The 71,226-nt window shown below is 45.0% G+C and overlaps 4 protein-coding genes and 3 long non-coding RNA genes across 12 annotated transcripts in view; 3 read left to right on the top strand and 4 right to left on the bottom strand.

Annotated features, from left to right (window-relative positions):
- LOC123162237 (proline-rich receptor-like protein kinase PERK9) overlaps nt 1-982 on the top strand; it is a 4,270-nt gene extending 3,288 nt beyond the window's left edge. The window contains exons 3-4 of one of the 3 annotated variants that reach the window (XR_006481110.1): nt 297-351; nt 540-982. The gene's annotated coding sequence lies outside the window, so the exon portion shown is untranslated. The other 2 variants (XR_006481111.1, XM_044580014.1) reach the window with 2 other exon arrangements.
- Nucleotides 983-4,195: 3,213 nt separating this feature from the next.
- Nucleotides 4,196-6,240, bottom strand: LOC123159124 (uncharacterized). 2 transcript variants are annotated; one of them, XR_006479526.1, is made up of 5 exons: nt 6,187-6,240; nt 6,055-6,098; nt 5,456-5,484; nt 5,194-5,307; nt 4,196-4,240 (listed from the first exon to the last, which is right to left on the bottom strand). It is a non-coding gene; the product is annotated as an uncharacterized lncRNA (long non-coding RNA). The 2 variants fall into 2 exon arrangements; XR_006479527.1 differs by lacking the exon at nt 4,196-4,240 and adding an exon at nt 4,830-4,887.
- Nucleotides 6,241-8,769: 2,529 nt separating this feature from the next.
- Nucleotides 8,770-10,036, bottom strand: LOC123162887 (uncharacterized). Its single transcript, XM_044580645.1, has 2 exons — nt 8,909-10,036; nt 8,770-8,845 (listed from the first exon to the last, which is right to left on the bottom strand). The coding sequence occupies exon 1, from the start codon at nt 10,003-10,005 to the stop codon at nt 9,403-9,405; it is 603 nt and encodes a 200-aa protein (XP_044436580.1). The 5' UTR covers nt 10,006-10,036; the 3' UTR covers nt 8,770-8,845; nt 8,909-9,402.
- Nucleotides 10,037-10,796: 760 nt separating this feature from the next.
- On the bottom strand, nt 10,797-13,126 carry LOC123162888 (uncharacterized). Its single transcript, XR_006481535.1, has 3 exons — nt 12,707-13,126; nt 12,008-12,220; nt 10,797-11,851 (listed from the first exon to the last, which is right to left on the bottom strand). It is a non-coding gene; the product is annotated as an uncharacterized lncRNA (long non-coding RNA).
- Nucleotides 13,127-17,727: 4,601 nt separating this feature from the next.
- LOC123160872 (uncharacterized) lies at nt 17,728-20,694 on the top strand. 3 transcript variants are annotated; one of them, XR_006480436.1, is made up of 4 exons: nt 17,728-18,463; nt 18,730-19,058; nt 19,380-19,574; nt 19,740-20,693. It is a non-coding gene; the product is annotated as an uncharacterized lncRNA (long non-coding RNA). The 3 variants fall into 3 exon arrangements; XR_006480437.1 differs by having other exon boundaries at nt 18,730-19,574; nt 19,874-20,694; XR_006480435.1 differs by having other exon boundaries at nt 18,730-19,574; nt 19,740-20,694.
- A 19,564-nt stretch (nt 20,695-40,258) lies between these two features.
- LOC123159311 (uncharacterized) lies at nt 40,259-42,350 on the top strand. Its single transcript, XM_044577138.1, has one exon. The coding sequence runs from the start codon at nt 40,259-40,261 to the stop codon at nt 41,300-41,302; it is 1,044 nt and encodes a 347-aa protein (XP_044433073.1). The 3' UTR covers nt 41,303-42,350.
- An 11,749-nt stretch (nt 42,351-54,099) lies between these two features.
- On the bottom strand, nt 54,100-57,894 carry LOC123159788 (uncharacterized). The gene is made up of 3 exons (XM_044577616.1): nt 57,093-57,894; nt 56,835-57,011; nt 54,100-54,418 (listed from the first exon to the last, which is right to left on the bottom strand). Exons 1-3 carry the CDS (start codon nt 57,756-57,758, stop codon nt 54,374-54,376), a joined length of 888 nt encoding a protein of 295 aa, XP_044433551.1. The 5' UTR covers nt 57,759-57,894; the 3' UTR covers nt 54,100-54,373.
- Nucleotides 57,895-71,226: the final 13,332 nt, after the last annotated feature.

The following is a 71,226-nucleotide window of genomic DNA, read 5'->3' as shown; positions in this document are numbered from 1 at the left end:
CTGCTTTGTAAATCTTCTTGGCATCCTGAAGATCAAAATTTCGAATTCGGTAGAGAGCGCCTTGCTTTCAGTTTATTCTTGAACTTGTTTGTTTTATGTTGTGGCACCATTTACTCCATGGTAGTTCCCTGTCAGAATAACTTAATTTTTCATTAGACACGGTCCTAAGCTTTTTACATGAAGCAAAACATAATAAAATATAAGGTATGTGTTTGATCTAACCAGACAGTCCACCATGACGAAAACCAGTTCAGGTAGTGTTCCTGCTTTTTGTCTTATGAATTCTCATACCCTAGGAATCCGTCCAAGGACCGTCGGAAGATCAGAATTGCGGCTAATGTCCCTTAAGAGGTGTGTCATGCATATCTATAGTTTTTTGGCATGTACAAAATATTTGGCAAATTGCAAAACAAAAATTACTATTTTTCCTGAATGTACATTTTTTTATAAAGTTCAATTGTTGGCAATTAGAAGCAATATAGGCAGACCTTTTTCAGTATTGTTAATGAATTTCCTTGTAACTTGATTAAATAATTCAGGAGTGTACGCATTGTGCAAGCTGGGAGAAAAGAGACTCCAGTGCAGCTCCTCTTTCTCTCCATCTCTCTCTCTCCCTCTCAAGATTATTAGGGAAGGAGCGATGGATTGGGGTGGGTAGTGCTCTAGATTATTCGGTGGCCCTCAGCGGCAGATCCTTGAAAGAAAGTTAAAAGAAGTCAAATTTTTTTTGCATACAACGTGTCAGCCTAGGAGTGAGCACCCACCAGCGCCTCAAATGCATGGCATGGGCTATAGCTTACCCCTTTAATTCTTTCATATATTAGAAGTAGACAAATGCAAATGTCCATAGTAATAAACTTGTGGTCACAAGATTGCTAGCTTAAAGTTTGCTAGATTATGTAAATGGGTAATTTTGTTGCATGCTTTTTAGGTTTCCATAGTATGACTCATTCTACATAATGGCAGGCAAGAAAAAATAAAATAGCTTGACTATTCCATGCACAACTATTCTTTCATCGAATGAGACCGCGGATCTGAATTAGGTCCTGACAAATGCCATTAGGATATAAGAAGTGTTGTGTAATGCCACACAGAGCATGTTCAAAAAATATCGCCCGTTGCAACGCAGGGGCATTTGTACTAGTACTATTTATGTATGCACACGTCCGGAACACGATGGCGTTGGATACGGTACGGACTGCAGGAGGTACCTCGACTCGAACCCCGACTCGGAGTCAAAACCGATCTCTAGTCCAACTAAAAAAAGAACTGATCATTATTTTTGAGCATTGTGCGCGTGAATTGAATCGCATGGCTCATGAGCTGGCTAGAGGGGCTAGGATTGATCCTCCAGTTGTGTGGATAGACAATTCTCCTACTTTTATCTGTAGCCTTATTTTGAATGCTTTGTCATTATTTGAGAAGAAATAAAGCTAGCCATGATAGCTTTTTCTTAAAGAAACTTATATCAGCTGATAATTACCAATTTTCACCTTTTGAGTGCCAGACAAAAGGGGCCGAGGGATGCCAGTTTTGCTCATGAACATGGGCACCCGCAGGTATCCTATTAAAAACAATAGGTTTGGGTAACACATAAAGGCATTTTGTACCGTGGGTAATGGGTATCCATACCCGTAAAAATATATATGTGTAGTGCATAGGTATGAAATTGCACCCATGGTAACCCAATGGATATTAAGAAAAAGCAAATAAATGAAAATAACCCGGTCAACATCCTACTCATATTGCCCAACCCTAAATCTCATATTCTCTAAATTGACAATAGCTCATAGGCCCGCAATCACCAGCTCGCCTCTCCTCCTACGTCCTATGTGACTTCTGGAACGATAAAATCTTGACTCATCCCCACCGAACTCATGAACAACTCTTGATCTAGCAATCTCCAGTTCCCACCACTGCCTCCCACTACGTTGGGTTTCCACCAACCGTTGCACATAATCCCTTGATGCCTCTGCCTCCAAAGGTCATCCATCGGCGAAGGCCGTGTCGGTGCTATGTTGCTCGTCCATCATTACTTAAATTTTAAAGTAATTTCACTACCTTTAATAATTTAAATGCAATACATTGTACCCACTCGATACCCATTGGGTAGAGGATGCTCGATGGGTATGGGCGTGAGTGTCAATTTATGCCCATGGATAATTAAGTGGGTGGGTATAGAAGGTTTCTATGGGTATGGGCTTGGGCAGAAGAAGGCTATACCTGCCCATACCCTACCCATTGCCAGCAGAGGCTAGCCTCTACCGATCGAGTATACATCAAACAGGTACTACGATTTTTTAACTTTCGAACGGGTACTATACTTTCTCCATATAGTGATCTAAACGCATATTTCTTTACAGGGCAAGTACTCCGTAATTACGAGTGAATATATGTAAATGTAGGTATTCTGCCCCCGCAAGGGTCTCGCCCACATTAATTCTTATAAGGAATCACCTGCGGGCGAGCGAATCAGGCTAGCCCATCAGTGCACTCGCTAGCTGCCTCTCGTGCTTCGCTATAGATTAGCTCGCTCGCTACGGTTTTCCTCCCCGGGAGGGGGGGGGGGGGGGGGGAGGGGTTCTTCTTTTTTTTTTAACTTTTTTTCTTTTTCTTGCGTTATAGTTTCTTTTTCTTTTTCTCAGTGCCTTTTTTTCTTCGTTGTACTTTAGGTGTTTTTTTGTTTCTTTATTGGTTTTTTTGTTTCTTTGTCAGTTTCAATCGGTTTAGGTTCGTAACACATGCCTACTTTTTATGAGTACACAATGTACATTTTCAGCACCCGCGTGAAACATTTTTTACACACTTTGGCCCCTTTTCAATACATGATGTACATTCTTACGTGTTTTCACTCTTTTCTACTACATGGTAACATATTTCCAAATACAGTTGCGCATTTTAAAATGACAATAAACGTTTTTTACATTGTGTAAACATTTTTTAAATTTCATGGTTTTCATTTGGAAGCACGTGATTTTTTTTAAATGTCATGATACATATTGTTAATGGAAATAAAAAAATTTAACCTACCCGAACATTTTTTCTACATTTGTGTCCTCTCCCCTCGCGGTCTCAAGCGTAATAAATTCTCAAAAAAGATAATGGTCTAGGCCAAATTGGCCTCTCCGCTCCTGGTCTCGTGGCCTTAGATGCTATGTTCAAGAGCTCCTATCTGCCGCATTCGTGACGAATAGCAGCCTGACGCACACACATACCCAAAGTGGCAGATCCTATTAATCTCAGTTATCAAATATCTTTATGTTCAATTAATACCATAGAAAGTATAAATATTCATGCTAATCACACCATGAATGCACAAATAATATCCTGCTTAATAAATATGTTTAATTAATCTATTGTCTAATATCATGTACGTACACATTTACTAGTCTATATCTATATACCAATATCAAAAGAGGGCATATCCAACTAATTTCAGCCATCAAATTAGGTCAAACCAAAAATCTAGATTGCTCCAACGATGAGTACTCAACATGTTTAAGATGCAATTAATTCATAAGAAACTAGTAGAATGCCCGTGCGTTGCTACAGGCCTTTTAGTTTGTTTTCTCGATTACACCTATGAATACATTGCATATATGTTTCTTGCACCACCTCTCTCTCCCCCCTCTCCCTTTACCCCCTTCTCTCTCACCCCCCCCCCCCCCCCCCCCCCCCCCATCTCTCACAACCCCCCTCTTCCTCACTCCATGTTGACATTCACCGGCTACAGTATATCCTAAAAGCCCAATGTAATAGAATGAATAGAACAACAGATTAAATAACATAGATAAAGTTAATGGAACTTCTGTAGTAACAACAATGATGTCCGCATATAAGATAAGTACAAAACTCGATGGCTTCCATCACCAAACTTCTTCGGAAAGTAGGTGATGACGAAAGTAAACAGAGACAAGGCCTGCAATCTCCATTTCAAGATGGTCAGCATAAGAAGATCCATGCGCACAATAGTACTTGACTCAAACACAAACTTCATATCATGGACTTACAACATCCACATTTTAACATTTCAACAAATCAGTAAAAAAATGATAGCAAAATGTTGTAGTTTCTCCTTTAAGACCGCTCCATTCATCCCCATCTCCTTGTTGTTCTCAACTTCGAGCGCAGCCACGAGGGCCTCAGCCCAGTTCATCTGCTCTTTAATGCCCCCACCTTCCAAGTGCCCCACCTTTGAAGAGCATTTGTACTGGTGTAAAACAACTGTTAGCTCTTCCATCTCTGTTCCAATGAATCCAAAAATAGTGTTCATGCCCAGAAGAAATAAAAAGCATGTCATAATTAGTAAACAATTACAACGGAAAATGATAAATAACAATACGATCTTAAAACCAGAACCTCCACCCGCACAAGTAAATTCTACAACTGCAGACGTCTCCCACTCCTCACATTTGTTTACAAAATAATTCAGAATATACACTACCAATCCAAAAATTTGACTCCAAAAGAACTGGATCCTCCTACATCATTGGCTAAGTTGCTTGCATGCTGCCGAGATACTGACTTCCTCATTTTCATATTTAAGAAGATATCATGCAAAAGAGATACTTTGGTAGGGCCAAAATTAGTAGCGTCAACTGGACAACAGAACCTTACGTCCATTGATCCTACAGTACTACATATTGTTAACAATTACAGTTCAGTAAGAACAGTAGGTGTCAACGAAGAACTAACAATAAGTATATCTTGTATTCTTTGACGATGGTTCGTAAAGAATATTAAAATAGTTAAGATATTGCTATTATGTACCTGATGGTCTGCACAAACCATCAGATTGTTGAAAAATGATTACCTACAAAAATGGTATACTCGTAATACTCAAGTTCTCACAAAGTTCCACAGGCACACCACCAAATAAATGCAAACCTGGGAATTGTCGACATTTTAAAATGCTGCAATCAACAAGAATTTGTGCATCATGTTGTATAGTTTAGCTCCACCAAAATATAAATACTCTCATATTAGTCGAGGATGTAACTTATTAGCATTCTATGAATATCCAATGTCAGCAACCGTCCATGATTTATTATGATTAACACATTTACTGGATGATGTGGCCTATGTGTCATCTAATATTGAATATTGATGTTCTACATAATTACTAAAAGAAAACAAGGAAACTTTCTGCATATAGATAACTGAATCTGTGTATTATTATCTCTATATATTCACAAAACACAAAGGTGCATTGAAGTCAGGTAGAGGTGCATGGGCGCCAGCCACAACATTTCCGTTGTCGCTGGCCTTGCTCGCTGCTGCTTGAGCCCGATGAGCAGGGCCATCTTTCTGAATCAACAAAAATTGCACCACAAGGACAATAGAAAATCATTGTACGGCAACAACAAATAGATTTAACAATCAAGTGATTCAAGCAAGGATTCAGATGTGGAAAACAGCTTAAATAATAAAGTGAGATGCTGACTTGTTTGCTTACTTGTCAAATCATCTGCATAGTAAATGTACCTATGTTTTTAAGGCGGTAAAGCGTCATAAGGCGGAGGAGGGCCGCTCTGACGCCTAAGCGCCAAGGCGAGGCGGTAAGGCGAGGCAAGGCGACGCCTTAAACATTGCAGGAAAAGAGTCATCAATAGGTCTGCACATATTAATACTAGAAAAAGAGCAATGGCTGAGAGATGGGCCACTACTTATGCACCTCCCAGTGGCCCAAAAGCCCATCTAGTGGCCATATACACCCCCGTGACCTAATTCCACTATCTCCTTCCCTTCTTTCCCACCACAGCCGCCACGAAGCCATACCCTTCTGGTCCTCCCTCCCTCCTCTTCATGGCCCCACCCTTCTCCCTCACAGCAGCAAGCCCCAGGAGCCCCCAGTCCTCCCTCCTCTTCATGGTGCCGGGAGACAGCGGGGCCGTCATCTCCAAGCCCCAGGAGCAGCCAGAACTAGGGCAGCCACAGCCGTACACTTCATGTCTGTCTAAGGCGGGGTAGACGCCTTGCCATCCTGGGGCGCCTTGACGCTTAGGCGACGACTAGGCGACGCTTAGGCGACGCCTTAAAAACATAGAAATGTACTACTATTTATGGAAGAAGTCTTCCTTTATTAGTTCACCTGTTTGCTGATAAAAAACAGAGGTTATATATTTGATGTCTAAATCAACTAAGGAACAAGATAAGCTTCAGTGTAACCCACAAATAACTTAGTACCACATGTGGACACAGCCTCCCTCCCACGCGCCGCCCCTCCCGGCAGCCTAACCCTCCGTCTCTCCTCGCCACCACAGGAGACGTTGTCGCCGGGCAAGCCCGCGGTGCAGCCGGGGATTGTGGCTCTGAAGCTTGTGCTTTTCCTGTCGTCGGGCAAGCCCGCACACACTCTTGAAGGCGACCAGGGAGAGGTCATATAGGTAATGCCGCCGCCAGCGACGCCAGAAGCTCCAGCACGTGTCGCTAGTTGCCGCACCTGACCTCAAGGATCTGCAACACATCAACCCGCAACATATACTCAAATTAGTAAATGGCAGATCAAGAGTCCCACATGAGCCACCTCAAGAATCAGTGGTTATGGAGAGTATGCGTAGGGATCGACGCATTTCGAGACATAACTATCACAACCAAGGATTCCATGGATTTTTGTAATAATAGACTCAGAGCTAAATTATACTCCTTAAAATATTTCTCAAGCATTTTGTTCAAGTACCTTGTAGGCAACAACAATGAATCAAATTCTCTCGCAAACAACCTAGCTTGTATATACTGATCGTGCATTCTCTTGACTATACAAAAATCCCAACCAATCATTACATAGGTTATGCAAAGAATTGATAAACCAGAATCAGGACTTCAAGAGCAAAAGTGTTTTAACCTGAACTTCCAAGAAATCATCAAAGCAGAAGTGGCTTCCTTCCCGTCAATAAACTTCCGGGTGAACAAGAGAAGCACGACAATAGAGTCATACCTGAATAGAGTCATAAATGTCCTGGAAATTGCATCTCCCTCCCTCCCTCCCTCCCTCCCTCTCTCTCTCTCTCTCTCTCTCTCTCTCTCTCTCTCTCTCTCTCTCTCTCTCTCTCTCTCTCTCTCTCTCTGAATAGAGTCATTTAGTGAAGAGGTGGTAGTTGTGGTGTCACTAAAAAATTCAAAAGAATAGTGCATTGATGTATTGCAAGTTCTTGTGACCAATATGATAGCTTTTAAGATTTCCTACACCAATCGCGGTCTCATGGCAGTCCAGACATACTATTTAGATGAAGCAAGAGCAACCATATCCTACAAAAGAAAGATATATCAGATCCACAAAGGTACTCCTAAAAATATCCCAATTAAACATACACATCTCTCTAGGGTACTACCTTCTACATATTACTTCTGTATTTCTAAATTTTTTATACCAATTCTTAGCAAAAATGTAATATTTTTTGGATTAATTTTCAACACAATTTAACACATATAAGTTTCAAGTTTCTGACTTAAATATTTAAAAGAACATCAATAGTAATTTGTTTTTAAGGCTGATTGTTTCGTACAAAGCATTACATTTCGTGGACAGGAAAGAATACATGTTTAGAAGAACAATTCCTTGAATTAACTTGCGATGCTGCTCGGTGTGTCAAAAAATTCAAGAAAGATTGAGGTGTTCAAAAAAAATAGATTTAAGCGGGTGGTGAGCAATCGAAGCTAAGTCTTTGGCATTGATAGCAGATTGATATTCAAGGTGAGAGGACCATTAAGTGGACATAGGTCAAGGATTAGTAGTATTGTTCATAGAATTAACTCACACCCACAGTCAAAGATTACAACTTTAATAGCATCTGGATCATCTTTCACGACATATCCTTCCAGCAAGAAGAATAAACTGTCAGTTTAATATAACCAGATAGATACCAGACATAGCAGATGTATATATGTTACTGTTCCCAACTCAATTAATTTTACCGAGGTAGAGTTTAATCAAGCAAATGAGGGGCATTTTTACCAAATAGGATCAATCGACTTAAGTATACTGTGTAATATGTTTCTGGAGGAGGACGACCCAATCCACATTATTCCATCAGTACCAACATGTCCTCGCCTTTTCCCCGGTGCTCCTGGCACGGTCGTGGTCAATGATGGCTCCAGCCGCCGCCGGCTAACCAGCCGCCATGTGACATCAGGTCATCAATCTATCATGGTCCACGCCCCAAGGTTGAATCAAGTTTACAATAGAATTAAATGTTAGCATTACCTCTTGTTTCTGAAACATGCAGAGTTATTTTTATTAAGCAAGATAGATCAATAGCAGACACAGTTCTAACTAAAAAGAAGGTATACATCATCGTCAGGCCGAGTGCATGCTAACTAAAAAGAAGAGTTAACTGATAGGCAACATTTTATAAGGAAACAAATAGGCTTTTCCTATCAGCATCACAGCAAATGCTAACCCAGTGCTCCAAAAAATTGTCAATGGCAGATCTATATTGCATTTTGGGGTAAACAAAAAATCCAAAATAGACTAAGCACATGCGTCTAGTACAGATGCTTTATGTACAAGAGGTGTTATCTGAGTAATATCAATATATATGAGTTCCGTGGCCTATTCGTTCTAACAGAACGTGCAAGAACAAAAATAATTCTGAAATAAGAGAAATTCTAGATTGTCTTCAGTAGTGTTATTCGCCAAGGCACAAAAAAACTCCGAAAGTATCTTTGATCCATTTTTGTATTATTCATTGCAGTACTAAGTATTTACAGAAATAAATACAAAAGGAAGCAATGGATCTGCCCCAGTCTTTACCTTGATCGCCAAAGGTGGTTTTGCACGGTAGCCGGCAATTATAGTTCTAGCATGACGCGGCAAAGCACATCTGATTGAGGTGGTTCTTCACATCTGCCATTGAGGTAGGCGGGGGAGTAAAGAGACCACAAAAAAATCAATTCCTAACAATCTTACACATGTGGCACGAGTACACCTAGACGGGCCTTCTCATCCATTTTAACTGGGCACAATCAAGTCAAGCGGCAAAGTTCAGGGATGAGACATTGGTAGGATCAAGTACTCTACCAGGTCTAGGGCGTAGGTGGTAAGGGAAGGATGGAGGGAGACGTGGCGAGGATCGGGCGCGCCGGCGGCAGGGCGCCGTCGCGGCTAGGAGAAGGGCGGCGGCTAGAGTTCCGGCTCCTCAAGGAGCCGGGCAATAGGAGATAATATTCTTCTTATTGCTTGCCTTCAAAAAGAGTCTTACAACCTATATTAATATCCTAGATAACTTGTAGAAGAATCAACCTAAGATAACTTGCCTAAGATAACTTGCCTAATCTGAAAATAAAAACTAAGATAACTTGCGGGCCTAAGCCGGCCGGCCATAACACTTCTCCCCGCCTGCACAAACAGCTCGTCCTCGAGCTGTAAGCTGGGGAAGCGCTTGCTTGAACTCTTCGAGGTAATCAATCAGCGTCAAACACCTTCTCGACATCTGGGGCGGCCAGGTCGGCGGCGACGGCGTCCTCCGGAATGTAGTCTGCCACCTCCAGGTAGAAGAGTCGCGGGCAGGCGTGGACGGGCTTGTAGGGTTCGTCGCAGTTGAAGCACAACCCTTGGCGGCGATGCTCGAGTATCTCAGCTGGGGTGAGCCGGCGGAACGGGCGCCCCGCGGTCGCGGCGAGGGGTGCCGCAGAAGCCTGCACAGGTCGACCCTGCGCGGAATCCGGTCCGGGTAGCGACTCAGCAGTCTGGGACGGTGATTCCCGCTGGATGGCCACCGCGCGGCGCTCGAATGCGCGGGCGTAATACATGGCCGACTGGAGATCCTGGGGTCCCCGAAGCTCCACGTCCACGCGGATATGGTCCGGTAGACCGCCCACAAATAACTCGGCGCGCTGAGTTGCGGAGACGCCCGGCGCGTGGCACGCCAGGGCCTGGAAGCGGTCGGCGTAGTCCTGCACCGTGGATGTGAAGGGTAAGCGGCCGAGGGCCGCCAGTCGGCTCCCGCGGATAGGAGGCCCGAACCGGAGGAGACAGAGTTCCCGGAAGCGCTCCCATGGTGGCATGCCGCCCTCGTCCTGCTCGAGGGCGTAGTACCAGGTCTGGGCTGCGCCTCGAAGATGATAGGACGCGAGCCAGGTGCGATCCGAAGCGAGCGTCCGCTGCCCTCGAAAGAACTGCTCGCACTGGTTGAGCCAGTTGAGGGGGTCCTCCGTGCCCTCGTAGGTGGCGAAGTCCAGTTTGGCGAAGCGAGGGGGTGTCGGCCCGCCGTGCCCGGGGGCGGCCGTAGTTGCCGCCGGCGCGTATGCTGGGTCGGGAAGCGCCGGGGCGTAGTTCGCCGAGCTGGAGGGGTGATCAAACCGCAGGGAGGGCGTCGGGTGTTCCGGCGCCGTGGAGTAGACCGGCCCCAAAGACGAGCCGGTCGCCCAAGCGGGGATCGGCGATGGTGACGGTGGAAACTGCACCTGGTGCAGGGGCCGACCCGTAGCCCTAGGCGCGGGTGGTGGTACTGTCGATGGCGGCGGTGCCTGGTGGAGCTGCACCGGCGCCTGCGGCGTGGGGGCCGGCGGTGACGCCGGAAGAAGCTGTTGGGTCTGGCCCTGCTCCGAGGCGCCGGTGCCCAGGTTAGGGCTGGGCGGGGCCGGTGGAGGACCCTGCTCCGAGGCCACTGGAAGGTAGGGCGCGACGGACAACGGCGCGGCCGACGCGGTCCAGGTGGGCCACTGCGGCCCCGTGGTGGCGAGAAGTGGCGGGGCTGCCGGCGCGATCTGCGGCGGCCACTGTGCCCAAGGCGGCCGTGCGGCCGCTGGGGCGAGGAGCGTCGGGTAGCCTCCGGTGACGGCCCCCGGTGCCGAGTACCACGGAAGCGCCTGCTGACCCACGGCCATGGCTGGATGGAGTCCGGTGATGGCCCCCGATGCCGAGTACCACGGAAGCGCCTGCTGACCCGCGGCCATGGCTGGATGGAGTGGTGGGGGCGGCCCGTACGGACCTGCCAGGTAGAGGCGGATCCCTTGAACCGCGGTGACGAGGTCGTTGAGGACGCCCGCCATGGCCTCCGGTGTGAACTGTTGCGGCTGCGGGGGAGGTGATGGCGGCGACGAGTGTTGGACGGGGGCCTGTGGCTGCCCTTGGCCCGGCGTGGTGCCGGGTGCCGTTAGGACCGGCGCTGAGAGCGACGCAGTGGTGCCCGCCGAGAGCGAGGCCATGACGCCCGGCGCAGAGGCGGCGGTGGTGGAGGAGTTGGCGGGCAGCGGTGGTGGTGGCGGTGGAATTGGCGGAGACATGGTCGAAACCCGGTTACATGATACCAAATTGGTAGGATCAAGTACTCTACCAGGTCTAGGGCGTAGGTGGTAAGGGAAGGATGGAGGGAGACGTGGCGAGGATCGGGCGCGCCGGCGGCAGGGCGCCGTCGCGGCTAGGAGAAGGGCGGCGGCTAGGGTTCCGGCTCCTCAGGGAGCCGGGCAATAGGAGATAATATTCTTCTTATTGCTTGCCTTCAAAAAGAGTCTTACAACCTATATTTATATCCTAGATAACTTGTAGAAGAATCAACCTAAGATAACTTGCCTAAGATAACTTGACTAATCTGAAAATAAAAACTAAGATAACTTGCGGGCCTAAGCCGGCCGGCCATAACAGACATATGCAGAAGTTCAGATTTTTCAGAAAAGAAATGACAATTCCAAGTTTCAGAGTTGACCACCCAAATCCCTTTGGTCCTTCAGAGCATGAGGAACATGAATTCGAACAACCTCCTGTATGCCCTCTTGTGCATGATGTTGTCGTCCCCGAGCTTCAGCCTCTCACACCTGGAGCCCTTGCCGCTTCTCCTCACTGGGCGCACGCACGGCTTCCCCTCAAGGGGCAGCATACAATTGAACAACATCGACAACTTCCACCCCGCAACTGCAAAAGAACACATCCATCAAAAATAATGAGATCTTCAAAATTCCTCAACTAAAGCATATGAGTTATTTTTAGATTGAGCAAAAAAAGGGGAAATAAGAGAACACTTTCTCACAAGATGCAATGTACACAACAAAAAGGAAACGAAGTATGTACTATTATGCATCTGAACCATATTGACTACTGATGTAACTTGTGTTGATGAATCTGAAAAGGCTGTGACTTGCCCAGAAATTCAAAGGGCGTCATGACAAGCTTAACGGTCGACCGCACACACTCTTAAAGGCGACCAAGGAGAGGTGGATACAGGTAATGCCGCCGCCAGAAGCTCCAGCATGTGTCGCTAGTTGCCGCACCTATCTCAAGGATCTGCAACACATCAACCCGCAACATATAGTCAAATCAGTAAATGGCAGATAAAGAGTCCCACACGAGCGACCTCAAGAATCAGTGGTGATGGAGAGTATGCATATCCAGTTCGGGTGGATGCAACTTCCAGAACGATAAAGATATGAATGGTCACTAATATCAAGTTCATCAATCAAACATGTATAAGTGAGCGAGTTCCAAATTATCTAATCACTTACAAAGAGAACTCTTTCATGTGAATGAATACCACGTCTCAAAGATGACCACGTGGGTAGAGGCACAAGCAAGGGTGAAGGCACCATTGTTGAGACCATGCTGTGACAAAGAGAGTGATGGGGAATTTGGGGCACAAGCAAAGGCGTTTGGCTAAATTCAAGAAATCAATCCAAATCACAGAGTGGGGAAATTATCAAATCCTAGACTACTTCCATCAACCACATCAAGAACTATATGTTTGCATGAGCACACAGGAAGGGGATGTCGTACCTTATAAGGGAAGAACAACAAATCGACAAGTTGTCGACCTACCCTGGGGTTGAAAGTTGAAACCACCCTGTCCTAGGGTTTACCACAGGTGGCGGCGGCGTCTCCCCTCGGAGGTCGGCGGCGGTGACGTCTCGTCTGGAAGGTCGGCGACGGTGATCCCTTACGTCCGCGGCGTCGATCCCGGACTCCGTAGACAGTGTCTCCTCTGGTATGATGCGGGATCCCGTACCTCGGCGGTAGCGAGAGACGCCGATCCCGGAGGTCGGTGGCGGCGAGAGACGCCGATCCCGGAGGCAGCGAGATCGCAAGAGATCGCGGCGTATTCTCTATGAGGTCGTCAGTGGGGGCGATCTCGTGCGGCTTCGTACGCCACGAAGATGGAGGGATCGAGAGGAGGGGAGTTGATCCAATTTTCCTTCGTTTTCCTGTGGGGCGAGTTTTTTTTGGTGTGTGTGTGTGCGCGCGTGTGGGAGGGGGAGGGGAGATGAAAAAAACCGACGAAAGTGGTGGGACGAAATAAAACCAGCAAAAGATAACCGGCGGACTATTCACCAACTGCTCCATTAGGAGTAGAGATAAACATCAATGCTAATCACATAATTAATGCACAAGTAATCTCCTACTTAATATCTGTGTGCAATTAATGTATTGCCTAATACCAATATATTTAGATGTTATATAGTTTACTGTTACAAGAAAAATCCTTCATATCTACTCTTATACATTGCTCGTGCGTGGTAAAAAGACTAATGCTTGGCCAAAATATATATATTCATGAAAAAAACATTCTTGAATTCCTTCTACATGTTTGAGTAGAACAACTGAAAACACCATAATTATCCAACTAAATGGCCAAGGAACACAATTTTGTTCACCACATGTCTGCATGCAAGGAATCGTCATGGTTACTATCACATTGTTCAAAAATTGCACATAAAGAGAAAGTAAGGATGATGAATATATGCAGTATAAAAATGGATGAGAACCCAAAAGGAAAAAAGGGTCAAGCTTCTTTGTGCCAGATAAAATGGCAAACATAATACTTGTATCAAAGTTAAATTAGCAACTGCAACAATTATTAAGAGATAAAGTGAAAAGGTTAAAAGAGAAAAATACATTACACTTTGCTATGTAGTTTCCCTAGACATAGATAAAGCCACCAGTTTATATATAAATGGGACCAATTATGTTGTGACTCGGAGGTAAAAAAATAAACATTCGGGACAAAGTTGCATCATGGGTTCTCTAGATAAGTTAGGCACGAGAACCCCCCCCCCCCCCCCCCCCCCCGTTCATTCAAAGGGGAACCATATTGATCATCAAGGGGCCAATAAGACCAAAACAGAATTAATATTCACCTAGACAATAAAACTAATTTGAATCAATGGAAGATGGAAGAGAAGATGGTGCATATTATTAAATCTGGTTTTGAATAATCTCACGAAGACGCCCATAACTCCTCTGCAGCAAAGAAGTGGTTAGGGTTTCTGCCTCCCGTCGGGTGGCGGTGCCGCTGATCTGCCTCGTCTAATGTGGCCTTAGGGCTATTGGGGCACGGTGGATTCCCCCCACCCCTTGCCGACGAAGGGCTCCGTTTTAGATGTTTTTTTAGTTTTGTTAGGGTTTGTGTCCTTCTCAGAAAGCCGAGGTGACGGCGGCTCCCTGAAGATGGAATAAGGTTCTTCCCGTCTAGCCTCCGTTCCAGTGGTGCGTCTAGCATCGTCGGAGGGCGTGTGGAGGTGTGTCTCCGACGGATCTGTTTATGGTGGATCTGCTTCGATCTGGTCTTCGTCGGTACATGTTCATGTGTCTTCGGGTTGGACCCTTTTGTTTTATGTTTCTCTTCATTGACGGCAGTTGCTGTTCTGGTGCGCTGGTCTATGGGGCCTTAACACGACAACTTTTCGACTGCCAACTACAGCAAGTTTTGCCCAGCTTGGGTAAGTGAAGGGCGACGACAACGGCGCGTCTTCGACTCATTTCAGTGCTGGTAGTCGTCGATATGTGGTTTAGGAATCGATATGCAATTATTATTATTTGTGTTGTTCGTTGTACTCACATGATTAAAGATGAATAGATCGGTAATTTTTCTGAAAAAATAATGAGAAGAGGGAAAAGGGCACCTAAGTCAAAGAAAAATGATAATTTTTACCCAGCCTATGGAGAAAGTTTAATTAGCTTTTCACGGTCTTGCAATATCAAAGTTTCTTTTTAACAGCAACTCATATAGCTCATGTACCTGTAAAAAAAACTACAGTTTACAAAAAGCTTGGTCAAAAATAGATCTTCAGTAAACGCAGAAATATTTATGGGTTCCCATATAATTATCCCAACTCCCCTCACGTTTACCGGGAAGATAACATTTCCATATAATTCGGCGGCAGAAAACCGCCTGAAACTTCATGACACGTGGCTCGTCCTGCTTTCGGGGCATAGCCACCATGTGCGGCCTCTTGCCGCCTCGCTGCCCCGCCGCCGTCGTGCCTCATTGCCGCTTGACACTATCACAGACTTGCGGACGCTAGGTGATAGAGGCAAAGGTGTCCCGTCTTTAGATGAGATGGTGATTATCGTTTCGAAGGAGTAGACTTTGACGATCCGACTACGTCCGTGCGAGGACGTCCCGCCTTAGCAATCTCTAAACCAACTCCGAGAGGTTATTGACCACGCCGGAGCACGGTCAACCTGACCACGAGGGTCTATTTCATGCGAGCAAATAAAGAACAAGCAAGAAACTGAGATTGCAATCTGGATATTGCGAATATAAGATGAAAGCTTTATTGATCAAGGTGGGGTTCTGTGACGTCTTGGTCTGGTCGTCGAACACAAACGAAGTATGCGAAGTTGCAGCTATGGCAAACTTTTAATCTAAACAAAACCCAAAGTTTAAATGATGCCTTAAGGGCTGTATATATGGAGGAAGAGGGGGGAATTTCGTGGCCCTTGGGGAAGGGGTCCGAAACCAACCCTATCTCTTGTTTCCCCACACATACGGACTCTAAAACAGCCTATACTCAAGTATTTCAAAATTACATGGGCCTGGCCCAATAATAAGGCAACGCAACACCTAGAATAGCCTCTGGACGAAAGTTATGAAGTAACATCTTGTATATTTCGTCCAAGGCTTTATGCACTCATTATGGTGGCTTCAACGTCCTGAAATCATCACTTGTAACTCCGTTCTTGTTCCCTTTGCATATGCCATCATATCCATGCTTGTTCTTGCTCCAATGTTCATGCTTCTCCAAGCTAGGCCCTTCATTTGTAAGCAAAACAAATGTATCCAATTTAGGCAGCATCATATTCTCATGAACATTAGAATCATTACCAAGAAACGGAAGTACCTGGTAATTTAATTGGCGTGCGCGAGCTCTAGTAATTGGTCCAGTATGTATAGCAGCAGGGGTTGTGGGTGTAACAATGGTATTGATGTCCTCATCATCCTCCCCTTCTTGAAATGAAGTCGTCCTCAATGGAAGCTCGTCTTCCTCATCCAATAAGGCTTCAAATCTGCAATGTTAAAAGTGGGACTAACCCCAAAATCTACAGGCAGCTCAAGTTTATATGAATTATCATTTATTTTCTCTAACACCTTAAAAGGACCATCAGCACGAGGCATTAGCTTTGATTTGCGCAAATCAGGAAATCTATCCTTACGCAAATATAACCAAACAATATCTCCAGGTGCAAACACAACATGTTTTCTACCCTTATCTCCAGCAAGTTTATATTTAGCATGCATATGCTCAATGTTTTCCTTAGTTAACTCATGCATTTTTAAAATCAATTCAGCACGTTGTTTAGCATCAAAATTAACCTTCTCCGAAGATGAAAGAGGCAACAAGTCAATAGATGCACGAGGTAGGAAACCATACACAATTTCAAAAGGGCACATCTTAGTAGTAGAATGCAATGAACGATTATAAGCAAATTCAATATGAGGCAAGCCTTCTTCCCACATTTTTTTATTATTCTTCAAAACAGCCCTAAGCATAGTAGCCAATGTTTTATTGACTACTTCAGTTTGTCCATCAGTTTGGGGGTGACAAGTAGTACTAAAAAGCAGTTTAGTCCCCAACTTAGCCCATAAACATCTCCAAAAGTGGCTAAGAAATTTAGTATCACGATCTGAAACAATAGTATTTGGCACACCATGCAAGTGAATAATTTCACGAAAGAACAAATCAGCAACATTAACAACATCATCGCTTTTATGACATGGTATAAAGTGTGCCATTTTTGAGAATCTATCAACAACAACAAATATGCTATCCCTCCCCTTCTTTGTTCGAGGTAAAACTAAACCAAAGTCCATAAATATATCCTCCCAAAGAACACTAGGTACAGGCAAAGGCATATATAAACCATGAGGATTGAGTCGTGACTTAGCTTTTTGACATGTAGTGCAGCAACAAAGCACTCAACATACCGTCTCATCTTTGGCCAAAAGAAATGTGTAGCAAGTATGTCCTCCGTCTTCTTCACGCCAAAGTGTACCATTAATCCTCCTCCATGCACCTCCTGCAACAACAAAAGACGAACATAGCTAGCTGGAATGCATACCTTGTTAGCACGGAACACAAATCCATCATTAACGATGAACTTGTTCCATGTTCTACCTTTGTTACAGTTCTGTAATACATCTTTAAAATCAGCATCATGCACATATTGATCTTTGATGGTCTCCAAACCAAATATTTTGAAGTCAAGTTGTGAAAGCATAGTATAGCGATGAGACAATGCATCAACAATAATATTTTCTTTACCCTTCTTGTGTTTAATGACATAAGGGAAAGTCTCAATGAATTTAACCCATTTAGCATGTCTACGATTCAGTTTAGCTTGACTTTTAATCTCTACTATTAAAGAAGGATCGAACGTCGTGATGGTTCGACCTCCACCTCCCCGCACGGACAAATATCGATCGAAGGGAAAACCAATCGCTAGAAAATATGGAAGGAGCCAACTCAATGCACGCAACGCACGATGGAGAAAAAAATCGGGAGTCTAACTGCCCGCACGATCGGCCAGGGGATGCCACACACCCAAACAACGAGCGACTTTTTGAGATATCCTGCGTCGCGTCGCCGAGAAAGACGGTGTGCCTCGAGCTGCCCCGTTCCTCGGCCGCAAGGACGGCTGCAGGTCCCCGTCCCCTCCTCCAACTAGAAGCCGGTGCTGTTGTAGAGGTGGATCTGTCCTACAGCTCGCATTCAGTCCTCGCCTACGTGCTCTCCCGCCTCTTCTTGATCAAGATGGATTCCAGATGCTCTCCTTACTGCGCGACCGCGAGCGGCGGCGGCCGCCGCCATGGCCGTCTCGGCGCTGGCCTCGTGCCATTTTGTGGAGCCATGTCGCGCCTTCGCTGCGAGAAGCAGCTGCCTGCGACCGTGCCCCTGCCCTCTTTCTCCCCAGCGTGCTCCTATTTACTCCTATCCCCTGTCAGCCGCAAGAGTGATGCCCATCGACAACCAAGCCGCCAGATCATCTACGAGTTCTCGTAGGTGAGTTTCCCTCTCTCCATTGATACCCGTTCATTGTTCTGATGGCATATCATTTGATTTGATTCACGCGCCTGCAAAAAAATTTATGAACTCTAGCATGGGGAATGAACTTGGGTGATGGATTTACCTTCACGGGATGCAATTTTATGATCCATTCTTAACTCTAATGGCACTATGGCAGTGAAGGTTGATCTTAGGCTCTTTATGGTGGATAGCTTGATGTTCTTGAAGCGCCCAAGTCTGGTTGTGACATGTGAGTACTTTTTGCCTATGTTCTTGCTTGATGAATTGAATGGATAATTTTGTCTCCTCAGTCCTCACTATTGTTTCAGACAATGGTTTTAAATTAATCAGCTTGCCTCTGTAAGGTAGTTGATATTTATGCAGCTTCAAGCTTTGTTTCTTGTGCTCGACCATAGTAGTGTCTGTGCAGCTTCAAGGTTTATTTTCTTGTGCTTGATGGTAGCAGGGATCTCTAGATACTGCCACACCCTGATGTGGTCATCCTTGTCCTTTCAGGTGCCTCCGCTTGGCAACGCTAAAGTTGCCATGTGGTGTATTGGAAGACTGAGATGCCGGATGCCAGAGCCCATCGATTACAGTAGTTCGGTGCCCATCATCAACATCGTGGACTCAGGTGTCTGCTATACCTTAACCCCCCCCCCCCCTGCAACTCCTCTTCGGCATAACCCCGAGCACATCAACACTGCACTGCTGCTCCTATCTTGCTAACAATGTAGACAGAGAAGGTGCAGTCCGGGGTAGCTAGCTAATTGAAATGGGGATAATCGAGGCTAATAGTGAGATGCTGCAGCCCCTGCTGTCTCCCTCACAATCAGGAAGGCGAGGTGAGTGCTACCTTTCTCCTGTGAACACAACACATGTGTAACATTTTTCCTATAACACTAATTTCCTATTTGAATGTACTTCCTCTTTAAACTAATATAAGACTATTCTTGAAACTTCCGACGACCATGTTCCACTGAGAATAACTTTCACATTGCCTCCACTTGTTTGACGATTTTTCCTATTTATATTCTCAAGCAAAAAATATTGTGTGCATGCACCATGCAGTGGCTCTGGTTTCCTACAAAAGGTATTTAGTTGATTGCTTTCTTGAATCTGATATCTGACTAGAGCATGCCATTCAATCATGTTACTGTTCTTAGGTTAAATTTGGTGGACAGACAGCACAGATATATTTATCCACAGTTAGCATACTTTGTTTGGAGTCTTATGGTGGTGGCGAACAACATCGGCGGGCGAGGGGAGAGGGCTAAAGTTTGCCGGCCAGGATGAGGCAGACATCTTGGCGCTCACGTGGAAGGAAGATGACACAGGTTGGTCCGGCGAACAATGGCCTGGTGAGCCTCTTGTTATGTGCAAATAAAGTTTATCATTCACATTTCTCCTTCTGTGTCTTGTTCACAAGGTCTGATCCCTCTATTTGTACTGCTTGATTCGTTTTTCGTTCGCTCAGTGAAATGGTGATATAAGCTGACTACAGTTAATTGTTATTTTTATCGCAGAATTATTTGTTATTGATCTCTAGGCTCTAGCAGATCTCTGAAATGGAGAAAATAATACTGCTTCATCTTCTTGTGTTCTGCATGCCTTATTGATTCCTCCCTCGTCGGTTGCTGGCCATGTGCTTGCTTGCCAGTCACGGCTGTCGGATGCGACACAAACGGCTTCTTCCTTTAGGAGACGAGGACAACAAATCTGAAATTCCAACAGCATTGCTCCCGCTGAGCAAACCAGGTATCATTTGTACATGTACACTTAGCTCCATCCTTGTCATCATAGATGCTTGCCTGTATCCAACTCCAATTGCTACCATATATTCTGAACTCTGTTGATATGTTCTTCTAATGTGCTCACTGGATGTATAGATCAGAAAAGTGCATGTGTTTGGGTCCAACGAAAAGAGGTAAGGCATAAAATACATTCTCCTTAGCACAACTATGGAACATGGTGAAGAAAGGTGTTATTTTTAACATAAGGTTTTCTTTTATTAGCAAGTAAATTAGCTTCACACCAAGGATGGTAGTGTTTGCTGGGCTGTCTTAATCGAACATGGAGGATGCTGGAGCGTTTTCTAGGTTGTGATTTTTTATGGCCGATTGAATGAGGGCTATTTACCATCATATATCGTTTATCCTTCTAACAATAATCTTTGTGTGATGGACTATGTTATCCATGTTCAATTACTTGATATCTAATAACATTGGACTTGTAAGGAAGTACTCCTCTAAAGATGTAATATACTTTTGTGGACTGGCTTTGTAATTAGGTTGATTTATATACCATCACTTTCCCAGCACCTGCAGTGATCTGGTTGCTATATACATGTATCCAGACTTCCCGTGGGGTAGGGCATGAATTACAATATAGTGAGATGTTTCTCAACAAAAGAATCGCGGTAGCCTTTCCTGCAGCAGATAAGGTGGTCAGACTTCCAGAGAGCAAGCATGAAAGAACATATGGGATTGGCTGACTTAATCCTCTATTTAGTTATTTATGTAAACATGACCTTCACTATTCAGATTAATAAAAGTCTACAATTAACCTATGTTGCGTATTTTGTTAACTATTTTTACTCCAATGTGAGACAAGATCAACGAAAACCTTTCCAAGATTTCAAAGAATCGACTCCTATATGAGACAAGATCATGGTCTAGAAGGATGTGGATTCAGTGAGTTAACTGCAACTGACTTTGGATGTAATGATGCACTCAAAGTCAGTGACACTGAATCCTAGTCCAATCCAGAATCAAGGTTAGCATGGAAAATTTTGTTTTTGCCACTCTAGATTTTGCCAATTTTCTTTATGCCACTCTAGATTTTGACATTTCGCTTTTGCCACTCTTAGTTTTTGACAACTATCATAATTGCCATTCCCGTGGCAAAAACAAAATTTTTAGAGTGGCAATTGTGATAATTGTCAAAAGCTAAGAGTGGAAAAAATGAAATAAAATTATTTTTCTTTTGCGACAGAATGGCAATTGTGATAATTGTCAAAAACTAAGAGTGGCAAAAGTGAAATGTCAAAATCTAGAGTGGCATAAGAAAAATTGGCAAAATCTAGAGTGGCAAAAACAAAATTTTCCCTTTTTCTAGAGCTATGATCTGGTGATTCTTACGTTTTTTCTTTTTTGTAATGTAAGGCGTATGACAGCTACTAGACCGAGCCCAAACATAGGAGACTGCGAGGTCTTTCACTGGCTGATATATATGAAAGCATAACTAAGCCACCACCGGGATGCAATCACTCTGGTGACCATATGGTCTCTGCATAGGACTACACGGATATAATTTGTCTAATTGACATGTCTAAGTTTTGATCGATGTCTGTATGCTTTTAGAATTATAGCGATCTTTAGTTATAATGATGTCTTAGTTAATGTCTCTATGTCAAAGTCTATTATTCCGTGGCAACGCACGGGCATTCGACTAGTATGTTTCAAAGATTCATGATCAGAATGTATAACAAATTCTTTGGGCCATAAATAATGTTGCCATGTTTCTAAAGTCCGAACAAGAGCATATAATTCTTTATTATAAGTAGAATAATTCAGACTAGGCCCACTCAATTTTTTAGAAAAGTATGCAACAGGTTTGCCATCTTGTAATAACACACCTCCTAATCCAATTCCACTAGCATCACATTCAAGCTCAAATGTCTTATTAAAATCAGGAAGTTGGAGTAAAGGAGCATGTGTCAACTTATCTTTCAACACCGTGAAGGCTTCTTCCTATGAGGTACCCCAAACAAAAGGCACATCCTTTTTTGTAAGCTCATTGAGAGGTGCAGCAATGGTGCTAAAATCTATCACAAAACGCCTATAGAATCCAGCGAGGCCAAGAAAACTTCGCACTTGTGTGACCGTTTTGGGCTGCGGCCAACTCTCAATAGCTTTAATCTTGGCTTTATGAACTTCAATTCCCTGTGGAGTAACAACATAGCCAAGAAAAGACACTCTGTCGGTGCAAAAGGTGCACTTCCCAAGGTTACCAAATAAATGTGCATCACATAGAGCAATAAAAACAACACGTAAATGTTCTAAATGTTCCTTCAAAGATCTGGTAGAAATCAATATGTCATCAAAGTAAACTACCACAAATTGTCCAATGAAAGCACGTAAAACTTCGTTCATTAATCTCATGAAAGTACTAGGTGCATTAGTTAACCCAAAAGGCATGACTAACCACTCATATAATCCAAACTTAGTTTTAAATGTTTGTAAGGGCATATTTATCCCTAAGTGTTTTGGTGATTGATGACAATACTCGTGCAGACTAATCGTGTGCCTTGAGTCCCACAGATACTTCTTCATTAGGCACAAGATGATTCGGTGCCCCTCGAAGACTAGTGAAGCCGTCGTTGTTCTACGTTTCTCTTTGGTGGAGTTGAGTCGTAGGAGAGCCGTACTATTAAGAGGGGGTCCGCGTCGGAAAGGTAGGGTGGAATCACACGTACACTTGCCCCTCCTTTCCTTGCACTTTGGAGCTACCCATCGGTATCATTGTTGTGCGAAAAACTGACGACTACTGCTGTACTTGCGGTAGTACCGCAAGTACACGCGGTAGTACCGCGACAGGTCACGGTAGTACCGCCCCTCTGGCGCGGTAGTACCGCGGTACCTTGGCCTAGTGCCGCTCCAGTGCGGTAGTAGGGGCGGATGTAATTTTTTACATCCGCGCCCCTCACGGTAGTACCGCTCCTCTGGTGCGGTAGTACCGCCGCACTCTGGCCTAGTGCCGCTCCGGTGCGGTAGTAGGGGCGGATGTAATTTTTTACATCCGCGCCACCCACGGTAGTACCGCTCGTCCTGCGCGGTAGTACCGCGGGCGCTCACGGTAGTACCGCTCCTTTGGAGTTGTAGTACCGTGGCCCTTCTGCCTAGTACCGTTGCGTCGCGGTAGTAGGCGCGGATGAAATTTTTTACATCCGTGCCTACCACGGTAGTACCGCGCCTTACAGGCGGTAGTACCGCGTCGGGTTTTTGCACCACCCTAGTTTCTGCGGAAGTTGACACGGATGAAATTTATTTCGTCCGCGCCCTTCCCAGGCCGTGACCCTCCTGCCTTGCGGTAGTACCGCAAGGGGAGCGGTAGTACCGCTCCAGCGGTAGTACTGTTTCTAGCTCAGGCTTGTTCCGGCCTGTGCAGCTGCCACGGTAGTACCGTGATCACCCACGGTAGTACCGCGCGTCGTCGCGGTAGTACCGCTCCCTTAGAGCGGTAGTACCGTGAGTCGCGGGCAGAACTAGTGGATAACGGTTGGATCTTTTCCCCGACTATATAAGGGATGTCTTCTACCTCTAGTTGACTACCTCTTCCACCTCTAAGCTCCATTGTTGCTCCAAGCTCCATTTTCGCTCGATCTCTCTCCCTAGCCAATCAAACTTGTTGATTTGCTCGGGATTGGATGACAAGGGCCCGATCTACACTTCCACCAAAGGATATTTGATTCTCCCACTTATCCCTTGCGGATCTTGTTACTCTTGGGTGTTGAGCACCCTAGACGGTTGAGGTCACCTCGAAGCCATACTCCATTGTGGTGAAGCTTCGTGGTGTTGTTGTTGTTGGGAGCCTCCGATTGTTGTGGAGATTGCCCCAACCTTGCTTGTAAAGGTTCGGTCGCCGCCTTCAACGGCACCAATAGTGGAATCACGGCATCTCGCATCGTGTGAGGGCGTGAGGAGAATACGGTGGCCCTAGTGGCTTCTTGGGGAGCATTGTGCCTCCACACCGCTCTAACGGAGACGTACTTCCCCTTAAAAGGAAGGAACTCCGGTAACACATCCTCGTCTTCACCGTCTCCACTCTTGGTTATTTCGTGCCTTTACTTTTGCAAGCTTACTTATTGTTACATCTCTTGCTTGCTTGTGTGCTAGTTGTTATTGCATCATATAGGTTGCTCACTTAGTTGCATATCTAGACAACCTATTTGTTGTGAAGTTTAATTTGGTAAAGAAAAGCTTAAAAATTGTTAGTTGCCTATTCACCCCCCCCCTCTAGTCAACCATATCGTTCCTTTCAATTGGTATCAGAGCCTCGTCTCTTTATTAAGGACTTCACCGTCCGAAGAGTATGGTTGACACCCACGATGGTGTGGAGGAACACTCCGGTGTGAATCCTATCTCATCTTCGGCCGAAGGGGGAACCTCGGTCTCTCGTGAGGAGTTCAATGTGGCTTTGGACACATTGAAAACCTCCATGACGGCCGAGGTTAAAAGCATGTTTAATGATTTCTTAGAGGGACTTAAACTATCTACCGCACCTATGAAAGTGGGTGATCCCACTAACAAGGTGACGGATGCTTTCTCCGATAAGGGGGAAGCTAACAATGAAAAGAGTCCTTCTACTAGTGGTAGAAATGGCACCGGCATCTTTGCCCATGTGGAACCCCCGGTCTATGGAGGGCCTATCCCCTCCACTCATTTGAATCATGCCGGTCCACCTCCTAAGTATGAAAAAGGTGTAGATTTTGATAATTGGGTCTATCGCTTTAAGCGTCATTTGAAACATGTGAACACTAACCTTTGGAGAGTCATTGAAGAAGGTTTTTATCCTCATGACCCAAGCAACTTCACCCCTCGAGAAGCCGTGGACAATCAATTCAATGAGAGTGCTCTCTTCATTATTCAAGATGCAATTCTTCCCGAAGATCTCCCTCACCTTCGACCCCATGTCGTTGCTAAAGAAGCATGGAAATGTGTTGAGGGCCTCTATCGTGGAAGTGCTAGCATTCAACGGTCCAACTATGAAGTGGTGCAAGATGAAGCCGACGAGTTTGCAATGAAAGAAGATGAAGAACCTCGTGAGCTCTTTCGAAGAGTAACCAAACTCGCGGTGGCACTTCGAGATCATGGAATCAAGGACACGGATGACAATTGGATCAAGCGAAAGTTCCTCAAGGCCATGATGCCCTACAACAAAGCCATGTCCTCCGTCATTCGTCAACGACCGGACTTCCACACCATGACCTCAAGTGAAGTGTTGGATGAGTTCGTTGCAATGAGCATCTTGGACAAGACCGCCGAAAATGCGGTGCTCCGTTCTCAAAGAGCTAAGAAGCCTAACCTTGCCTTGAAGGCCAAGGTCATTGTCGAAGAAGAGGAAGAAGTGGAAGATGAGGAAAGCAACCCCGAAGACACCAAGTTCGACTACCATGAGCACATGGCCCTTGCTTCAAGACAATTTTGGAGCAAGAAGAGCTCAAGACCCAACTTCAACAAGAATAACTCAAGTGGCGTCAAGGGCAAGCAACGAGTTAGAACTTGCTTCAACTGTGGCAATGTGAGCCATTTCGTTGCGGATTGTCCTTACGAGAAGAGGGAAGACAATGGTGGCAAGTTCATTCGGAAAGACAAAGTCAAGTCCGTCCCCAACAAGAACAACTTCGCCAAGAAGACTCCCACTCGTGGGTTGTTGGTTCAAGAAGAATACCAAGAGGATGATGATGATGATGAGAATGAAGAAGCAACGGCCATGGCATCCATTGCCATTGCTACTCCTCGGGTGTCTCTCTTCGAATCACCCAACGAAAACATCACCGCTAGATGCCTCATGGCGAAGGCTTCAAACAAGGTAACCCCCAACATCACAACCACCATCATTTCTAATCCCTCCATGGAGGATTGCATTGATGGACATGTTGAGTCTAATGAGGAAGTGAATGAATTAGAGTCCTTCATGAGTAAGCTAAAGGGAAAGTCCAAGAAGCACTTTGTTGCTCTCTTGGAACAACTTGGTGAGGCCAATGACATGATCGAGGCTCACGAAGAAACCATCTCCAAGATGGAAGGTCATAGTCGTGACTATGCCGATGAGATATCGGATCTCTCAAATGCTCTTGAGGAAGAGCGTGTGCATCATTTGACTCTTGAGGAGTCACACAATGATGCCCATGCTAAGTTAAAGAAAGATCTTGATCATGCTCTTGTCATGTCTCGTGTGCTAACCTCCGAGAAGGCTAAACTTGGGGTTGATCATGCTAGACTCAAAGAGGAGTTTGAGATACTTGACAAGGCTCACAAGGCCTTAAAGGGTACTCATGCTACCCTCAAAGAGTCTCACGCTCAAATCCAAGTTAAGCTAATCAAGGAAAAAGCCACCTTTCCTCATATGGTATTAATTGATAATGCATGTGCTACTAACCCTTGTTGTGAGCATGTGCATCTTATGGAGGAAAATGCTAAGTTGAAGGATCAACTTGAGAAGGGCCTTGTGACTTGCATTCAAGGTGAGAAAAACCTCAACGACCTTTTGAGCAATCAAAAGAAAGTTGTGGGCAAAGAAGGAATTGGGTTTGCACCCAAGTCCAAGAGCCAGAAGAAGAAGATCAACAAGGCCAACCGTCCTCCTCCCCTCAAACAAACTTTTGTGAAAGAGGGAGATGGAGCTTCCAAGAAGAAGAAGGAGAAAGTGAAGGAAGTTGATGTTCAAAAGGGCAAGAACGTTTCCTCAAACAAAGCCGGCGACTTTAACCCTTCATATGTGTTGTGCCGTGCTAGTGATGGACATGTTTATGCTAAATTTGTTGGTTCTCCTTATGAGTACATTGAATGGTCTATTTGGGTTCCCAAGACCCTTGTTACTAACATCAAAGGACCCATTACTAAATGGGTACCTAAAACCAAGCATTGATCTCGTGTAGGTGTTTGCTTCCGGTGGGGGATCATGGTTGCTCGATAGTGGAGCAACAAATCATATGACCGGGAGCAAGGACTTGGTGGTGGATGTGCAAGAGACTCCATCTATGCCCACCAATGTCGAGTGGGGTGATGCATCACATTCTAAGGTATTGGGCCTCGGCAAGGTTGTCATTTCTCATGATCTAACGATCGAGAAAGTCATGCTTGTTGAGTCCCTTGCATTCAATTTACTTTCCGTTCGTCAACTTGCACTCATGGGTTTTGCCACATTCTTTGATATTGATACCGTGGCCCTCTTGTGGAGCAAGACTCTTAAAGTAGCCTTTGTTGGGCATGTCGAGAACGGTCTCTATGTGGTTAACTTTTCGGAGCAACCCACTAAGACCGCGACATGCCTAATGGCTAAAGTTGACGTGGGATGGCTTTGGCATCGCCATTTGGCCCACGTCAATATGAGATCTTTGCAAAGTCTCCTCAAGGGGGACCATGTTCGTGGACTAACAAATGTGAGTTTTGCCAAAGATCGTGCGTGCAGTGCTTGTATCGAAGGAAAGCTTCATGAAAAGGCACACCCTCCCTCAACCATCATCTACTCAAAGAGACCCTTGGAGCTCCTTCACATGGATCTCTTTGGGCCTCCATCTTTTGATAGTCTTGGAGGAAGAAAGTATTGCTTGGTGATTGTGGATGATTACTCAAGATATACTTGGGTATACTTCTTCAAGAGGAAGAGTGAGACCCAACAAACCGTCATCAACTTTGCAAATGAAGCTCAACGTCAACATGATGCAAAGATCTTGACAATAAGAAGCGACAACGGCACCGAGTTCAAGAACTACACCTTGGATGAGTTTCTTAGTGACGAGGGGATCAAGCATCAATATGCGGCACCTTATACCCCTCAACAAAATGGTGTTGCGGAGAGGAAGAACCGGACGTTGATGGATGCGGCAAGGACCATGATGGCAGAGTTCAAGTCTCCATACAACTTTTGGGCCGAAGCCATCAACACAGCATGTCATGCATCCAATCGGCTCTATCTTCGCAAAGGCTTGAACAAGACTCCTTATGAGATCCTCACCGGCAACAAGCCCAACCTCAAGTACTTCCGGGTGTTCGGTTGTAAGTGTTTCATTCTCAAGAAAGGTGTTCGGTTGTCTAAATTTGAAGCTAGAGCTCATGAGGGCATATTTGTTGGTTATGCTACAAACTCTCATGCTTACCGTGTCCTCAACAAGTCCACCGGACTCATTGAGGAGACGTGTAACGTGGAGTTTGACGAAAATAACGGCTCCCAAGTGGAGCAAAGTGGTACTTGTGATATAGGTGATGAAATTCCTCCCCAAGCCATAAGAAGAATGGGTATTGGTCACATCCTACCCATTGAGGAACCCCTTGTGGCCGAAGGAGAAGGACAATGCTCTACTCAGGTAGAGCCATCACCTCATCAAGACCCACACGCTTCCGAAGAACAACGTGAAGGCCCTCAACCTCGTGAACAAGACCAAGGGCAAGATCTACCTCAAGACGGTGATGAACCACTAAATGATGCCCAAGGTCAAGTTCTCCCCCTCGAGCTAGTTCAAGATCAAGATCAACCTCAAGATCAAGAACAAACTCAAGACGGCGCTCAAGATCATCAAGTCAACCCTCCTCCTTCCACACGCGAGGAGGAATTAGAGCGTCGTGCCGCGAAGATTGCTTCCAAGCTCACAAACCAAGGCCATCTCATGGAAAATGTGGTTGGAAGCCTTCGTAAAGGGGTAAGCACTCGTAGACAATTGGCAAACTATTGTGAACATCACGCGTTTGTCTCTTGTGTTGAACCCCAAAAGGTCTATGAGGCGCTCGAAGACCCGGATTGGCTCAATGCCATGCATGAAGAACTCAACAACTTCGAGTACAACAAGGTGTGGAGATTGGTGCCAAGACCATCCGGGAACCACAATGTCATTGGGACCAAGTGGATCTTCAAGAACAAGCAAGATGCCCATGGGAACATCATTCGCAACAAGGCAAGATTGGTAGCACAAGGCTACTCCCAAGTCGAGGGTATCGACTACGGTGAAACCTTCGCTCCTGTTGCTCGTCTTGAATCCATTCGTCTGTTGATTGCTTATGCTTCCCATCACAACTTTAAGTTGCAACAAATGGATGTGAAAAGTGCTTTTCTTAATGGTCCCATTAATGAATTGGTCTATGTCAAGCAACCCCCCGGGTTCGAGGATCCCTACTTTCCGGATCACGTGTATCAACTCGATAAGGCACTCTATGGCCTTAAACAAGCCCCACGTGCGTGGTATGATCACCTTACCGAGTTGCTACAAGATCGTGGTTTTGAAGTAGGGCTAATCGACCCCACTCTTTTTACTAAGAAGGTCAACGGGGAGTTGTTTGTATGCCAACTATATGTTGATGATATTATCTTTGGTTCCCCTAACAAAGCTTTCAATGAAGAATTTGCCGCTCTCATGACCTCCAAGTTTAAGATGTCTTCGATGGGAGAGTTGAAGTTCTTCCTTGGTTTCGACATCAAGCAAAGAAGAGAAGGAACCTTCATCAACCAAGCCAAATATACTCAAGACATGCTTAAAAGATTCAAGCTAAGTGATGTCAAGCCGGCTACTACACCAATGCCTACCAAGTGCCAACTTGACATCGATCCCAATGGTAAAGCGGTGGATCAAAAGGTATATCGCTCCATGATTGGATCCTTGCTTTACCTTTGTGCATCTAGACCGGATATCATGTTGAGTGTGGGGATGTGTGCACGTTTTCAAGCCGCACCAAAGGAAAGTCACTTTGTGGCGGTCATAATCTTTCGATATTTGGCTCATACCCCAAACTTTGGCTTATGGTACCCAAGAGGAGCAAACTTCAAGCTTGAAGGTTTCACGGATTCCGATTGGGCGGGAGACAAAGTGGATAGGAAGTCCACTTCCGGAGGGTGTCAATTTCTTGGCTGCTCTTTGGTAAGTTGGTCTTCCAAGAAACAAAGTTGTGTGTCTCTCTCGTCCACCGAAGCGGAGTATGTGGCGGCCGGTAGTTGTTGTGCTCAACTCCTATGGATGAGGCAAACTTTAAAGGAGTACGGTGTCACTTGTGACAAAGTGCCTCTTTGGTGTGATAATGAAAGTGCCATCAAGATTTCCCTCAACCCGGTGCAACACTTCAAGACGAAGCACATTGAGATTCGGTATCACTTCATTCGGGATCACATTCGGCGAGGGGAGATCGAGCTCAAGTATGTCAACACTCATGATAACCTTGCAGATATTTTCACGAAGCCATTGGATGAAGCAAGATTTCGCGAGTTAAGGCATGAGCTAAATATCATTGATTTGAGCAATGTGACTTGAACCCGTGCACCCCCCACCACACTCAACTTGTTGTCTAGTTTAGATGTAGGCATGGACATAGGGGGAGTGTTGTTCTCTCAATGAACTCTCCCTCCCCCCATTATGCATAAATAGATCACCTCTTTCACATTAGCCATTTTTGATGGTACTTGTGCTTCAAAGACGAGTTTTGGTCATGGGCCCAAGGATAATTCTTCGCGGTGCCATACCATCCAACTCAAACATAGGTGGCTTCGGCCACCGCCCTCTCTCTCCTCGAGAGACCTTGTTTCTTAGGGTTTTACTGTTGTTCCTTTGCTTTTGTGCTGCTTTGGGTTGTGTCTGTTTTTCGATGCAAAGGCGTGTTTTTCTCTCTTGTTCGAAACCCTCGGTGGCATGAGCTCACGGTACTACCGCGGTCGGTCACGGTACTACCGCGGCCAATCACGGTACTACCGCTGATGGGAGCACGGTACTACGCACCCAAGCGGCATGAGCGCACGCCTGATGGAGCGGTACTACCGCCACGGCGCGGTACTTCCGCCCGGGCAGTACTACCGCGATGACCCGCGGTACTACCGTGCCGGTTCGGGCTCGCGGGGATAAGGTCGGGGAGGGGGAGTTCTAACTCCCCCATACCCATTCGTCCCTTTCTCTCCTCATAGCCCGTTCCTCTCTCGTGCTCACGAACGGAGCCGGCGTTCGTCGCCGGATCTCCTCCACCGGCTGCCCTCCCGTGATTCCGTCCGGTGGGATCGTTCCCCACCACGTGCTCTTGCTATGGACCAAGGTTTTTCCCCAAATCCTTCTCCGTGTTGATTGTATTTGGTTTTTCTAGGTTTTGGGGGAGGCTTGCATGTTCTTGAGATTTCTCGGCTAGATCTCTGCAAGAGTAGGATGAAGGAGTGTAGTATTGCATAGGATTTATACTTGTATTGTTGTCGTGCTCTAGATCTGGTCACCGTAGCACCGCCATGGCTTCGCGGGTCTTTTCAGATTCAAATCCTGCTTGATCCGACGCGACGCGGTACTACCGCCCGTATGGCGCGGTACTACCGCTCCCACGGTACTACCGCTTCTATGACGCGGTACTACCGCGCGCCGTGCGGTACTAACGTCGTACTACTGCCCCAGCCACGGTACTACCGTGACCCCTCACGGTACTACCGTGTCTGGAGCTCTAGTAAGACCTTAGTATCACACCCCATGGCAGTTCTACCGTCGGTCACCTCTATCGCATGCTAACTTTCTCGTTTATCTTCTATGGGTTTCATGTGCAGTCTTTTTAGCCTTTGCATTGATCCTTTTCGACTTGTTTTGGTGCTTTGCGTGTGTGTTTTAGGTGGTGGCTCTCGCCGGGCCAATCCCGTCCGTGACACTGGTTCCAAGCGTCTGCGCAACCCAGGCGAAGTTCCCGAGGGATCATCTGCGTCGAAGCGCAATGTCAAGTCCATCGCCAGCAAGCACAAGGAGCCCGCCAGGGGCATGGATGAGATAGGAGCTCGAGAGTATGTCCGTATCAGGCAGCTTCACCCATATGCAACCCCACGCTCCACTATCAAAGGATGTGAACTGTTCTGGAACAAGACTCAAACCCAGATCTACTTGGATGTCATCAAGAACAAGCAGAATACCTATGTAGAGGTGAAGTGGATTGAGATGCACCACATGAGGAAGGACAAGTTTCGTGACTACTTTGGGGAGGCTCTGGACTTGGTGGAGCAGTTTGCCATTGAGCATGTGATCTCGTTCCACATGGACTATGACCCTGAGATCATTTGTCAGTTCTTTGCCTCAGTGTACTTTCACACCAATGATGAGAGGAGGATGACGTGGATGACCAATGGCCGCCAGCTGTCTGCTACCTGGAAGGAGTTCATGGAGTTACTTCAAGTTGCTGATGATGGACTTGACACTCCTGTTGGTGTTCGCCCTCACGGCAATACTGACTCTGCTGACAAGGACAAGCTCACTCCGTTCATGGTTGAGAAGAAGCTCGCCACTGGCAAGATAGTCTCGGTTCTCAACCCGTTTCTGGATATCATGTACCGCATCTTCCGCAACTCTCTGTTCCCACGCATCGGTGATAAAGACAAGGTTCATGCCTACATGGTGGACATGATGCTTCTGTGCGAGGAGGCTCGCTCATCTCAGACTCAGCCACTTGATGTCTCTCACATCATGTGGTGCGAGCTTCGGTTTGCTGTGTTCAACCGCAAGGTGCCTATTTATGGACCCTACCTATTTCTGCTGATTTCGAAGACTTGGGAGAAGATGTACCCCACGGAGGAGTTCCTGGCTCCAGACTGGATTCGCCATGAGCCCATTTGTCTGAGGGTCAAACCCAACTGGGCCAACACTGCTACTCGTGCTGAGGCGTCTGCTGCTAGGGCTGCTGCTGTTGATGAGGATGCTGCTGGAGCTGAGGATGTTGCTGGGGGCCGTTCTGCTAGGCCTACTCAGAGTGACTCTAGGCCATCTTGGGCCAAGAGGTTGACGGATAAGATGAAGTCACTTTTCTGCATGCAAGCCAAGGGACAGTACAGGGCTCACGTGGAGTCCAAGGAGAGTCGTCGCCGGCACAACAAGATCTTGAAGCTCTATGGCGAGGATGTGTCTGCCGGGTCTGAGGAGCACATCACTCCTGAGACCGAGTGGATGGAGAAGCAAGGATTCAAGTGGACTGAGTCTGAGGAGGAGGCCGAGGAGTCCATTCCAGCTGCGGAGGAGTCTGATGCAGAGGAGTGGGACAGTTTCCCTGCTTGAGCCACCTCTTGTGTGTTTAGGTGTCCTCTCTGCCTTTTTGGTGTCTCGATGCCAAAGGGGGAGAGAGCGTAGGGATTTGGTTTGCGAGCTTGTGTGTTTGCCAGTTGAGCTCTTTGCTGCTTTTATCGTTTGATCCTTGGTTATCTTATCTCATATGGTGTAAGACATATGCACTCTATCTATCCTAGCTAGCTTGTGTTATATTGTGCTACTTTCATGCTATGCTAGGCTTATTATCATGTCTTGGTCTCTAAAATATAGGGGGAGTGTTGATCCTAGTTTGTGTGCCATGCAGTCCAAAGCATTCATATATAGTGCACACATCTAGGGGGAGCCTCGTCTATATTTTAGAGGAGTGGGGTTTGCCACTGCTTTAAACATATCTTATCTATGTGCAAATCCCGTGTTGTCATCAATACACCAAAAAGGGGGAGATTGTAAGGGCATATTTATCCCTAAGTGTTTTGGTGATTGATGACAATACTCGTGCAGACTAATCGTGTGCCTTGAGTCCCACAGATACTTCTTCATTAGGCACAAGATGATTCGGTGCCCCTCGAAGACTAGTGAAGCCGTCGTTGTTCTACGTTTCTCTTTGGTGGAGTTGAGTCGTAGGAGAGCCGTACTATTAAGAGGGGGTCCGCGTCGGAAAGGTAGGGTGGAATCACACGTACACTTGCCCCTCCTTTCCTTGCACTTTGGAGCTACCCATCGGTATCATTGTTGTGCGAAAAACTGACGACTACTGCTGTACTTGCGGTAGTACCGCAAGTACACGCGGTAGTACCGCGACAGGTCACGGTAGTACCGCCCCTCTGGCGCGGTAGTACCGCGGTACCTTGGCCTAGTGCCGCTCCAGTGCGGTAGTAGGGGCGGATGTAATTTTTTACATCCGCGCCCCTCACGGTAGTACCGCTCCTCTGGTGCGGTAGTACCGCCGCACTCTGGCCTAGTGCCGCTCCGGTGCGGTAGTAGGGGCGGATGTAATTTTTTACATCCGCGCCACCCACGGTAGTACCGCTCGTCCTGCGCGGTAGTACCACGGGCGCTCACGGTAGTACCGCTCCTTTGGAGTTGTAGTACCGTGGCCCTTCTGCCTAGTACCGTTGCGTCGCGGTAGTAGGCGCGGATGAAATTTTTTACATCCGTGCCTACCACGGTAGTACCGCGCCTTACAGGCGGTAGTACCGCGTCGGGTTTTTGCACCACCCTAGTTTCTGCGGAAGTTGACACGGATGAAATTTATTTCGTCCGCGCCCTTCCCAGGCCGTGACCCTCCTGCCTTGCGGTAGTACCGCAAGGGGAGCGGTAGTACCGCTCCAGCGGTAGTACTGTTTCTAGCTCAGGCTTGTTCCGGCCTGTGCAGCTGCCACGGTAGTACCGTGATCACCCACGGTAGTACCGTGATCACCCACGGTAGTACCGCGCGTCATCGCGGTAGTACCGCTCCCTTAGAGCGGTAGTACCGTGAGTCGCGGGCAGAACTAGTGGATAACGGTTGGATCTTTTCCCCGACTATATAAGGGATGTCTTCTACCTCTAGTTGACTACCTCTTCCACCTCTAAGCTCCATTGTTGCTCCAAGCTCCATTTTCGCTCGATCTCTCTCCCTAGCCAATCAAACTTGTTGATTTGCTCGGGTTTGGGTGACAAGGGCCCGATCTACACTTCCACCAAAGGATATTTGATTCCCCCACTTATCCCTTGCGGATCTTGTTACTCTTGGGTGTTGAGCACCCTAGACGGTTGAGGTCACCTCGAAGCCATACTCCATTGTGGTGAAGCTTCGTGGTGGTGTTGTTGTTGGGAGCCTCCGATTGTTGTGGAGATTGCCCCAACCTTGCTTGTAAAGGTTCGGTCGCCGCCTTCAACGGCACCAATAGTGGAATCACGGCATCTCGCATCGTGTGAGGGCGTGAGGAGAATACGGTGGCCCTAGTGGCTTCTTGGGGAGCATTGTGCCTCCACACCGCTCTAACGGAGACGTACTTCCCCTTAAAAGGAAGGAACTCCGGTAACACATCCTCGTCTTCACCGTCTCCACTCTTGGTTATTTCGTGCCTTTACTTTTGCAAGCTTACTTATTGTTACATCTCTTGCTTGCTTGTGTGCTAGTTGTTATTGCATCATATAGGTTGCTCACTTAGTTGCATATCTAGACAACCTATTTGTTGCGAAGTTTAATTTGGTAAAGAAAAGCTTAAAAATTGTTAGTTGCCTATTCACCCCCCCCCCCTCTAGTCAACCATATCGTTCCTTTCAATGTTGTTTTCCATTCATCCCCCAATTTCATACGAATTTGATGATATTCACTACGCAAATCAACTTTGGAGAATATTGTGGAGCCACTCAATTCATCAAGCATATCATCTAGCCTAGGAATAGGATGACGATAACGAATAGTAATATTATTAATGCATCTACAATCAACACACATACACGAGGTACCATCCTTTTTCGGCACTAGAATAATAGGAACAGCACAAGGACTAAGGGATTCGCGTATATAACCTTTGTCGAGAAGCTCCTGTACTTGATGCATAATCTCCTTCGTCTCCTCTGGATTGGTATGGTATGGCGCATGGTTTGGCAGTGAAGCACCGGGAATTAAGTCAATCTGATGCTCAATCCCCCGAATAGGCGGTAATCCCGGTGGTACGTCTTGTGGAAAGACGTCAGTGAAGTCCTGCAAAATGTTAGTGACAACAGGAGGCAAAGAGGAAGGCACGTCCTCGAATTAAAATAATGCCTCTTTGCACACAATAGCATAGCAAACAGATTTGCTGAAATCTAGCTCATCAATATCAGATTTGGTGGCAAATAAACATGCACTTTTCAATTTAATTTCTGAAGCAACACTAAGTGGTTTATTATTAGGCTTCATTTGTTGCTCAAATTATTTTGCTACAATCTGATTTTCACTCTTATTCTTCTCCTGTTTTGCTTTATTAGCTCCATTAATATCATCTTTCAAAATGGAATCAGGGGTCATAGGAAGCAAAGTAATATTTTTATCCTTATGAACAAGAGTATACTGATTGTTTCTACCATGGTGTACAGAAATTTTATCAAATTGCCATGGTCGACCAAGTAATAAGGAACATGCTTGCATAGGTACCACATCACAATCAACATAATCCACATATGTAGATATACTAAAATGCACACGAACAGCACGCGTTACCTTAACCTTGCCGCTGTTGTTGAACCATTGAATGCAGTAAGGATGTGGATGTGGTCTTGTAGTGAGAGATAGCTTCTACACCATCTCCATGCTAGCCAAGTTGTTGCAGCTTCCTCCATCTATGATGAGACGCACAGAACGTTCCTTCACAACTCCCTTTGTATGGAACAAATTATGCCTTCGATTTTGCTCAGCTTGTGTAACTTGCACACTCAAAACACGTTGAGCAACTAAACATCAATACCTGTCAGCATCTTCTAGAGCCATGTATTGTGTCTCATGATCAGAATCATCTCTACCGTGTTCTTCACTTGTAATAAGAGCCAAAATCTCCTCATCATAGTCACTAGCGGACTCATACCCACCATCCTCAGTGGCAGTCACCACACGCTGAGATTTGCATTCTCGCGCATAATGTCCTCTTCCCTTACAACGAAGACAAATAATATCACTTGTGTGCCCTGTTGATGCCATGGAAGAATAAGAGCTTTGTGCAGGCCCAGCAGGTGTGTTCTTGGCAGATAGTGGTGGTTGTGCCTACTTTCTTGTATCACAGCTGGAGGTGGAACCTGATGGAGGTGCTGGTGCAGTGGAAGTAGAAGATGCACGCAGTATCCATGATGAAGGTCGACCTGCAAAAAAGTTAGTTCGCGCCAATGCTTGTCGATCCTGCACTTCAGGTTCAGCTCTACAAGCAAGATGGAATAAATGAGTGATATTATTATACTCCTTATACTATAGAATGGTCTGAATCTCTCTATTTAAACCACACATAAAACGCGCAAGCATAGCTTCAATCTCCTCAACAATACCACATCTAATCATGCTAGTTTGTAATTCCTGATAATATTCTTCTATAGAATTTTTCCCTTGTCTCAAACGCTGCAGTTTTTGAAGTAGTTCACGTTGATAATATGGTGGAACCCAACGAGTACGCATAGCAGTTTTCAAAGCAGTCCAAGTAGCTGGAATAGGATATAATCTATAATGTTCAGACCACCATATACATGCAAAACTAGTGAAAGCATAAACGGCAGCAGCAACCTGTCTCTCCTCGGGATATTGTAAATATGTAAAACGTTGTTCAGTTTCTAACTCCCATATAAGATATATATCAGGAACATATCTACCCTCAAATGGTGGAATATTCAATTTCAGTTTAGGAATATGGTCATTATCTCGCACCTGAGGTGCTGGTGCAGGCCTACCGTTGCGAATATATACCTGAGGTCGACCTGCTGGTGGTGGTGCTGTGGCTGCACGTAATTCTAATTTTGATCAACCTCATCCTCATAATCACCTGCATAATCGTCATCCTCCTCGGCACCAGCGGCGCTGTAGCAGGAGCCAAAGAAGCGTCAACAGTAGGTGCAGCGGCACCAAAATTTTGACCAGTCTCAATTGGAACGCGTTGTGCTCGTCCCACTTGATTTGGAAGGCGGCGTTGGATATGTTGTTGTTGTTGTTGTAGAGGTGCGACAGGTGCAGCCGGTGGTGGTTGGGGAAGACGCTTGAGCAATTCATTAAACTTGTTATCCAACTTTGTCTCGAATAACTTCTCAATGCCATCTATCTTCTCCATGACCTCTTTAAATCCGTTTAGCACATCTTGCACCTGTCCACTCATCATTTCCTAAAACTTATCATGTAGCTGCTTGTTCGTCATGTTCTCTCAATCAGTCTCATCGGCTTGTGATCCTGCCATGGTTAGCAGCAATAGAAACACAAAAGAATATGATCCTACAGACTACTAGGAAATTGTGGTGATGGTGGTGTGTCACAAATCCTTCAAGCGATTCTCAAAATTTTACCAATTCTTACCCAGCATCAGGTGGTGATCGGCAACCGTTGTAGTCAAAACTCTTAAAGCTTGGATAGAGCGATTACCAGGGAGAGTCAAACGCACGACGTAGATGTCTGTGGAGCTGGGAAGGCTTATAATATGGTAGCAAAAAGGGTCAGCAATAATCAATTCAGATATGCAAAGTTGAATAAACGCTCAACGACGGTACTGTGCTGGTCTTAGGCTAGACCGTGCTAGAGACGCGAGCCTAGAACACTAACAAAATCACGGCGCTGCACAGAAACAAGGGAAGAGCACACTCTGAATTTTTTTTGGCTTTTCTTGCGCTCATTTTTTTTTGCCGAAAAATCACTATAATGGCGAGTGTCTCAAAACTTTTCCCAAGTCAAGATAACAGGATAGACACTAAATTTTTGCGACCAGTTTTTTTTTCGACTGCCCGGACCCAAAAACTGGAAACGGCTCAAAAAAACTTTCTATAACGGCGATTGTCTCAATACGATTGGAAACACCTAAAAATAGGATAGCCATAATTTTTTTTGTCGAGTGCGTTTTTGGAAAATTTTGGGCCTAAACGAAGGGTGGTTTCCGGACTCTTTTTTCCCCGAAACCTACTCAGGCAAGGAAACACGATCGGAAAAATAGATGGATCTCGAAAACAAACCTAAATAAAAAGAACTCGGATTGGTGGTGGATATATGGTGGTATATGGCAACGGTGGTAGGATATAGCAGCGGTGGTGGTATATGGCAACAGTGGTGGTATATGGTAGCGGTGATGGTATATGGCAGCGGTGATGGTATATGGCAGCGGTGGTAGGATGGAGCGGCGGCGGCGTGACAAACTGTGACAGAACTCGAAACTCTAAAGGACTAGACGCTAAGACCAGCAACTTGACACGACGATGCAACCGCAAATTCAAGAAAGCAAAATACTGAAAAGACTATGCAAAGGCTCAGACTGGTTCGGATATGATGAACTAACCCTAATTTTTTTGTGGCTTTTTCGTGGACTATAGGTATGAAGAACAGACTCGATCTAAACTACGAAGAACTGTAAAATCTCACCGAGCAACCTGAAAATCTGATACCACTTGATAGAGGCAAAGGTGTCCCGTCTTTGGATGAGATGGTGATTATCGTTTCGGAGGAGTAGACTTTGACGATCCGACTACATACGTGCGAGGACGTCGCGCCTTAGCAATCGCTAAACCAACTCCGAGAGGTTATTGACCACGCCGGAGCACGATCAACCTGACCATGAGGGTCTATTTCATGCGGGCAAATAAAGAACAAGCAAAAAACTGAGATTGCAATCTGGATATTGCGAATATAAGATGAAAGCTTTATTGATCAAGGTGGGGTTCTGTGACGTCTTGGTCTGGTCGTTGAACACAAACGAAGTATGCGAAGTTGCAGCTATGACAAACTTTTAATCTAAACAAAACCCAAAGTTTAAACGATGCCTTAAGGGCTGTATATATGGAGGAAGAGGGGGGAATTTCGTGGCCCTTGGGGAAGGGGTCCGAAACCAACCCTATCTCTTGTTTCCCCACACATACGGACTCTAAAACAGCCTATACTCAAGTATTTCAAAATTACATGGGCCTGGCCCAATAATAAGGTGACGCATCACCTAGAATAGGCTCTGGACGAAAGTTATGAAGTAGCATTTTGTATATTTCGTCCAAGGCTTCATGCACTCATTATGGTGGCTTCAACGTCCCAAAATCATCACTTGTAACTCCGTTCTTGTTTCCCTTGCACATGTCATCATATCCATGCTTGTTCTTGCTCCAATGTTCATGCTTCTCCAAGCTAGGCCCTTCATTTGTAAGCAAAACAAATGTATCCAATTTAGGTAGCATCATATTCTCATGAATATTAGAATCATTACCAAGAAACGAAAGTACCTGATAATTTAATTGATGTGCACGAGCTCTAGTAATTGGTCCAGTATGTATAGCAGCAGAGATTGTGGGTGTAACAATAGTATTGATGTCCTCATCACTAGGCTATTAGCTACGTTTGAATCATTAAAGTATGATCTGAACGATCATATATCTTCTTTTACAGAGGGAGTACATCGTTGCTTCCAACCAGCAATAGACAGTTTGGGACAATCGGTTAAAACCTAAAAGCTTTTGTACTGCTGAACTTTTACAATAGATCTGTCCATCTTCGCAAATAATGTTTAGGCGTCAGGGCAAGTAAGTAGAACCCCACACAGCTGGCAGGGATTCCTTTATGATCAAATAATGTTCTAAACACATAATCACGTAAAAATCAACCAGATGCATAGTAGTAGTACTTTCGTTGTCAATGCTTGGTATCCTCCAGGACGGCGCTGTGATGGAGTTGAAGAAGAACACGCAGCGCCGGCGTGCCACAGAGGAGCATCAGCTCGCGGTCTCCGACGTCGCAGCGTCGAGGTCGTCATTCGATCCGACCGAGAGGCCCGCGCCCGGCCGACCCACGCCCCCCAACTCCCACGTAATTCTTCTATCCAACAGAACAAAACCACCGCCTCCAACCCGCGCCCACCGCCTCGCCACATTAACACGCGCCCCTCCCTCCCCGTCGCCGCCATGCCCGCCGATGCCAAGCCCCGCGCCCTCCTCCCCGTCCGCCCGCTCCTCCTCCTCTCGATCCCCTTCCTCTCCCTCCTCCTCCTCTACGGCTACTCCTCCTCGGCCCCTCCCCTCCCCAACGCCCGCGCCTCCCCGCCCAACCCGCACATCCGCATGCGCCGCGGCGCCGCCTTCCGCTCCTACGACGACTACCTCCGCCACCAGCTCAACAAGACCCTCGACCCGCGCCTCCGCCGCGTCTGGGCCACCCGCGACTGGCGCCGCAAGGTCGACGCCTTCGCGCGCGCCTTCCGGGCCCTCCAGGCCGAGGGCCTCCTCTCCAACGCCTCCCGCGCGCTCTGCGTCGGCGCGCGCCTCGGCCAGGAGGTCGCCGCGCTCCGCCTCGTCGGCGTGCCCGACGCCGTCGGCATCGACCTCGCACCGGCGCCGCCGCTCGTCGTCAGGGGCGACTTCCACGCGCAGCCCTTCGGCGACGGCGCCTTCGACTTCGAGTTCTCCAACGTGTTCGACCACGCGCTCTACCCGGACCGCTTCGTCGCCGAGATCGAGCGCACGCTGCGCCCGGGCGGCGTCGCCGTGCTGCACGTCGCGGTGCACCGCCGCGGGGACAAGTACTCGGCCAACGACCTGCTCGACGTCGACGGCCTGCTCGCGCTCTTCCGGCGGTCGGAGGTGGTCAGGGTCTCCAAGGTCGACGCCTTCGGCCTGGACACCGAGGTCGTCCTCCGCAAGAAGAGGTCACCCTAGCAACACACACCACCATGCATCCAAACCCAATTCTCAAACCACCACACAATCCCACCTGCAAAGAAACTGAAATCTTTCTGTGTACGCCGGGTTTTCTGGGTCGATTTGTTACTGTGGCTAGGTAGTTGATTCTTTGGTGGGCACGCATTGCATACATCCATTGTTCTTGTACTTACCTAGTAGCAATTATTATTTATACTAGACAAGATATGATAATTCTTCGGAGGAAAAGAAGTTAAAAGGAAAAAAAAAAGCAGTGATTTAGGTTTTTCAGCTTCCCATCTTTTCTGGATCACTTTTGTTCTTGTCTTGTTTTAGTTCTTCTCTTCCTAACTTTCTGAGAAGAACGTTTGATTGATTTGGGTGTGGTGCGCGTGACTAGAGACACTGATGGAGCAGCATAATTGTGCCCGTGCAGCGTTAGAAAATGATGGTCACATTTGCACAAGACAGTACTAGAAGCTGTATTGTTTCTTGTAGTACGTCGGTGTATTAGTGTACAGTAGGGTAGTACACATACGTTTGGAACCTTGCTGTATAACTTAACATGCTTACATAACCATATAATGTGCTTAATTACCACTGTTTTTTATGATGTACATTGCTTAATTACCACTGTTAGGTCAGGGGAAGAGAGAAGATCTAAGAGCAGAACAGGACTTGGAAACATATGTCATATGTGGCACCTCATGTACAAATATTCAGCATCAGGGAGGGTAATGCGATTGAATCAGTTGTACTGGGATTGCGGCAATAAGGGGAATCTTTTCCTTTTCCTTTTATGTAGGGTTGCTAATTCAGGGGAAAGCATCAGCTTTACCTTTCCTGTCCGCTTTGGGAAGAGATTGCAGAAGAGAATCAAAGATTGACGCCACCCCATTCTGGCATTCTCCCAAGGAGGGAGGAATATGTCTCTTGCTGTGCATTATTATGCCACTCTCCCGTGGCAGTGGCACCTCTTCCCGGACGTTGTTCCATGGCAAATTAAAGCGTACACAAAGCAGAAGGCGCACGCACTAATTCGTCGTCAGATCACAATCATCTGGTTTAACTACGTATCAAAACTTGGCTCACATCAATAGAATGTTCGCGATTGGGTTGTTGCCATGCCAGCAGCAACAAGCATCTGATAACTCCTGTGTTGTCGTAAACATTATTTGTAATATGGATGGAATACTGGTAGGCTGGGGTAGTGGGGTTCCAGCGATTGCATTTTTTTTTCCTTTTTTTCTGAAACTGGGGAGCGATTGCAATCTGGACAACCCAACGGATGAGACAATTGGCCCCGGCCACGTGAGTGAGCGCATGCATGCAGCAAAATTAGGTGGTCTGTGCCTAGTGGTCACTCTTGCTGTGCCCGTCCAGCACGACGCCATGCACGGAAAGGAACGGTATGTGTCACGAGATGCCTCGCATGCGGTTCCACGGAGCCCGGCATCAAGTTTTGTAGGAAATTCGCTGGAGTCGCACGGAAGACATTTCCGTCTGGTTACCTACGTCATTCTATGCCCATTTGCACGCTTGTCTTAGAGCAACTCTAGCAGACCCCACATTTCGTCGGTCCACAAAACGCGTTTGCAGTTCGTGAAAAACGGCTTTTGCGGGCCGGCAAGGACGGTCGCAAATGTAGACCCCTCAAACGGACCGGTATAAAAGCATATTCGACTTTGCGGTATCTGCTCTTGCACCGCTGCTTCCCGCATCTCATTGGCCCGCAAAATATATCAAATCCAGCATAATACAACAAACAGAAGCAAACTAAATAATTATTCAAATTCAACACAATACAACAATCATCCACATTACAAATAATTATTCAAATCTTAAATGATGCATTACAAAACTTGTGATGAGTACAAATACAAATGAATACAAAAAGGAGTCACTGTCTAGCCCTTTGCCAATGGTGCTCAATGAGATCCTCCTGAAGCTGAAAATATGTGTCTGCATTTTCAATCTCCTTGTATGTCTGAAGAAAAGTTCTAATGCGGTTAGGGTCTCTAGCTGGTTTGACACGCCTACCCACATTGTTGTAGAAGAATTCCAAGTTCATTTATCTCTCATCTTCAAGAATCATATTGTGAAGGATAACACAACATGTCATGATATTTTTTAAGGTTTTCTTATTCCAAAAACGAGCAGGACCACGGACAATGGCAAACCTAGATTGCAAAACAGCGAATGCTCTTTCAATGTCTTTTCTGGCTGCCTCTTGCACCCTTGCAAATTCACACTGTTTTTTAGTTTTGGGTTCTTTGATGCTCTTGACAAATGTGCATCAAGGAGGGTATATTCCATCTGCAAGATAGTACCCTTTTGTGTATTCATACCCATTGATAGTGTAGTTGCAAGCAGGAGCATCACCACTGGCAAGCCTAGCAAACAAATGAGACCGTTGCAACACATTGATATCATTAAGAGTGCCCGGCATACCAAAAAAGCAATGTCAAATCCATAAATCCTCGGATGCTACGGCCTCTAGTACAATTGTTGCATCACGAGACTTGCCACAATACATTCCTTGCCATGCCTTCGGACAATTTTTTCATGTCCAATGCATACAATCAATGCTACCTAGCATACCAGGCCAACCTCTCCTCTCATTAGATGCCATCAATTTCTTTGTGTCATCCTCGTTGGGTGCCCGAAGATACTCAGGACCAAAGACACGGATGATCACTTTTGCAAATCTACGCACAGACTCAATTGTAGTATCTTCACCAATGCGAAGGTACTCATCGGCATAGTCAGTTGGAACACCATATGCAATCACCCGCATAGCTGCGGAGATTTTTTGATATGCACTAAATCCCTTTAAGCCAGCAGCATTTCTTCTTTGAGTAAAGTACCGGCAATTTTCCTCGCAAGCTTGAACAATTTTCACAAAAAAAGATCACCACATTCGGTACCTTCTCCGGAAGAGGTGTCCTGGATATGTAGGATTCTCCGCGAAATAGTCTTACATCAACATCTCGTTCCCAAGATGACGATTCCGAGGAATGCAAAGACGCTCGACGGTCGATCCTCGCCTTCTCTTCCGGTGCTCGTCTTCGTGCTCCTTCAAGGAAAGTGACATGACTAATGTCTGCTGCCAAAAGTTGGCAAGCATGGTCTCAACATCCGAGTCGTCCGAATCGGACGAATCGGTGAGCAAGAACTTCTCGCACGGGCTCAAATCCATCTACATGCACACCGGCGCGTCAAGGAACTATAGCGCTCGCTCGCAAGATCACAAAATACGCACTAACCGGTGGAGGATGCGGCGGCTGATCCCGGGCGGCAACGAGGGCGGGCTCGACGGTGGTCTATCCCCGGCGATGGCAGCGACGAGGACGCTCTTCTCGCCGGATCCCGGGGGGTCGGTGCAGCGTGACGGCGCAGGAGGATGGTGGGGGGCCCCGCCGCGTGTTTCTACTCGCAAATTTGGTGGAATCGTCGGCGGCGGGCGGGCGGAAGCAAGGGCAGTCAGCGGCGGAAGGGGGTGGGGGAAAATGCGCGTGGGCTGAAATGTCCCTCCTGCCAACTACTTCTCTGTGATGCAGGGCATCGCAGCCGCGACGGGGAAACCCGCATATTTGCGGGTTGGGGCCGAGATTTTGCCGTGCCCCCTAAAATTATTTGCGGGCCAGGACGGGATGCGGGGTCCGATCGGGCAGGTTTTTTCGCCCCGACCCGCATTTTGACGGTTATTTTCCAGGTCGGGGCGGGATGCGGGGTCTGCTAGAGTTGCTCTTGGTTGGGCCTGATTGAGCATATGCAAGCAAAAAACCAATGTCTACATGTTGATTGGTTGCCTGCATGTCCTGTCCCTGCATCATAATGATGCCATGTTTGGTTGCTCACATTGTGGTCAGATGAGTGTATCTTGTTTGGTTGCTTGCACGAAATATGATTAAGACTTAGCAGTACCCATCACACACAAAGTTACACTAGAGTGCCTTGGTGACAGCGGTGGGCGGTGGTCGCGGCACCGCATCCGACACGACAAGCACGGAGTCATGGGCGAGCGATCTCATCGGCTGCATGGTGAGCTATTTGCTAGCGTCGTCGCCGCAGTGAAAGTCCGTGTGGAGTAACGAATAGGAAGGCATTGAGGCAGAGGATGATGGTGAAAAAATGCAGTGTCCCCCCATGGCGTCGTCGTTGTAGTAGGACGCGGAGGAGTAAGCCAAAAAGAACGATGATGACGACGGCATCAGCGTAGTAGGATGCAGAGGAGGAGGTCGAAAAGAACGACGATGACGACGGCGTCATTGTAGTAGGATGCGAGCGAGGAGGCTGAGAGGAACAACGTCGGCGATGGTTTCACTGTAGCATGACAAGAGAGAGGAAACATACAGGAACGACGACCGCGCGAGTGTATTAGGACATGGGAGTGGAGGTTGAGAGGAACGACGTCGACGGTGGCGCTAATGCAACAACACGTGGGAGAGAACGACGATGGCGACAGTGCTAGTGTTGCTGGACACGGGCGAGGAGGCCGAGAGGAACGACGCCGGTGATGGCTTCAGTGTAGCAGGACATGGGGGAGGAGGCCGAGAGGAACGACGCCAGCGATGGCTTCAGTGTAGCAGCATATGGGGGAGGAGGTCAAGAGGAACGACGCCGGCGGTGGCTCTAGTGCAACAACATAAGGGAGAGGAGTGACACGCCGCACCGACGGTGACGCGAGTGTAGGAGGACACAGGAGAGGAGGCCGAGATTAAGGAGTGTCATTAACACATATCACACATATGTGTATATAACTTTCACAAGGAAGAGGTCAGATTTAATCATCTACGATCGTCGAAACAGAAAATGTGCAACACGAAAGTCGTATGAAACTATTAGATGAAGCTACTGATCAAAGGAAAGTTCAAACGGTCGACCGTGCGCGGCGAATTCGACAAAATCATCCAAAGTAGCTCCAAACATGAACACGAAATTAAACATTTACGGTCGACGAAACTACGATCTGATCACAAAACAAGAAACCATAACATTGATGCACATCTTTTTCATGTAGAGTTTATCTCAAATCGATGCACCGTTGTGTAGATTAAAATGGACCTAAGAAAAGAGATTAGAGAAGGAGCTTACTCGAGCTGGAAGAAGAAACGACAGGGTGTATACCACTCGCATCCTCTCGTGCAAGAGGCCCCACCATGTGCGGTCGAGGGTGGCTCGCCTCAGCCTGGCCCGGTAGTAACGGCCAATTTAAGCGTTTCTCCAGATGCAGGCTGAGAGGTGCTTTGAGTTTCGTGCAAGCCAACTTTTCCATGTGACCCAGGTAACCAAACAGGCCAAAAATATCCCGCGGAGACCTGGCTTGGCTTAATGCAGGCTACCAAACGCGTCCTTAAACTCCGCCTTGCACCCAAGTTGCAGGTCGTGCAAACTTTAAAAAAAATATAATAACTACTGTCTGGCGACCGTTTGTCAGGAAGCCAACCCCAGTGAACGGTCTCCCTACCGTCGCATGAATCTCGGTGCAGAGCCGACGCCACGTAGGATTGCTGGAGTAGTTCACTACACAGCTGCTTCTGGAGAATGCCTTTTTTTCAAAAAAAAAACGCGAGGCAATGGATCCGCGACCTGTGTGCAAGCTTGAGAGCCCATCGCCAGAAATCCTATTTTCTTTTTCATTTTTTTCATGTGGCAGTTTTATTTGGCATTCTTTTAAGTGGATGGCATTTTCATTAATGAGAGATTTTTAATTTTTTTTATAATCTCACAAAGCTTTGTTACGGTGGCACGATGTTTACAAGGATAAAACAAGATCAACAGGTTGGCCTAACCACACATGACGTCTAAACCCTAAAGCTAATGCATATTTTGCGAAATTATGAGCCTTCACATTCAAGGTTCTGAACTCATGGCTAACTACACGAGAAATAAAACTGCTAGGCCTGGCTATGATTTCATGAGTATTAGCACCGTAGCTTGCTCCAGTGCCGTTCTTCATCGCGCCTGCAGTCATCTACAATCTGAAGCAATCGAAAATTCTGGTCAAATTAGATCATCAGCTAGAGCTTGCGCCTCTCTGATCGCAAGTGATTCCAGAGTGTGGGGATCACTCAAGCTTCTGAATACAACAGCAGATGCACCTTGAAAAACTCCTGCTTCGTTTCGAGAAAAAAACTCCTGCTTCATCTCTACATATCGCGCTCACTGCCCCAAAGGTACCATCCATAGAAACTGCCGCGTCAACATTTAAATTTGCATGGTCCGGTCACAGCGGGAAACACTGACTTGGTCGTGGCGTCCGTGTCGTTTGCGCCCAGGGGATTTTGTTTTGCAGAAAATTGATGTCTTTTATCACTAAGCGCAATGCATTTCTATTAACAATAGATGGCATTTTTATTACTGAGAGGTGACGTTTTTTATTATCAAGAGATGAAAAAAAATATTGGCACGACGGTTTTACTACTAAGAGCATGTCATTTTTATGAACAATAGGATGGCATTTTTGTGAATAATAGGATGTCATTTTAATTATTAAGAGGATGGTATTTTTATTATAATAGTATGGCATTTTTTTAATATTTGAGAGGATGGCTTTTTTAATGGCATGAAAATTTTATTTTTGGGCTTATCTAGATAAAAAAAATATAAAGGATGGCTGTTTTATAAAGTAGCACGACAATATATTTTTCAAGAGCATGGCATTTTCTCAATTTATAAATTTATGGATATCTTTTGTTCATGGCATTTTATCCCGAGAATGACAGTTTTATTTTTATTATCTAGGATGACATTTTTATTAGTAACAGGAAGTCATTTTTTTGCTGTGGCAAAAAATTCACTTACATGACATTTTTCTATTCATGGCAATTTTGTGAAGTAGAAAAGGCTTTTTAAAAATTAACATGGCCTTTTTCGTATTTATAATGGAAATTACACAACACCTTTTCTTTGGTTTTAATGACATGGCATTTTTATGTATTTTGCACATTGGAACAAATAACACAAAACATTTTTCATGGCATTCTATTAAATTAACATGGATTTTTTTTATGTTTTTTAGATTTATGGCATTTTTAGAAAGTAGCATCACATATTTTACAAAGTAGTAAACTGGGCTTTCGACCAAATAAGGGTCGCCCTGGCCCTCCCCCTGGCGAACGATCGGTGAAGGGGTGATTCGTTCGCTGGGAAAGGCCTCCCCTAGTGATCGAATTCGTTCGACCCTCTCCCTTCTCAGAGACTGGTTGCTAGTTATTGGCGTCCTATTATTATTGTTATTATCAAAGATGGATAATCAGCGACAATTAATATGAATCATAAAATCAACGATAATTAATATGGATTGGAAGGAGTATCGAAAGATCCTCTTGGCGAGTGCAACCTTTTCGTGCTTGAGCTCCATGGAGCCTTTTTTAAATAAAAAAAATCTAAAATCATATTTTTAAAGTTCCAAAATTCTGGAACAAAAAAGGCATGTTGACATATGAATGTATACTGCTTATGCGGAAACATCATGAGAAAATTCATTGACACGCGAGCTACCAAAAAAAATGACAAATTGTGATTTTAAAAACAGTAAACGGTGCATGTACTGTTCACTGCATGAAAACCATGATTTTTTATTCTTTTTTGGTAGCTCGTGTGTCAATGTATCTTCTCAAGAAATTCTACACACATATCATATATATATCTATATGACATTGTGTATGTTTTCAGGTATTTTTTTAACTTTGAAATGTTTTTTTTATTGTCGACCTCCATGGAGGTCTAGCGTGTTTCCTATCCTCTTTGTGGGCTTTTATATCCTCGGCGATTACAACTATTGTTGAAAGCCGAGGTGGTCATCTGCCGTTGCGCACCCCTCCCAAAAAAAATGCTGTGCCGCTATTTCCTGGCTTGTCTATAGGGGAGATCTTACTAGTCTCCATGCGAACAATCGTGGTTTCAAAGGAAAATTCAGTTTCCAGATTTTCTTCCAACTGCCCTTCTGTGTAGTCACTCACGGGACTTATGTCCTGCTCTGAGCAAACATTCTTGATGATACTTTAATATGTTGCATGATTATTATTATTATTATTATTATTCAAAAAAAATATGAAGATTTTTCTGAAAATTATGAAAATAAATCGAATTCGTGAAATGTTTTTCAATTTCATAAACTTTCCTTAAATTTTGTGAGCTTTTCCAAAATCGATAACTTTTTTATTCTCATGAATTTTGCAATTTTGCAGACTTTATTTAATTTTTGTGAACTGTTTCCAAATTCATAAACTTTAATATATAAAATGTGTGTACGTTTTTTCAACTTCATGAGCTTTTTTCAAATATGCAAACTTTTTATAATTTTATGAACCTTTTCCAAATTTATGAACTTTTTTTAGTTCATGGGCTTTATTTTGTTTTGCAAAAGTTTTGAATTTCTTCTTTGAATGCATGAACTTTTTTCAAATTCACAAACTTTTTCCCAATTCATGTAATTTTCTCAAATTGATAAACCTTTTATAAAGTCCATGAAGTTTTTTTTATTTCACAGTTTTTTCCACAGTATTAAAAAGGGACATTTTTTTCTATGAGACCAACAGAGAAAAAATAATGGACGAAGCAAGCTAGTAACTGGCGCGCAGTTTGGCCATGGCCAGCTTGCATCCACGTGACCGCCACCTTGGCTAGCTAGCCGCTGGGGAGGGCCTCTCAACTGGATTACGCACTGCATATGCGCCACTTGTCGCAATCTTTGAGTTTTCCTTTCTTCATAGATTTGTTTATTTAAAATGTTTTATCTCTTTAACCGTGCATCCAAATCCCGCACAGCTTTTACCGTTGGATTTCTTGCGTCAATATTTTCAAAACTAGTTTCGATGCACTTTTTACGAAAAAGGGAAAAAGAATACAAGATAACAAAATCTAGAAAAAATGAAAACAAAAAAAATCGGCAATCGGAAGAAAAGAACTACAAGGAAAAACCGGAGCCCGGAAGCACGGTCGTGGTTTCTGACCTTTTTTGTTTTTTGAGAAGCGCTCACGGAAGTAAATATGTGTTTTTCGTGAAAGCGCAATTTTTTATCCGGGAAATGCTTCTAGTGAAAAAACACATACATTTTTTGTGAGAAACTCTCGCGGAAGCAAATCTGCGTTTCCATAAGAAGCAAATCTATGCTTCATGTGGAAGCACAGTTTCTTCATTTTTCGTGAAGCACAAATGTGTTTCCCACGAAAGCAAACCTATGCTTATCCTTGAGGCACATTTTTTTTCATTTTTTGGAAAGCAGAATTGTGCTTAAAAAAAGACTCTTCAAAACCTAGAAAAACCACGTGAAATTGCAAATCTGAAAAAAAACTAAATAAACATCTAAATCCCGAAAATGCCTACAGAAAAGTAAATAAACGAAATTCAGAGGGAGCACCCAGCACGGGACATCTCGTGTATTATGCATTTTTGTTTGAACCGCCGAGTAGTAAATGTCATCCATTTGTTAAATGCTTCTACAAAATCCATTGAAAAAGAATAAAACACATAAACTTTATTGTAACTTTAATTTGAGTTCACATTCATGTGTTTTTACAATACAAAAAATAAAAATAGGCCTTGGCACTGATGTCACTAAATCGAAATTTTGTAACAATCTACATTATTGTTTTGTAAATTTGCTAAATTATTTTAAAAAAATTGCGAGGAAAAAGGGGAATTCATTAATTAAGTGGCAGCCGTGTCTGCATTACATAGGTCCGGAACCTCATCGGGCCCAAAACGAAGCCACACCGTAGTGCGCTTCTTTATTCGACCAAAGTTCGCTAAAAAGTGACTAACAATGTTTTGTTCACGCCTCACAAGCTTAACTAAGAATTCACCATGTTCCCGAAGACGTGAAGTAATCTCGTGGATCAACATCATATGCTCCGATCGGTCGCCAATACCTCCTTCAATTAGTTTTACCACTTCTGCGCAGTCCATTTGAATCACAAAAGGCAGCTCAGACCACTGGGTAGCCAGGGAGATGCCTTCTGAACATGCAGCAAGTTCAGATTCTAGTGGTGATGCACACTGCCTTAGCTCACGACTAGACGAACGAATAATATCTTCATGTTCAACCCGGACGACCATGCCAACTCCTGTAATTCCGTCCTTGGCAGAAAAGGACCCGTCGATGTTGAGCGCAGCCCAGCCGGTCGGTGGTGCCTCCCATCTAAGTGCTGATGGCTTCTCATGCTCTACATGTGATAACAATTTCCTGTTGTATATAGGCGCAGCCACCATTTTTCCTTTGATGTGATCTCCATGAGGGTACGTCTGGATGGCTAGCAATGAGTTGATATAGCTGGTTAGGAATCTGGTCGAGGCTTTGACCGACGGTGATCGTTTGTCGTGGACGATCTCATTCCTCACATGCCAGCAACGCCAAATCGTCATGAGCGTATACATCCGTTCCTCTGATGACAAGTCCGCAAGCACATGAAAAAGCCACTCTGGCCCAACGAGCATGACTCGACAGTTGTCCGGAATATTCCATTGCCGCGCCATAGCTTGCCACAAGCCGACCGCTTGAGGACATCTGCAAAGAGCATGAAAAGTGTTCTCCGGTTCGGTAGCACACATAGGATACAAGTTAGATACTTCAAGGCTACGAGCATGTTTATTGGTCCATGTAACGTGAGTTCGGTGCATCGATATTCTCTCCTGGGCTATATATACATGATTACATGCCCTTGGATTCTTCCAGTACAATTTTACACTTTTGATCACCCACAAAAGAAAAAGATTTAACAGTGTCGATAATCAACAAGTATACTACTTGACCAAAGCCACGGAGTTTTAACATTGTCGTGGTTGCCATGTACGCTTCGATATTGATAAATGTCGCCTTTTACTGAGTTTTTTTCAGCTTGCCAATATTGCCACTATGATTGCGGAAATCCCTTTTGGAGCTCGGGCTCCAGTGAGGCCTCCAAATTCAAATTTGAAATTTCATTGAAATTTGTATTTTTACATTTCAAAAAAATCTGAAAAAAATTACGGATATACATGAAGGCATAATACACACGTGTGTAAATTTTCAGTTCAAAATTCATTGAAATGAGGGCTGTGCAAAAAATACAAATCTGGGACTGTTTAACACATGATACTATTCATCCTCTCAGGCCATAGATTTGTCTTTTTTGTACATGTCGCAACTCAAGGTATTTCATCATGAATTTTTGCACACATGTGAGTTACATCCTTACATACACGCATATTTTTTTTCAGAATTTTTTGAACCATAAAAGTTTGAATTTAAATTTTTCAAAAATAAAGACCTCCATGGAGCTCGGCCTCCAAAACGCCTTTCTCCTATGATTGAGCTAAATCTCAAAAAAGCATATTGACTCGCAAAATGCGTAGGTTTTGCCCCTATCATGTTAGTGGTAATCTGGTATCATTGATTGTGAGCAGGAGGAGGTGCGTGCCGTTGGGGTACTGACATGTGGGCCTGACTCCCGGCAGGCCTACGTGTCAGTAGCCGAACGGTACCCTGCCGCACGACAGAGGATCCACGTCCCAGTGTTTTGGGGAGGGGATTTGGCCGAAATATTGGGATTGGAGACCAGTTTTTTGGGCTAGTACATTAAGGGCCTGTTTGGTTCCAATAAGTCACCTCACTTATAAGTCAGGTGACTTAAAATCAGTAACTTATAAGTCACGCCCGTTTGGTTGTCACCTGACTTATAAGTCACCTGACACACCTTTTCACACCAATCAACATCATGCACGCGGTGGGACCCACGCAAAAGGGGGTGGCTTATAAGTTTTAAGGCCCTGTTTGGTTCATAAGTTCTAGGACTTTTTTTAGTCCCGACTTATAAGTCGCAAGTTCCTAAAAAGTCCCTACATGTTTGGTTTCTAGGACTTATAAGTCCCTATAAGACCATATTACAACTATAAGTCCCTATAAGTCCCTCCTTAAAAGTCTTATTTCATAAGTCCCAAATGCCCACTTTAAGTCCCTATAAGTCCCTCCTGTTTGGTTTAGATGGGACTTATAGGGACTTTTTTAAGTCCCTAAGCTAATAAGTCCCTGGAAACAAACACCCTCTAAGTTAGGGGTGGAGCAACTTATGACTTATAAGCTGGGGTGACTTATAAGTCGGATCTGTTTGATAAAATAAGTCACTTTTTTCACTTTTTGACTTATAAGTTGGTGACTTATTTGAAATCAAACAGGCCCTAACTTTGTCAAACTTCACACGAACGGTCAGCTCAAGTAAAAATTTGCGGTTACAATTATTTTGGACAGCAATGACAATTCCTGGGAACCGAACAAGTTTGACATCGGGTGTTGCTCCTCAGACGCGGCCAAACCGCTGCAGCCGGTGGTCTCGGCCGCCACTGACAAATAAGCTCAAGTATATCTGCCACGAACAAAGAACAAGGGAACAACTATGCAGGTAAAACAAGTCACTGACAGGTGGACCAGAGCAAAAGCAGAGGAGCGATCACGTGACATGACTCTTTTTTTTCAAAGGTTGGATTGCTTACCATACGTGACATGACTCTTAACACCGACTGACAGAACAGAAATACAGGACGGCACAACGAACCAAATCTCTTTTTCACCCAACAGTAGCAGAAAACTCTCGGCCTGAGCCAGCAAATCAGTGTATGATCTTCCCGTATGTTGACAAACACAATTCACCTTTACGCCGATCAGACGGCACAGACCGCGAGATTCTGAAGATCTTCCCGTATGTTGACAAACACAATTTGTAACTTCGTGTAAACATAAACATAAACATCAACTAATTTGACAAATTGCAGCTGATCATCTGAAGATCTGAACGTTCAAGGGACTGCAGAACCTTCACCTCAAACCGAATCAAAAGTGCAACGCCAGAGCGAATTTATGACCAAATCAAGTTATATTATTTTCATCCTACAACAAAACTGCCAAACAACACGATCCGCGCCGAGCACACTAAGCTTGCAGCTTGGCCAGGAAACGGCAGATCGATTCAACAAAGGGTCTGGTTTGGGTATATGGCAGCCTGGAGACTAACCTGATCATTTACATTTTACAGATGGAATGGAATGGGTTCATGACCCATTCTTGTAACCGGATGAAGCAAGGTCTATGATGAAGGCTGCAGCTCGTCTCAATCGGCCATTGCAACACCTTCCTTCTCCTTGATGAAACGACCCTGCAGTTCAGTGAAACAAGATGCACACAGCTTGTCGGAATAAGATTGATGAAACAAAATGGAGCAACTGACTAGTTCTAGTTCATGTGCTGCATTACTAGTCTGCACGCCAAAGATACTGAATGCGCAAGGAAGATCCATGGGGTGTATATGTATTGTCCCCTGTTTGCCAGAAATTAAGTACAAGAGCAGAAAGATACTTGAGGCGCAGTATTCAATTTCCTTCAAGTGATGTGTGAGGATGTGTGTATTCTTTGTAATCGTCAAATGAAAAAGGCCAGCACGGGACCATAATTTTGAGGCTATCTTTTCCATATCCATGTGGAGAACTTCAGTTCTGTATGAGGCTAAATTTCGTGTTTTGACCCTTTTGGCATACAAATTTAGGATCTGACCCCGGTTTGAAAGTTTTTCGGGATTTGACCATTTTTCTTACCGCCAGGGTCTCTGGCGGTTGGGTTACACAGCCTACCGCCAGGTGCCCTGGCGGTAGGGTACTTATCCACGTCAGCCTGACCAAACGGCTGCCGTTTCGTGCCGTCGACCCTACCGCCAGGAGACTCGGCGGTAGGGTGTGCAACCCTACCGCCAATGTCCATGGCGGTAAGTGCCGAACCGTTATAACCCCGCGGGGGCCGGCTCGTGGGGCCCATCCACGAACCCAGCCCCCATCTTCTTCTCCCCTGCCGCCGCCCGCAAGAACAGAGAGGGGAAGGCCTCTCTCATCCCCTCCACTCCCCATCCGATCTTCTTCGTTTGTGAACGGTTTTTTCGGATCGAGATGGCTCCGAAATGAGAAAAGTAAGCTCTCTCAATCCCTCCAATTCGTTTTAGTTAAGAAGCTGTCGATTCGACGCATTATTAGGCACAAGATGAACCCTATTTCATCTAGTAGATTTTGATTTTTGTTGTTTTTAGGTTTGTTTAATTAGGAGTAATATGATGTTTGATGTAGTTGAATATGATTTATGTGGTGATGTGGTTGAAGTTGACTATGATAGAGCCTATTTTATATAGTTGATGAACCCTAGTTCATGTTAATATTTTTTGAATTATTTATTGATGTTTGATGAGGTTAAATATGTTTGAATATGATTGATGAGTTGATGTGGTGATGTGGTTGAATATGTTGAATTTGTTAACTAGTTTGAGGATAGAACCTATTTGGCATAAGATAAGGTGATGAGGTGATGTGGTTTGAAGATGAATATGTTGGTAATTTTTATATATGTTTTTACAATTGTTGAAATTGATTGGTTAATGTTCATATTCATAATAGGATAGAATAACTAGTTTGAAGATGAACCGCAGTTCATATTCATAATATTTTTTTACATTTGTTGAATATGATATGATTGATGTTAGTTGAACGGTTTAACATGATATGATTATATGTTCATAACAAAATGTTCGTGTTTCAGGAGGCCCCCCATTGGTCCGGCGATCGGCACTCGAAGAAGCCGGACGAGGGCCGCTCGAAGACAAACGAGGAGCGTGCCGCCAAGAGGGGGAGGGGAAGGAACTAGTGATGTTGAACTTGCTAAGTTAAAGTTGTTGTCTTATGTTGAACTACTCGGTGTCTTGTTATTGCTACCTATGTTAGTAGTTGAACCTATTTTGATATGTTGAACTTAATGGATACATCATTTTTACTATCTATAAGTGTGAGGTTATCATAATTTCATATGCAAACACTTTTTGCTGTTGTGCTTATCTATCTGTGATACTGATGTCATATTGAATTTGAAAAGAAGCAAGCAACTGAACTTGGAAAAATAAAACACAGGACCCTACCGCCACGGCCTCTGGCGGGGTCGCACAGACTACCGCCAACCCCCCTGGCGGTAGGGTGAACCTACCGCCAGGGCACTTTGGTATTTCGTCACAGAAAGTTTGGGAGGCAAAACCGAGCCGCACCCTACCGCCAGGGGTGCTGGCGGTAGGTTTAGACAACCTACTGTCAAGGTACCTGGCGGTAGGGTACTTATCCACGTCAGCTCGGGCAAACGGCCGCCGTCCCCTCCGTCGCATTCTACCGCCAGAGGCTCTGGCGGTAGGCTGTGTAACCCTACCGCATGTACCCCTGGCGGTAGCGAAAGGGTCAAATCTCGAATTTTTTTGCAACCAGGGTCAAATCCTGAATTTGTATACCAAAAGGGTCAAAACACGAAATTTGGCCTCTGTATGATGAGTTCATTCAATTGTCGCTGGGACCAGAAGCTGAATCTCTATTCTCTAATCAACGATTTACAAACAGATTCCCTGAGGTATAGAATCTAAACATGCTCTCTATGCCAGATTCCCATCAACGCAGTTTTGCAGTTGAGATCATTACTAATGCAGTATGTAGATCACAACCTCACTAAGGAAATTGCAACAAGTTCAGGTACGGCACGAACGCGATGCGAAAAATTACCTTCAAGCGCGGCCGCCTGACGGCATTGAGCCGGCGAACCTCGTACCGGATCCGCTTCGAGAACAGCCGGGCATGTCGCTTCTCCTTATACCGCCTCACCCTCTCCGCCCTCCCGGACACCTCCGGCGAGCTCCACGTCGCCGCCTGCGGCGGCGGCGCCACATCCACGAACACCTCCTGCAACGCACCCCGTGTCAGGATTCACGAGCGCGCATCGTCCCTCCGACTCCGAGAGGACAAAGGGGGTCGTAGGCTTACAGAATCGAGCTCCAGCTTGGGCGTGACGTGGCTCGCGGTGCCGCCGATGAAGAGGGACCCGCGGCCCGCCCAGGCGGCCAGGATCTCGTCGTAGTCCAGCTTGAGCAGCGGCGACCGCGCGGAGGCGGCGCCCGTGCTCGCGGCCGACGAGCAGGAGGATGAGGTGGTGGTCGTCGCAGTGGCCGCGCTCGGCGAAGAGGAGCTGCTCCTGCAGTACACCCACCGCTCCCTCCCCCGGAGCGCGCGCCGCGCAAGGTCCTCCTCCTTCCCGCCAGCAGTCCCCGCGGAGGCGTCCGGGGAGAGGGTGCACGACGGTGAACCCCTTTCGCCGCCGCCGGAAAAGGAGGAGGAGGACACGCCGAGGATGTCAGTGAGCGACGGCGCCGCCGCGAAGAGAGTCGAAGGCGCCTCAGGATGCAGCGTGAACGGCTCGAGCTGCTGCTGCTCGTGCCCGCATCCATCCTCCACCGCCTCCTCCGTGGACGGGGACGGCAACGCCGAGGGTGGCGGCAAGGAATCCTCCACCGACAGAGATTCAGCAGGCCTGTGGACCTCCACCGCCTTGGCGAGGTGGCGGCTGAGGCTGAGGTACTTGGTCTTCTTCTTCTTCTTCCCCTTGGCCCGGCACGAGCCCCGCCGCCGGTCGCCGCCGCCGCCGCTAGCCATGGCCTCGGAAATACTTTACTGCTACCTCAAGGTGCTCCCTGCAAAATGGGCGAGAGGCATGGGGACATGAGCACGGGAGAAGCTATTTGGAGGGAAAGCGAGGGGATCTCCCGCGGCCGCGAGCAGGGTGGCGCGGGGCCAGCAAAGGCGAGGCACTTTTTTCCCATGATCCTGCGCGGACGTGGCGAGGTTCTGCTGACATGGCTGAGTCTCATTGGCTGGCCAGATTGCGGTTGTTGCCTTTTGCTCGGGGTCCTACGGGATCTGGAAGGGTGGGGTTTTAACGGCTTCACGGGGGTTTTGTGATGAGATGGGCGTTCACATCGTCGCCGTTGCGACTTTAACACCAGTACTACGTCTTGATCTTATAATTCTTAAGCTAAGCTTCTTCTATAATCCCAAGCTGCATTGGGTCGCTACAAAAGATGATGCCGACAGGAAAAATCGCTCCTGTTTACGATGGTAGACGCAAGAACATGTTGCTGAGGCACGATTGATCAAACTTATGAACAACATAGACTGCAAAAAACTAGGGTCATCTTCAGGGGATGCACTCAAACCCGTCCTTCGTTTCAGTGGCGGAGGACAGATTTTTTTTCAAAGCTGGAGCAACTTAAAAAAAATCCTGGGAACCAAACATTTTCATTTGTTCGTGGGCAGCGCTAGTGTATCCGTTAAATAGGGCGTCCTTCGATTGTCGTTTCCCATTTGTCTAGCATACCATTTTTCACTATTTTTGTCGTATTGTACACATTTAGTTACAAATGTGGAGCCAAACGGTTTCATTTACCCATGAATATTGAGTAGAAATAGTTCAACAACTCAAAAATTCAAACATAGTCGATAAATAGACTGGGTCAAAGTTCTTTATGGCACACATTGATGTTGGAACACATCATCTAGAACCACTACTCGGCATCAGGATCCATGTTGTTAGTGTCGGCTGAGAGAGTCATGTATTAAGGGGTCCTCGGGGTACCGGCCCATGGCTTATGGGCCGCACTGATGGGCTCCTATGGAGCTGAACTATGGCGTGTGTTGATTTTTAGGGTGAACGGACGTATCCTTTGGGGTAGCTCGTTACGTATTTATATACATAGGAAGAGCCCCCGTGGTGGCGTATACAAAGAGGATACTTATTGGGGTAGAGTACTACTCTATGCCCAATACGTATATTAGAATAACTCTAATACCCCCCCTTAATCTAGACCTGGGAGAGGTTTAGATTGTGCTTAAACTCATCTAATTTTTTACACATAACATTTTTGTGAAACCATCTACAATCTGATCCTTGCGTGATATGAACCGGACATCAAGTTGCTTGCGAGCAACCCATTCTCGAACAAAACAGAAGTCTATCTCAATGTGTTTTGTACAGGCATGAAAAACTGGATTGGCAGACAGGTAGGTAGCACCAAGATTATCACACCATATGCATGGTTTCTCCTGAAGGGAAACACCAAGTTCACGAACCAGTGCTTCAACCCAAATAAGCTCAGGAGTGGCATTTACAAGGGCTTTATATTCAGCCTTTGTACTTGACCTGGACACAGTAGGGTGTTTTCTGTCACTCCAAGAAACAAGATTGGGCCCAAAAAATATAGCAAATCCACCAGTAGAGCGTCTATCATCTAAATCACCTGCCCAATCTGCATCTGAATATGCACTGAGAAGGGAGGAGCTAGACCTCTGGAAAGTAAGACAAACCTTACTTGTGCCTTGAATATATCTCAAAATGTGTTTAACAGCAGTCCAATGTGCAGTAGGAGGAGCATGAAGAAACTGACAGACCTTATTAACTGAAAAAGAAAGATCAGGGCGAGTCAGTGTCAGATACTGGAGTCCCCCCACAATGCTCCTACAATGTGTAATATCCTTAGATCCAAGAGGAGAGCCATCTGTCAAGCGTAATGTTTCTGTAATGCAGAGAGGTGTTGGACATGGCGTGCAAGAACTCATACCAACACGAGCCAGTGAGTCTGTAGCATATTTCTCTTGACTTAAAAGCAGCCCATTGGACTGTTTGTGAACTTCAATACCTAGAAAATAATGAAGATCTCCAAGATCCTTGAGAGCAAAATCCGAACTTAAGTGATGAAGGAGAGTTGATATGGCCGAATCAGAGGAGCTTGCAACAATGATGTCATCAACATAAATTAAGAGGAACATAGTGAGTCCTGGCTTATCAAAAAGGAACAACGAAGTATCAGCTTTGGAGGGAAGAAAACCAAGTGTGTGTAACTTGGAACTTAGGCGAGAGTACCAAGCTCGAGGAGCCTGTTTCAGACCATATAATGCTTTATTAAGTCTGCAAATATAATTTGGAGTAGCCGAAGACTGAAAACCTGGTGGTTGTTTCATGTAAACCTCCTCTTCCAGAACACCATGTAAAAACGCATTCTTCACATCTAGCTGCCTTAAACTCCAGCCTCGAGAAACTGATATTGCAAGAACAATTGTGATAGTGGTAGCCTTAACCACGGGGCTGAAAGTATCCTCATAGTCAATACCATATCGTTGTTTGAATCCTTTTGCAATAAGACGTGCTTTGTACCTGTCCACGGTGCCATCAGCATGTTTCTTGATGCGATAAACCCATTTGCAATCAATAATATTTTTATTTGAACTAGGAGGCACTAAATGCCAGGTATTGTTAGCAACAAGAGCATCATATCCGTCTTGCATAGCATGTTTCCAATTTGGATCAGTAAGGCCTCAGAAAGATTTTTTGGTTCTCCTGTAGCTGTTAGAAGAGCATATCTAACAGTACCATCAGTATATATTTTTGGTTGTCGAATACCTTTTTGCAGCCTAGTTTGAACTCCAACAGCAGGAGGTGGTGCAGGAGTGGAAGGCACATAAGATCCTGAAGAAACAACAGAATCTACAGGCATATCCACACTGGGATCCACGCTGCTGTCACCTGATGAGGTAATCATTGGCTCATGATGATGCGGGTCCACGATGTGCATTGATGGCGTTGACGCAGGGGCAGGCGACGACGTGGCTGTTGGCGATTCAGGCGGGGACCGCGAGGAGACAGGCAGAGATCAGGGCGACTGCATGCGCGCTGGAGAACCTGTGTTGCTGCTGCAGCCCGCCTGCACGGATCCCAGAGGAGATTCTGGACCAAAATCAGCCTCGGGATTGCTCATGTCTCCTGTTATCCTGTTCTCCTGCTGGGTAGTGGTATTTGATGTGCTATTTGATGCAGTTTCCTCAGAATGTGGACCGGATTCTTGAGCTGAAACAATAGGGGTTTCATCGATAACATCTCAAGGAGGATTAACAGCAGGAACAAGATGCAAATAATGATTATTAGTATGCACACCCCTATTCGTACATGCCGAAGATGAGTTGTCTTGTGGACGAAGAAGTACTTCTTCACGGAGACATCGACCAGCATTAGGATTAAGTGAAGCAAATGGGAAAATATTCTCATCAAAGACAACATCTCGAGAAACATAGACACGACCAGTGGTCACATCAAGGCATTTAACTCCTTTATGACGAGGACTATATCCAAGGAAAACACACCGTTTAGATCGGAAAGAGAGTTTATGCTTGTTATATGGACGAAGGTTGGGCCAGCAAGCACAACCAAAGACACGTAGAGGCTCATAATTGGGTGTGACTTGGAGAAGTTTTTCAGTGGGAGTGTCAAAATTGAGGACTTTGGTAGGAAGCATGTTTATAAGAAAGGTAGCTGTGATGAAGGAATCATCCCAAAACTTGAGAGGCATAGAAGCATTGGCAAGTAAAGCAAGGCCTACTTCAACAATGTGACGGTGTTTGCGTTCAGCTGAACCGTTTTGTTGATGAGCATGGGGACATGACACATGATGAACAATGCCTATACGTTGAAAGAAACTATTCAATTTTTCATATTCACGACCCCAATTGGTTTGCATGGTGAGAATTTTGCGACCAAATTGGTGCTCAACATACTGTTGAAAATCAAGAAAAACTTGATACACTTCAGAGCGTTTCTTAAGTAAATAAATCCAGGTGAACTTGCTAAAATCATCAATGAAGCTTACATAATATGCATGTTTGCTTACAGAGAGAGGAGCTGGACCCCATACATCCGAAAATATTTGTTCCAGAGGAACTGTAGACACACTAGTAGATACAGGGTAGGGTAGCTGATGACTCTTAGCTTGTTGGCAAGGATCACATATGTAAGGATTTATTTGTAGGGAATATAAAGTTTGTGCTTCCTAAGAATTTTCTGAACGATAAACGAAGATGGATGGCCTAGACGACGATACCATGTAGAGGATGAAGGCTGGATAGTGGCAAGAGCATGCTTGGAGGAATCCGAAGACACTGGAACTAGTGGATATAAGCCTCCATGACAAGGACCTCTAAACACAATGCGCTTCGTTGCCTGATCCTTAATCAAGAAAAAGAAAGGGTGAATTTCCAGATAGTAATTGTTGTCTAGACCAAGTTTATGAGCAGAAAGTAAATTCATAGATGCATCAAGAAGATGTAAAATATTACGAAGTTGGACAGAGCTATTAGGGGTGTGCAAAAAGAATGACCAATATGTGCAATATCCATACCTTGTCCACTAGCAGTATTAACTTGATCATGCCCCTGATATGGTTCATGAACATGGAGCTTGTTGAGCTGCCACTGACATGATTTGTGGCACATGTGTCTATATACCAGTTTGTATCAACCCCATAGGCACCTTTGGCCTCCTTTGGTGGCTTGTCATTATCATAATCATCACCATAACGCCACCAGCACTCATCAGCCGAATGACCTTCCTTTTTGCAAATTTGGTAGAAGATACCATCCTGCCATGGTGTGGCACGGCGATCCTTGTTCCCTCCTTTTGGACGGCAGTCCTGACGTGGGCGTTGCTGCTGCTTGATAACCCACAAGTATAGGGGATCGCAACAATTTTCGAGGGTAGAGTATTCAACCCAAATTTGTTGATTCGACACAAGGGGAGCCAAAGAATATTCTCAAGTATTAGCAGCTGAGTTGTCAATTCAACCACACCTGAAACTTAATATCTGCAGCAAAGTGTTTAGTAGCAAAGTAATATGATAGTGGTGGTAACGGTAACAAAAGTAAAGACAACAAAAGTAATGTTTTTAGTATTTTTTGTAGTGATGATAACAGTAGCAACGGAAAAGTAAATAAGCGTAAACCAGTATATGGAAAACTCGTAGGCACCGGATCAGTGATGGATAATTATGCCGGATGTGGTTCGTCATGTAACAGTTACAACATAGGGTGACACAGAACTAGCTCCAGTTCATCAATGTAATGTAGGCATGTATTTCGTATATAGTCATACATGCTTATGGAAAAGAACTTGCATAACATCTTTTGTCCTACCCTCCCGTGGCAGTGGGGTCCTATTGGAAACTAAGGGATATTAAGGCCTCCTTTTAATAGAGAACCGGAACAAAGCATTAACACATAGTGAATACATGAACTCCTCAAACTATGGTCATCACCGGGAGTGGTCCCGATTATTGTCACTTCGGGGTTGCCGGATCATAACACATAGTAGGTGACTATAGACTTGCAAGATAGGATCAAGAACACACATATATTCATGAAAACATAATAGGTTCAGATCTAAAATCATGGCACTCGGGCCCTAGTGACAAGCATTAAGCATAGCAAAGTCATAGCAACATCAATCTCAGAACATAGTGGATACTAGGGATCAAACCCTAACAAAACTAACTCGATTACATGATAAATCTCATCCAACCCATCACCGTCCAGCAAGCCTACGATGGAATTACTCATGCACGACGGTGAGCATCATGAAATTGGTGATGGAGGATGGTTGATGATGACGACGACGACGAATCCCCCTCTCTGGAGCCCCGAACGGACTCCAGATCAGCCCTCTCGAGAGAGATTAAGGCTTGGCGGCGGCTCCGTATCGTAAAACGCGATGAAACTTTCTCTCTGATTTTTTTCTCCCCGAAAGCCAATATATGGAGTTGGAGTTGGCGTCGGAGGGCCACCGGGGGGCCCACGAGGTAGGGCGGCGCGTCCAGGGGGGAGGGGCGCGCCCCCACCCTCGTGGATAGGGTGTGGCCCCCCTGGTCTTCATCTTTGGCGAGGATTTTTTATTATTTATTCTAAGATATTCCGTGGAGTTTCAGGTCATTCCGAGAACTTTTGTTTTCTGCACATAAAACAACACCATGGCAACTCTGCTGAAAACAGCGTCAGTCCGGGTTAGTTCCATTCAAATCATACAAGTTAGAGTCCAAAACAAGGGCAAAAGTGTTTGGAAAAGTAGATACGACGGAGACGTATCAACTCCCCCAAGCTTAAACCCTTGCTTGTCCTCAAGCAATTCAGTTGACAAACTGAAAGAGAAAAAGAAAAACTTTTACAAACTCTGTTTGCTCTTGTTGTTGTAAACATGAAAATTCAGCATTCAAGTTTCAGCAATTATTATGAACTAACCATACTCACAATAACACGTAGGTCTCACAATTACTCATATCAATAACATAATCAGCTAGGAGCCATAATAATAAAACTCGGATGACAACACTTTCTCAAAATAATCATAACATGATATAACAAAATGGTATCTCGCTAGCCTTTCTGAGACCGCAAAACATAAATGCAGAGCACCTTTAAAGATCAAGGACTGACTAAACATTGTAATTCATGGTAAAAGAGATCCAGTCAAGTCATACCCAATATAAACCAATTATAATGAATGCAAACGACAGTGTGCTCTCCAGCGGGTGCTTTTTAATAAGAAGGGTGATGACTCAACATAAAAGTAAATAGATAGGCCCTTCGCAGAGGGAAGCAGAGATTTGTAGAGGTGCCAAAGCTCGATTTTGGAATAGAGATAAATTATATTTTGAGCGGCATACTTTCACTGTCAACGCGACAATTATGAGATGGTTGCATCTTCCATACTACATGCATTATAGGCAGTTCCCAAACAGAATGGTAAAGGTTTATACTCCCCCTCCTCCACAAGCATCAATCCATGGCTTGCTCGAAACAACGAGTGCCTCCAACATTCAACGGGTCCCAGGGGGGGTTTCGTTTAATTATTTTGATTTGCTTTGATCTTTTTGGATCATGGGACTGGGCATCCCAGTTACCGGCCCTTTCTCGTGAATGAGGAGCGGAGTCCACTCCTCTTGAGAATAACCCACCTAGCATGGAAGATATAGTTAGCCCTAGTTGCACATGAGCTGCTCAAGCATGCAAAACAGAATGATTATTTGAAGGTTTAGAGTTTGGCACATACAAATTTACTTGGAACGGCAGGTAGATACCGCATATAGGAAGGTATAGTGGACTCATATGGAACAACTTTGGGGTTTAAGGAGTTTGGATGCACAAGCAGTATTCCCGCTTAGTACAGGTGAAGGCTAGCAAAAGACTGGGAAGCGACCAACTGAGAGAGCGACAACAGTCGTAAACATGCACTAAAATTAATTTACACCGAATATAAGCATGAGTAGGATATAATTCACCATGAACATAAATATCATGAAGGCTGTGTTGATTTGATTCAACTACATGCGTGAACATGTGCCAAGTCGAGTCACTCAATTCATTCAAAGGAGGATACCATCCCATCATACCATATCATAATCATTCTAATAGCATGTTGGCACGCAAGGTAAACCATTATAACTCAAAGCTAATCGAGCATGGCACAAGCAACTATAATCTCTAAATGTCATTGCAGATATGTTTACTTCATAATAGCTGAATCAGGAACAATGAATCATCATATTTACAAAAACAAGAGAGATCGAGTTCATACCAGCTTTTCTCATCCCAATAAGTCCATCATATGTCATAATTATGGCCTTTCACTTGCATGACCGAACGGTGTGTAAAATAATAAGAGTGCACGTGCATTGGACTAAGCTGGAATCTGCAAGCATTCAACTCAAGAGAGAAGACAAGTAATATGGGCTCTAAGTTAGATAAACAATAATGCATATGAGAGCCACTAAGCATTTTCAATATAGTCTTCTCGACCCCCAAAGAAAGGAAAAGAAATAAAAACTATTTACACGGGAAAGCTCCCAACAAGCAAAAGAAGAACGGGAAATGTTTTTTGGGTTTTTCTTTTTAATTCTACTACGAGCATGGAAAGTAGACTAACTATTTTTTTTGTTTTTCTAAGGTTTATTAAACATAGAAGAAGAAAGCAGGAAAAAGGAAAATAAACTAGCATGGGTAGTACAATGAAAGAGTATGAGCACCGATATCTAGCAATGAGTGTGTGTGAACATAAATGTAATGTCGGTGGGAAATACATACTCCCCCAAGCTTAGGCTTTTGGCCTAAGTTGGTCTATTGCCAGGGATGGCCTGGCGGATATCCGTAGGTGAAGCTGGGGTCGTAGTGTGACGCAGCGGCTATCGCCGCTTGAGCTATAGCGTGGAGTCGAGCAGCCTCCACGCTCCTTTCGTACTCATCTGCCTCCTCTCTGGTAATAATATATCTTCCTCTCGCCTGAAAATCAAAGAAGGTAGGAGCAGGAAGAGCAACACGGACCACATGTCGTTTGTTAAAGATTAGTCGATACTGGTAAGGTGGTCCAGTCCTCTCAATGAACTGGTGGAAAACATAGAATCAAAATCTAAATAAGAAGAGGGTAACTCCATATCACCCTCATGAATGTCTACATCAAGAAAATTAGCTAAGCGGGTTGCATAAATTCCTCCAAAGAAATCTCCGTTATGCCTATTCTGATGCAACCTACGAGCTACAATGGCTCCCAAATGATAAGATTGGTCCCCTAACACAGCACTTCTGAGAATGCTGAGATCAGGGGCACACATGTGACATGATTCATCCTTAGCAGTTATGCATCTACCAATGAACAGAGCAAAATAATGTATAGCAGGAAGGTGAATGCTCCCTATAGTGGCCTACGCTATATCTCTAGATTCCCCCACAGTTATTCTAGCCAGAAAGTCTCTATATTCAGATTTAGGGGGATCCCTGATACTACCCCAAGATGGAAGTTTGCATGCAAGAGTGAAATCCTCTAAGTCCATGGTATAAGATTTGTCATAAAGGTCAAACATGACTGAAGGAGAATTACGCGAAAATGAAAAATCAAACCTCCCCACAAATGAACTTGTGAGGTCACGATACTGTGGGCATTTATCAGCTTCAAAGTCCTCAAGACCGGCATTACGCAAATATGCGTAGAATTCTTCTTTAATTCCCACTTGATTCATAAAATTTTCCGACGGCCATTCACAAGGCCTCACAGGAGCGTCTCTTGGTGGTTCCTCGTCAGCATCACGTATTGCAAGCCTGGGACCTTGCTTCCTTGAAGGACCACCTTGGAACATCCTCCTAAGCATATTGTTTCCTCTGAAAAATTTCTGAAATTTTTAGTAGCTTCAAATAAAAGTGAACCAACTTCAATAAAACTGATAGCAACTACTCATACAAGTGCCTAGAGCATATATCAAGCATTAGAACTACTTGGAACCATATAAATTTGACATGCAAGCTCAAGAACATGATCACCTATGCAGCACAAATTTGCAATGAATAAAGCACTAGAACAAAAACTAATTGGACCAATGGAGGAGTCACATACCAAGGAACAATCTCCCCAAGCAGTTTTGCGAGAGGTGCTTTGAGCAAGGAGATCGAAAATCACAGCAACAGGGGCTGGAACTCGTGCTTGAGTTGGTTTTTCGTGTTTGTGTGAGGCAAAGGAAGAAGATGGGTGCACGAATAAGTGGAGGAGGGCCACCGTGGGCCCACGAGGCAGGGGGGCGCCCAGGGGGTAGGGCGCGCCCTCCACCCTTGTGGCAAGGTGGCAGCTCCCCCGTGGTAATTTTTGCACAGTAAATCCTTAAATATTGCCGAAAAAATCATATTAAATTGGCATGGCATTCTGAGGACTTTTATTTTCGGGATATTTTTATATTGCACGGATAAGTCAGGAAACAGGCAGAAAAATACTATTTTACTTTATTTCTACTAAGTAACAGAAAATATAAAGAAGGTACAGAAGGTTGTGCTTCTAGTTTCATCCGTCTCATGCTTATCAAAAAGAATCCACTAACAAGGTTGATCAAGTCTTGTTAACAAACTCATTCCCATTAACATGGAACCGGAGAAATTTCGAATAACACTATGTTACCTCAACGGGGATATGGACATCCCCAATAATAAGTATATCATATTTCTTCTTGACAGTAGGGAGAGTAAATTCAAAACCTACAATTATAATCGATGGAATTTTTCCAATAGAGTTAATACTATAAACTTGAGGTTGTTTCCTCGGAAAGTGTACCGTATGCTCATTACCATTAACATGAAAAGTGACATTGCCTTTGTTGCAATCAATAACAGCCCCTGCAGTATTAAGGAAAGGTCTTCCAAGAATAATAGACATACTATCGTCCTCGGGAATATCAAGAATAACAAAGTCTGTTAAAATAGTAACGTTTGCAACCACAACAGGCACATCCTCACAAATACCGACAGGTATAGCAGTTGATTTATCAGCCATTTGCAAAGATATTTCAGTAGGTGTCAACTTATTCAAGTCAAGTCTACGATATAAAGAGAGAGGCATCACACTAACACCGGCTCCAAGATCACATAAAGCAATTTTAACATAATTTCTTTTAATGGAGCATGGTATAGTAGGCACTCCGGGATCTCCAAGTTTCTTTGGTATTCCACCTTTAAAAGTGTAATTAGCAAGCATGGTGGAAATTTCAGCTTCCGGTATCTTTCTTTTATTAGTAATGATATCCTTCATATACTTAGCATAAGGATTTGTTTTGAGCACATCAGTTAATCGCATATGCAAAAAGATGGGTCTAATCATTTCAGCAAAGCGCTCAAAATCCTCATCATCCTTTTTCTTGGATGGTTTGGGAGGAAAAGGCATGGGTTTCTGAACCCATGGTTCCCTTTCTTTACCATGTTTCCTAGCAACGAAGTCTCTTTTATCATAACTTTGATTCTTTGATTGTGGGTTATCAAGATCAACAACATGTTCAACTTCTACTTCATTATCTTTACTAGGTTGAGCATCAACATGAACATTATCATTAGCATTATCACTAGGTTCATGTTCATCACCTGATTGAGTTTCAGCATCAGAAATAGCGATATCATTCGGATTCTCAGGTGACTCAACGATAGGTTCACTAGAAGTTTGCAAAGTCCTATCATTTTTCTTTTTCTTCCTTTTAGAAGAACTAGGTACATCAATATTATTTCTCTGAGAATCTTGCTCTATTCTCTTAGGGTGGCCTTCAGGATACAGAGGTTCCTGAGTCATTCTACCAGTTCTAGTAGCCACTCTAACAGCATAATCATTTTTCTTACTATTCATTTCATCAAGCACTTCTTTTTGGGCTTTAAGTACTTGTTCTACTTGAGTGGTAACCATAGAAGCATGCTTGCTAACAAGTTTAAGTTCACCTCTAATATCAGCCATATAATCACCCAAGCGTTTAATCATAAAGGTATTCTATATTAATTGTCTACCAAAATAAGCATTAAAGTCATCTTGCTTAAACATAAAGTCATCAAACTCATCCAAGCACTGACTAGCAATTTTAGTAGGGGGGACTTCAGCTTTATCATATCTATAGAGAGAATTTACCTTTACTACCTGTGTCGGGATATCGGGAGGTTCTTCATTAAATAAGTAGTTGAGATCATAAACTTCTTCAACAGGCGGTAAATTAAGACCATGTATTTCTTCAATAGGAGGTAAATTCTTAACATCTTCAGCTTCAATACCTTTTTCTTTCATAGATTTCTTTGCCTCTTGCATATCTTCGGGACTGAGAAATAGAACACCTCTCTTCTTCAGAGTTGGTTTAGGAATAGGCTCAGTAATTGGCTCAGGAGCTGGCTCGGGAGGTAGCTCGGGAGGTACCCAATTATTTTCATTTGCCAACATATTATTCAATAGAATTTCAGCGTCATCTGGTGTTCTTTCCCTGAAAAGAGAACCAGCACAACTATCCAGGTAATCTCTGGAAGCATCAGTTAGTCCATTATAAAAGATATCAAATATTTCAGGTTTCTTAAGAGGATGATCAGGCAAAGCATTAAGTAACTCGAGAAGCCTCCCCCAAGCTTGTGGGAGACTCTCTTCTTCAATTTGCACAAAATTGTATATTTCCCTCAAAGCAGCTTGTTTTTTATGAGCGGGGAAATATTTAGCAGAGAAGTAATAAATCATATCCTGGGGACTTTGCACACAGCCAGGATCAAGAGAATTAAACCATTTCTTAGCATCACCCTTTAATGAGAACGGAAATATTTTGAGTAAATAAAGGTAGCGCGATCTCTCATTATTAGTAAATAGGGCAGCTATATCATCTAACTTACGAAGATGTGCCACAACAGTTTCAGATTCATAGCCATAAAAAGGATCAGATTCAACCAAAGTAATTATATCCAGATCAACAGAAAAATCATAATAATCCTGACCGGGAACACAAATAGGTGAAGTAGCAAAAGCAGGGTCGGGTCTCATCCTATCTCTAAAAGATTCTTTACTCCACTTAACTAGCAACCTCTTACGTTCAAGACTATCCTGACAAGCAAGAACAACTTCAATAGATTCAGCATTAAAAAGATAACCCTCAGGAATAGCAGGCATAGGTTCATCATCACTAACATCATCGTGTTCAGGTTCAATAATTTCTCTTTCTCTAGACCTAGCAATTTGCTCATCAAGTAATTCACCAAGTGGCACAGTAGTATCAAGCATAGAAGTAGTTTCATCATAAGTATCATGGATAGCAGAAGTGGCATCATCAATAACATGCGACATATCAGAATTAATAGCAGTAGTCGGATTAGGTGTCGCAAACTTACTCATAACAGAAGGTGAATCAAGTGCAGAGCTAGATGGCAGTTCCTTACCTCCCCTCGTAGTTGAGGGATAATTTTTTGTCTTAGCGTCTTTCAAGTTCTTCATAGTATCCAGCAGATATAAATCCCAAGTGACTCAAAGAATAGAGCTATGCTCCCCGGCAACGGCGCCAGAAAAAGGTCTTGATAACCCACAAGTATAGGGGATCACAACAGTTTTCGAGGGTAGAGTATTCAACCCAAATTTGTTGATTCGACACAAGGGGAGCCAAAGAATATTCTCAAGTATTAGCAGCTGAGTTGTTAATTCAACCACACCTGGAAACTTAATATCTGCAGCAAAGTGTTTAGTAGCAAAGTAATATGATAGTGGTGGTAACGGTAACAAAAGTAAAGACAGCAAAAGTAATGTTTTTGGTATTTTTGTAGTGATGATAGCAGTAGCAACGGAAAAGTAAATAAGCGTAGACCAGTATATGGAAAACTCGTAGGCACCGGATCAGTGATGGATAATTATGCCGGATGTGGTTCGTCATGTAATAGTTACAACATAGGGTGACACAAAACTAGCTCCAGTTCATCAATGTAATGTAGGCATGTATTCCGTATA

The sequence above is a fragment of the Triticum aestivum genome, chromosome 7B (genome assembly GCF_018294505.1).
Source record: "Triticum aestivum cultivar Chinese Spring chromosome 7B, IWGSC CS RefSeq v2.1, whole genome shotgun sequence".
In the NCBI taxonomy this organism is placed as follows: Eukaryota; Viridiplantae; Streptophyta; class Magnoliopsida; order Poales; family Poaceae; genus Triticum; species Triticum aestivum.
This window is presented reverse-complemented; position numbering and strand designations above follow the sequence as displayed.

What these genes read in the sequence shown, in the direction of transcription:
- LOC123162887 (XM_044580645.1), bottom strand. Translation starts at nt 10,005, where the DNA reads ATGCCACCATGGGAGCGCTTCCGGGAACTCTGTCTCCTCCGGTTCGGG.
- LOC123159311 (XM_044577138.1), top strand. Translation starts at nt 40,259, where the DNA reads ATGCATAGTAGTAGTACTTTCGTTGTCAATGCTTGGTATCCTCCAGGA.
- LOC123159788 (XM_044577616.1), bottom strand. Translation starts at nt 57,758, where the DNA reads ATGGCTAGCGGCGGCGGCGGCGACCGGCGGCGGGGCTCGTGCCGGGCC. An exon ending in CCAAGCTGGAGCTCGATTCT is followed by an intron (nt 57,012 to 57,092) that starts GTAAGCCTACGA and finishes GGTGCGTTGCAG; the next exon opens with GAGGTGTTCGTGGATGTGGC. An exon ending in TCAGGCGGCCGCGCTTGAAG is followed by an intron (nt 54,419 to 56,834) that starts GTAATTTTTCGC and finishes ACTGAACTGCAG; the next exon opens with GGTCGTTTCATCAAGGAGAA.